A 72089-nucleotide genomic window follows, 5' to 3' on the forward strand; every position below is an offset into this window, starting at 1 on the left:
CTGCCCTCAGAGAATAATATCCTTACCTGGCATCCTGAATCCTTACCCCACTACCACCGCAGTACCTACCTGACATCCTGCATCCCTACCCTACTGCCCTCACAGAAGAATATCCTTACCTGGCATCCTGCATCCGTACCCCACTACCACCACAGTACCTACCTGACATCCTGAATCCTTACCCCACTGCCCCACAGTACCTACCTGGCATCCTGAATCCTTACCTCACTGCCCCCACATATGTATATCCCTACCTGGCATCCTGCATCCTTACCCCACTACCCCACAGAAGACTATCCTTATCTGACATCCCGCATCCGTACCCCAATACCCCCACAGAAGAATATTCCTACCTGGCATCCTGCATCCTTAATCCACTGCCCCACAGAAGAATATCCCTACCTGGCATCCTGCATCCTTACCCCACTACCACCACAGTACCTACCTGACATCCTGCATCCCTACCCCACTGCCCTCAGAGAAGAATATCCCTACCTGGCATCCTGCATCCTTACCCCAATACCCCCATAGAAGAGTATCCTTATCTGGCATACTGCATCCGTACCCCAATACCCCCACAGAAGAATATTCCTACCTGGCATCCTGCATCCTTAACCCACTGCCCCACAGAAGAATATCCCTACCTGGCATCCTGCATCCTTACCCCACTACCACCACAGTACCTACCTGACATCCTGCAACCTTACCCCACTGCCCTCACAGAAGAATATCCCTACCTGGCATCCTGCATCCTTACCCCACTACCCCCATAGAAGAGTATCCTTATCTGGCATACTGCATCCGTACCCCAATACCCCCACAGAAGAATATTCCTACCTGGCATCCTGCGTCCTTAACCCACTGCCACACAGAAGAGTATCCCTACCTGGCATCCTGCATCCCTGCCCCACTGCTCCCACAGACTAATATCCAAACCTGGAATCCTGCATCCTTACCCCACTGCCCCCACATAAGAATATCCCTACCTGGCATCCTGAATCCCTACCCCACTACCCCAACATAAGAGTATCCTTACCTGGCATCCTGCATCCTTACCCCACTGCCCCCACATAAGAATATCCCTACCTGGCATCCTGCATCCTTACCCCACTGCCCCACAGTACCTACCTGACATCATGCATCCCTACCCCACTGCCCCCACATACGAATATCCCTACGTGGCATCCTGCATCCTTACCCCACTGCCCCACAGTACCTACCTGGCATCCTGCATCCTTACCCCAATGCCCCCACAGAACAATATCCCTACCTGGCATCCTGCATCCTTACCCCACTACCACCACAGTACCTACCTGACATCCTGCATCCCTACCCCACTGTCCTCAGAGAAGAATATCCTTACCTGGCATCCTGCATCCTTACCCCACTACCCTCACAGAAGAGTATCCTTACCTGGCATCCTGCATCCTTACCCCACTACCACCACAGTACCTACCTGACATCCTGCATCCCTACCCCACTGCCCTCAGAGAAGAATATCCTTACCTGGCATCCTGCATCCTTACCCCACTGCCCTCAGAGAAGAATGTCCTTACCTGGCAATCTGCATCCTTACCCCACTACCACCACAGTACCTACCTGACATCCTGCATCCTTACCCCACTGCCCTCACAGAAGGGTATCCTTACCCGGCATCCTGCATCCTTACCCCACTGCCCTCACAGAAGAATATCCTTACCTGGCATCCTGCATCCTTACCCCACTGCCCTCAGAGAAGAATGTCCTTACCTGGCAATCTGCATCCTTACCCCACTACCACCACAGTAACTACCTGACATCCTGCATCCTTACCCCACTGCCCTCACAGAAAGGTATCCTTAGCTGGCATCCTGCATCCTTACCCCACTGCCCTCAGAGAATAATATCCTTACCTGGCATCCTGCATCCTTACCCCACTACCACCACAGTGCCTACCTGACATCCTGCATCCCTACACTACTGCCCTCACAGAAGAATATCCCTACCTGGCATCCTGCATCCTTACCCCACTGCCCCACAGTACCTACCTGGCATCCTGAATCCTTACCCCACTGCCCCCACATATGTATATCCCTACCTGGCATCCTGCATCCTTACCCCAGTACCCCACAGAAGACTATCCTTATCTGACATCCTGCATCCGTACCCCAATACCCACACAGAAGAATATTCCTTCCTGGCATCCTGCATCCTTAACCTACTGCCCCACAGAAGAGTATCCCTACCTGGCATCCTGCATCCTTACCCCACTACCACCACAGTACCTACCTGACATCCTGCATCCCTACCCTACTGCCCTCACAGAAGAATATCCCTACCTGGCATCCTGCATCCGTACCCCACTACCACCACAGTACCTACCTGACATCCTGAATCCTTACCCCACTACCCCACAGTACCTACCTGGCATCCTGAATCCTTACCCCACTACCCCACAGTACCTACCTGGCATCCTGCATCCTTACCCCACTACCACCACAGTACCTACCTGACATCCTGCATCCCTACCCCACTGCCCTCACAGAAGGGTATCCTTACCTGGCATCCTGCATCCTTACCCCACTGCCCTCAGAGAAGAATATCCTTACCTGGCATCCTGAATCCTTACCCCACTACCACCGCAGTACCTACCTGACATCCTGCATCCCTACCCTTCTGCCCTCACAGAAGAATATCCTTACCTAGCATCCTGCATCCGTACCCCACTACCACCACAGTACCTACCTGACATCCTGAATCCTTACCCCACTGCCCCACAGTACCTACCTGGCATCCTGAATCCTTACCCCACTGCCCCCACATATGTATATCCCTACCTGGCATCCGGCATCCTTACCCCACTACCCCACAGAAGACTATCCTTATCTGACATCCCGCATCCGTACCCCAATACCCCCACAGAAGAATATTCCTACCTGGCATCCTGCATCCTTAACCCACTGCCCCACAGAAGAATATCCCTACCTGGCATCCTGCATCCTTACCCCACTACCACCACAGTACCTACCTGACATCCTGCATCCCTACCCCACTGCCCTCACAGAAGAATATCCCTACCTGGCATCCTGTAACCTTACCCCACTGCCCTCACAGAATAATATCCCTACTTGGCATCCTGCATCCTTACCCCACTACCCCCACAGAAGACTATCCTTATCTGGCATCCTGCATCCGTACCCCAATACCCGCACAGAAGAATATTCCTACCTGGCATCCTGCATCCTTAACCCACTGCCCCACAGAAGAGTATCCCTACCTGGCATCCTGCATCCCTGCCCCACTGCCCCCACAGACGAATATCCAAACCTGGCATCCTGCATCCTTACCCCACTGCCCCCACATAAGAATATCCCTACTTGGCATCCTGCATCCTTACCCCACTGCCCCACAGTACCTACCTGACATCATGCATCCCTACCCCACTGCCCCCACATACGAATATCCCTACCTGGCATCCTGCATCCTTACCCCACTGCCCCACAGTACCTACCTGACATCATGCATCCCTAGCCCACTGCCCCCACATACGAATATCCCTACCTGGCATCCTGCATCCTTTCCCCACTGCCCCACAGTACCTACCTGACATCATGCATCCCTACCCCACAGCCCCCACATCCCTACCTGGCACCCTGCATCCTTACCCCACTGCCCCACAGTACCTACCTGACATCATGCATCCTTACCCCACTGCCCTCAGAGAAGAATATCCTTACCGGCATCCTTCATCCTTACCCCACTACCCTCACAGAAGAGTATCCTTACATGGCATCCTGCATCCTTACCCCACTACCACCACAGTACCTACCTGGCATCCTGTATCCTTACCCCACTACCCTCACAGAAGAATATCCTTACTTGGCATCCTGCATCCTTATCCCATTAGACTCACAGAAGAGTATCCTTACCTGGCATCCTGCATCCTTACCCCACTGCCCTCAGAGAAGAATATCCTTACCTGGCATCCTGCATACTTACCCCACTACCACCACAGTACCTACCTGAGATCCTGCATCCTTACCCCACTACCCGCACAGAAGAGTATCCTTACCTGGCATCCTGCATCCTTACCCCACTACCACCACAGTACCTACCTGACATCCTGCATCCCTACCCTACTGCCCTCAGAGAAGAATATCCTTACCTGTCATCCTGCATCCTTACCCCACTATCCTCACAGAAGAGTATCCCTACCTGGCATCCTGAATCCTTAACCCACTGCCCTCAGAGAAGAATATCCTTACCTGTCATCGTGCATCCTTACCCCACTACCCTCAGAGAAGAGTATCCCTACCTGGCATCCTGAATCCTTAACCCACTGCCCCCACTGAAGAATATCCCTACCTGGCATCCTGAATCCTTAACCCACTACCACCACAGTACCTACCTGACATCCTGCATCCCTACCCCTCTGCCCTCACAGAAGAGTATCCTTACCTGACATCCTGCATCCTTACCCCACTACCACCACAGTACCTACCTGGCATCCTGCATCCCTACCCCACTGCACTCACTGAAGAATATCCCTACCTGGCATCCTGCATCCTTACCCCACTACCACCACAGTACCTACCTGACATCCTGCATCCCTACCCCACTGCCCTCATTGAAGAATATCCTTACCTAGCATCCTGCATCCTTACCCCACTACCACCACAGTACCTACCTGACATCCTGCATCCCTACCCCACTGCCCTCACTGAAGAATATCCCTACCTGGCATCCTGCATCCCTACCCCACTGCCCTCAGAGAGGAATATCCTTACCTGTCATCCTGCATCCTTACCCCACTACCACCACAGTACCTTCCTGGCTTCTTGCATCCATACCCTACTCCCCCCACATACGAATATCCCTACCAGGCATTCTGAATCCTTTCCCCACTGCCCCCACATATGAATATCCCTACCTGGCATCCTGCATCCTTACCCCACTGCCCTCAAAGAGGAATATCCTTACCTGGCATCCTGCATCCTTACTCCACCACCACCACAGTACCTACCTGACATCCTGCATCCTTACCCCACTGCCCTCACAGAAGAATATTCTTACCTGGCATCCTGCATCCTTACCCCACTGCCCTCAGAAAAGAATATCCTTACCTGGCATCCTGCATCCTTACCCCACTACCACCACAGTACCTACCTGACATCCTGCATCCTTACCCCACTGCCTTCAGAGAAGAATATCCTTTCCTGGCATCCTGCATCCTTACCCCACTACCACCACAGTACCTTCCTGACATCTTGCATCCCTACCCTACTGCCCTCACAGAAAAGTATCCTTACCTGGCATCCTGCATCCTTACCCCACTGCCCTCACAGAAGAGTATCCTTACATGGCATCCTGCATCCTTACCCCACTGCCTTCAGAGAATAATATCTTTTCCTGGCATCCTGCATCCTTACCCCACTACCACCACAGTACCTTCCTGACATCTTGCATCCCTACCCTACTGCCCTCACAGAAAAGTATCCTTACCTGGCATCCTGCATCCTTAACCCACTGCCCTCACAGAAGAGGATCCTTACCTGGCATCCTGCATCCTTACCCCACTACCCTCACAGAAGAATATCCTTACTTGGCATCCTGCATCCTTACCCCATTACCCTCACAGAAGAGTATCCTTACCTGGAATCCTTCATCCTTACCCCACTGCCCTCAGAGAAGAATATCCTTACCTGGCATCCTGCATCCTTACCCCACTACCACCACAGTACCTACCTGAGATCCTGCATCCTTACCCCACTACCCTCACAGAAGAGTATCCTTACCTGGCATCCTGCATCCTTACCCCACTGCCCTCACTGAAGAATATCCCTACCTGGCATCCTGCATCCCTACCCCACTGCCCTCAGAGAAGACTATCCTTACCTGGCATCCTGCATCCTTACTCCATTACCACCACAGTACCTACCTGGCATCCTGCATCCCTACCCCACTGCACTCACTGAAGAATATCCCTACCTGGCATCCTGCATCCGTACCCCACTACCACCACAGTACCTACCTGACATCCTGCATCCCTACCCCACTGCCCTCATTGAAGAATATCCTTACCTGGCATCCTGCATCCTTACCCCACTACCACCACAGTACCTACCTGACATCCTGCATCCCTACCCCACTGGCCTCACTGAAGAATATCCCTACCTGGCATACTGCATCCTTACCCCACTACCACCACAGTACCTACCTGACATCCTGCATCCCTACCCCACTGCCCTCACTGAAGAATATCCCTACCTGGCATCCTGCATCCTTACCCCACTACCACCACAGTACCTATCTGACATCCCGCATCCCTACCCCACTGCCCTCAGAGAAGAATATCCTTACCTGTCATCCTGCATCCTTACCCCACTACCACCACAGTACCTACCTGGCTTCTTGCATCCATACCCTACTTCACCCACATACGAATATCCCTACCTGGCATCCTGAATCCTTACCCCACTGCCCCCACATATGAATATCCCTACCTGGCATCCTGCATCCTTACCCCACTGCCCTCAGAGAGGAATATCCTTACCTGGCATCCTGCATCCTTACCCCACTACCACCACAGTACCTACCTGACATCCTGCATCCTTACCCCACTGCCCTCACAGAAGAATATTCTTACCTGGCATCCTGCATCCTTACCCCACTGCCCTCAGAGAAGAATATCCTTACCTGGCATCCTGCATCCTTACCCCACTACCACCACAGTACCTACCTGACATCCTGCATCCTTACCCCACTGCCCTCACAGAAGAATATTCTTACCTGGCATCCTGCATCCTTACCCCACTGCCCTCAGAAAAGAATATCCTTACCTGGCATCCTGCATCCTTACCCCACTGCCTTCAGAGAAGAATATCCTTTCCTGGCATCCTGCATCCTTACCCCACTACCACCACAGTACCTTCCTGACATCTTGCATCCCTACCCTACTGCCCTCACAGAAAAGTATCCTTACCTGGCATCCTGCATCCTTACCCCACTGCCCTCACAGAAGAGTATCCTTACATGGCATCCTGCATCCTTACCCCACTGCCTTCAGAGAAGAATATCTTTTCCTGGCATCCTGCATCCTTACCCCACTACCACCACAGTACCTTCCTGACATCTTGCATCCCTACCCTACTGCCCTCACAGAAAAGTATCCTTACCTGGCATCCTGCATCCTTAACCCACTGCCCTCACAGAAGAGGATCCTTACCTGGCATCCTGCATCCTTACCCCACTACCCTCACAGAAGAATATCCTTACTTGGCATCCTGCATCCTTACCCCATTACCCTCACAGAAGAGTATCCTTACCTGGAATCCTTCATCCTTACCCCACTGCCCTCAGAGAAGAATATCCTTACCTGGCATCCTGCATCCTTACCCCACTACCACCACAGTACCTACCTGAGATCCTGCATCCTTACCCCACTACCCTCACAGAAGAGTATCCTTACCTGGCATCCTGCATCCTTACCCCACTGCCCTCACTGAAGAATATCCCTACCTGGCATCCTGCATCCCTACCCCACTGCCCTCAGAGAAGACTATCCTTACCTGGCATCCTGCATCCTTACTCCATTACCACCACAGTACCTACCTGGCATCCTGCATCCCTACCCCACTGCACTCACTGAAGAATATCCCTACCTGGCATCCTGCATCCGTACCCCACTACCACCACAGTACCTACCTGACATCCTGCATCCCTACCCCACTGCCCTCATTGAAGAATATCCTTACCTGGCATCCTGCATCCTTACCCCACTACCACCACAGTACCTACCTGACATCCTGCATCCCTACCCCACTGGCCTCACTGAAGAATATCCCTACCTGGCATACTGCATCCTTACCCCACTACCACCACAGTACCTACCTGACATCCTGCATCCCTACCCCACTGCCCTCACTGAAGAATATCCCTACCTGGCATCCTGCATCCTTACCCCACTACCACCACAGTACCTATCTGACATCCCGCATCCCTACCCCACTGCCCTCAGAGAAGAATATCCTTACCTGTCATCCTGCATCCTTACCCCACTACCACCACAGTTCCTACCTGGCTTCTTGCATCCATACCCTACTTCACCCACATACGAATATCCCTACCTGGCATCCTGAATCCTTACCCCACTGCCCCCACATATGAATATCCCTACCTGGCATCCTGCATCCTTACCCCACTGCCCTCAGAGAGGAATATCCTTACCTGGCATCCTGCATCCTTACCCCACTACCACCACAGTACCTACCTGACATCCTGCATCCTTACCCCACTGCCCTCACAGAAGAATATTCTTACCTGGCATTCTGCATCCTTACCCCACTGCCCTCAGAGAAGAATATCCTTACCTGGCATCCTGCATCCTTACCCCACTACCACCACAGTACCTACCTGACATCCTGCATCCCTACCCCACTGCCCTCACAGAAGAATATCCTTACCTGGCATCCTGCATCCTTACCCCACTGCCTTCAGAGAAGAGTATCCTTACCTGGCATCCTGCATCCTTACCCCACTACCCTCACAGAAGAGTATCCTTACATGGCATCCTGCATCCTTACCCCACTACCACCACAGTACCTACCTGGCATCCTGCATCCTTAACCCACTGCCCTCACAGAAGAGTATCCTTACCTGGCATCCTGCATCCTTACCCCACTACCCTCACAGAAGAATATCCTTACCTGGCATCCTGCATCCTTACCCCACTGCCCTCACTGAAGAATATCCCTACCTGGCATCCTGCATCCCTACCCCACTGCCCTCAGAGAAGACTATCCTTACCTGGCATCCTGCATCCTTACTCCATTACCACCACAGTACCTACCTGGCATCCTGCATCCCTACCCCACTGCACACACTGAAGAATATCCCTACCTGGCATCCTGCATCCGTACCCCACTACCACCACAGTACCTACCTGACATCCTGCATCCCTACCCCACTGCCCTCATTGAAGAATATCCTTACCTGGCATCCTGCATCCTTACCCCACTACCACCACAGTACCTACCTGACATCCTGCATCCCTACCCCACTGCCCTCACTGAAGAATATCCCTACCTGGCATACTGCATCCTTACCCCACTACCACCACAGTACCTACCTGACATCCTGCATCCCTACTCCACTGCCCTCACTGAAGAATATCCCTACCTGGCATCCTGCATCCTTACCCCACTACCACCACAGTACCTATCTGACATCCTGCATCCCTACCCCACTGCCCTCAGAGAAGAATATCCTTACCTGTCATCCTGCATCCTTACCCCACTACCACCACAGTACCTACCTGGCTTCTTGCATCCATACCCTACTTCCCCCACATACGAATATCCCTACCTGGCATCCTGAATCCTTACCCCACTGCCCCCACATATGAATATCCCTACCTGGCATCCTGCATCCTTACCCCACTGCCCTCAGAGAGGAATATCCTTACCTGGCATCCTGCATCCTTACCCCACTACCACCACAGTACCTACCTGACATCCTGCATCCTTACCCCACTGCCCTCACAGAAGAATATTCTTACCTGGCATCCTGCATCCTTACCCCACTGCCCTCAGAGAAGAATATCCTTACCTGGCATCCTGCATCCTTACCCCACTACCACCACAGTACCTACCTGACATCCTGCATCCCTACCCCACTGCCCTCACAGAAGAATATCCTTACCTGGCATCCTGCATCCTTACCCCACTGCCTTCAGAGAAGAGTATCCTTACCTGGCATCCTGCATCCTTACCCCACTACCCTCACAGAAGAGTATCCTTACATGGCATCCTGCATCCTTACCCCACTACCACCACAGTACCTACCTGGCATCCTGCATCCTTAACCCACTGCCCTCACAGAAGAGTATCCTTACCTGGCATCCTGCATCCTTACCCCACTACCCTCACAGAAGAATATCCTTACTTGGCATCCTGCATCCTTACCCCATTACCCTCACAGAAGAGTATCCTTACCTGGAATCCTTCATCCTTACCCCACTGCCCTCAGAGAAGAATATCCTTACCTGGCATCCTGCATCCTTACCCCACTACCACCACAGTACCTACCTGAGATCCTGCATCCTTACCCCACTACCCTCACAGAAGAGTATCCTTACCTGGCATCCTGCATCCTTACCCCACTACCACCACAGTACCTACCTGACATCCTGCATCCCTACCCTACTGCCCTCAGAGAAGAATATCCTTACCTGTCATCCTGCATCCTTACCCCACTACCCTCACAGAAGAGTATCCCTACCTGGCATCCTGAATCCTTAACCCACTGCCCTCAGAGAAGAATATCCTTACCTGTCATCCTGCATCCTTACCCCACTACCCTCACAGAAGAGTATCCCTACCTGGCATCCTGAATCCTTAAACCACTGCCCCCACTGAAGAATATCCCTACCTGGCATCCTGAATCCTTAACCCACTACCACCACAGTACCTACCTGACATCCTGCATCCCTACCCCTTCTGCCCTCATTGAAGAATATCCTTACCTGGCATCCTGCATCCTTACCCCACTACCCTTACAGAAGAGTATCCCTACCTGGCATCCGGCATCCTTACCCCACTACCCCACAGAAGACTATCCTTATCTGACATCCCGCATCCGTACCCCAATACCCCCACAGAAGAATATTCCTACCTGGCATCCTGCATCCTTAACCCACTGCCCCACAGAAGAATATCCCTACCTGGCATCCTGCATCCTTACCCCACTACCACCACAGTACCTACCTGACATCCTGCATCCCTACCCCACTGCCCTCACAGAAGAATATCCCTACCTGGCATCCTGCAACCTTACCCCACTGCCCTCACAGAAGAATATCCCTACTTGGCATCCTGCATCCTTACCCCACTACCCCCACAGAAGACTATCCTTATCTGGCATCCTGCATCCGTACCCCAATACCCGCACAGAAGAATATTCCTACCTGGCATCCTGCATCCTTAACCCACTGCCCCACAGAAGAGTATCCCTACCTGGCATCCTGCATCCCTGCCCCACTGCCCCCACAGACGAATATCCAAACCTGGCATCCTGAATCCTTACCCCACGACCCCAACATAAGAGTATCCTTACCTGGCATCCTGCATCCTTACCCCACTGCCCCCACATAAGAATATCCCTACTTGGCATCCTGCATCCTTACCCCACTGCCCCACAGTACCTACCTGACATCATGCATCCCTACCCCACTGCCCCCACATACGAATATCCCTACCTGGCATCCTGCATCCTTACCCCACTGCCCCACAGTACCTACCTGACATCATGCATCCCTACCCCATTGCCCCCACATACGAATATCCCTACCTGGCATCCTGCATCCTTTCCCCACTGCCCCACAGTACCTACCTTACATCATGCATCCCTACCCCACAGCCCCCACATCCCTACCTGGCACCCTGCATCCTTACCCCACTGCCCCACAGTACCTACCTGACATCATGCATCCTTACCCCACTGCCCTCAGAGAAGAATATCCTTACCGGCATCCTTCATCCTTACCCCACTACCCTCACAGAAGAGTATCCTTACATGGCATCCTGCATCCTTACCCCACTACCACCACAGTACCTACCTGGCATCCTGTATCCTTACCCCACTACCCTCACAGAAGAGTGTCCTTACCTGGCATCCTGCATCCTTACCCCACTACCCTCACAGAAGAATATCCTTACTTGGCATCCTGCATCCTTATCCCATTACACTCACAGAAGAGTATCCTTACCTGGCATCCTGCATCCTTACCCCACTGCCCTCAGAGAAGAATATCCTTACCTGGCATCCTGCATACTTACCCCACTACCACCACAGTACCTACCTGAGATCCTGCATCCTTACCCCACTACCCTCACAGAAGAGTATCCTTACCTGGCATCCTGCATCCTTACCCCACTACCACCACAGTACCTACCTGACATCCTGCATCCCTACCCTACTGCCCTCAGAAACGAATATCCTTACCTGTCATCCTGCATCCTTACCCCACTATCCTCACAGAAGAGTATCCCTACCTGGCATCCTGAATCCTTAACCCACTGCCCTCAGAGAAGAATATCCTTACCTGTCATCGTGCATCCTTACCCCACTACCCTCAGAGAAGAGTATCCCTACCTGGCATCCTGAATCCTTAACCCACTGCCCCCACTGAAGAATATCCCTACCTGTCATCCTGAATCCTTAACCCACTACCACCACAGTACCTACCTGACATCCTGCATCCCTACCCCTCTGCCCTCACAGAAGAGTATCCTTACCTGGCATCCTGCATCCTTACCCCACTGCCCTCACTGAAGGATATCCCTACCTGGCATCCTGCATCCCTACCCCACTGCCCTCAGAGAAGAATATCCTTACCTGGCATCCTGCATCCTTACTCCACTACCACCACAGTACCTACCTGGCATCCTGCATCCCTACCTCACTGCACTCACTGAAGAATATCCCTACCTGGCATCCTGCATCCTTACCCCACTACCACCACAGTACCTACCTGACATCCTGCATCCCTACCCCACTGCCCTCATTGAAGAATATCCTTACCTAGCATCCTGCATCCTTACCCCACTACCACCACAGTACCTACCTGACATCCTGCATCCCTACCCCACTGCCCTCACTGAAGAATATCCCTACCTGGCATACTGCATCCTTACCCCACTACCACCACAGTACCTACCTGACATCCTGCATCGATACCCCACTGCCGTCACTGAAGAATATCCCTACCTGGCATCCTGCATCCTTACCCCACTACCACCACAGTACCTACCTGACATCCTGCATCCCTACCCCACTGCCCTCAGAGAGGAATATCCTTACCTGTTATCCTGCATCCTTACCCCACTACCACCACAGTACCTACCTGGCTTCTTGCATCCATACCCTACTCCCCCCACATACGAATATCCCTACCAGGCATCCTGAATCCTTTCCCCACTGCCCCCACATATGAATATCCCTACCTGGCATCCTGCATCCTTACCCCACTGCCCTCAAAGAGGAATATACTTACCTGGCATCCTGCATCCTTACTCCACTACCACCACAGTACCTACCTGACATCCTGCATCCTTACCCCACTGCCCTCACAGAAGAATATTCTTACCTGGCATCCTGCATCCTTACCCCACTGCCCTCAGAAAAGAATATCCTTACCTGGCATCCTGCATCCTTACCCCACTACCACCACAGTACCTACCTGACATCCTGCATCCTTACCCCACTGCCTTCAGAGAAAAATATCCTTTCCTGGCATCCTGCATCCTTACCCCACTACCACCACAGTACCTTCCTGACATCTTGCATCCCTACCCTACTGCCCTCACAGAAAAGTATCCTTACCTGGCATCCTGCATCCTTACCCCACTGCCCTCACAGAAGAGTATCCTTACATGGCATCCTGTATCCTTACCCCACTGCCTTCAGAGAAGAATATCTTTTCCGGGCATCCTGCATCCTTACCCCACTACCACCACAGTACCTTCCTGACATCTTGCATTCCTACCCTACTGCCCTCACAGAAAAGTATCCTTACCTGGCATCCTGCATCCTTATCCCACTGCCCTCACAGAAGAGTATCCTTACCTGGCATCCTGCATCCTTACCCCACTACCCTCACAGAAGAATATCCTTACTTGGCATCCTGCATCCTTACCCCATTACCCTCACAGAAGAGTATCCTTACCTGGAATCCTTCATCCTTACCCCACTGCCCTCAGAGAAGAATATCCTTACCTGGCATCCTGCATCCTTACCCCACTACCACCACAGTACCTACCTGAGATCCTGCATCCTTACCCCACTACCCTCACAGAAGAGTATCCTTACCTGGCATCCTGCATCCTTACCCCACTGCCCTCACTGAAGAATATCCCTACCTGGCATCCTGCATCCCTACCCCACTGCCCTCAGAGAAGACTATCCTTACCTGGCATCCTGCATCCTTACTCCATTACCACCACAGTACCTACCTGGCATCCTGCATCCCTACCCCACTGCACTCACTGAAGAATATCCCTACCTGGCATCCTGCATCCGTACCCCACTACCACCACAGTACCTACCTGACATCCTGCATCCCTACCCCACTGCCCTCATTGAAGAATATCCTTACCTGGCATCCTGCATCCTTACCCCACTACCACCACAGTACCTACCTGACATCCTGCATCCCTACCCCACTGCCCTCACTGAAGAATATCCCTACCTGGCATACTGCATCCTTACCCCACTACCACCACAGTACCTACCTGACATCCTGCATCCCTACCCCACTGCCCTCACTGAAGAATATCCTTACCTGGCATCCTGCATCCTTACCCCACTACCACCACAGTACCTATCTGACATCCTGCATCCCTACCCCACTGCCCTCAGAGAAGAATATCCTTACCTGTCATCCTGCATCCTTACCCCACTACCACCACAGTACCTACCTGGCTTCTTGCATCCATACCCTACTTCCCCCACATACGAATATCCCTACCTGGCATCCTGAATCCTTACCCCACTGCCCCCACATATGAATATCCCTACCTGGCATCCTGCATCCTTACCCCACTGCCCTCAGAGAGGAATATCCTTACCTGGCATCCTGCATCCTTACCCCACTACCACCACAGTACCTACCTGACATCCTGCATCCTTACCCCACTGCCCTCGCAGAAGAATATTCTTACCCGGCATCCTGCATCCTTACCCCACTGCCCTCAGAGAAGAATATCCTTACCTGGCATCCTGCATCCTTACCCCACTACCACCACAGTACCTACCTGACATCCTGCATCCCTACCCCACTGCCCTCACAGAAGAATATCCTTACCTGGCATCCTGCATCCTTACCCCACTGCCTTCAGAGAAGAGTATCCTTACCTGGCATCCTGCATCCTTACCCCACTACCCTCACAGAAGAGTATCCTTACATGGCATCCTGCATCCTTACCCCACTACCACCACAGTACCTACCTGGCATCCTGCATCCTTAACCCACTGCCCTCACAGAAGAGTATCCTTACCTGGCATCCTGCATCCTTACCCCACTACCCTCACAGAAGAATATCCTTACCTGGCATCCTGCATCCTTACCCCACTGCCCTCACTGAAGAATATCCCTACCTGGCATCCTGCATCCCTACCCCACTGCCCTCAGAGAAGACTATCCTTACCTGGCATCCTGCATCCTTACTCCATTACCACCACAGTACCTACCTGGCATCCTGCATCCCTACCCCACTGCACTCACTGAAGAATATCCCTACCTGGCATCCTGCATCCGTACCCCACTACCACCACAGTACCTACCTGACATCCTGCATCCCTACCCCACTGCCCTCATTGAAGAATATCCTTACCTGGCATACTGCATCCTTACCCCACTACCACCACAGTACCTACCTGACATCCTGCATCCCTACCCCACTGCCCTCACTGAAGAATATCCCTACCTGGCATACTGCATCCTTACCCCACTACCACCACAGTACCTACCTGAATCCTGCATCCCTACCCCACTGCCCTCACTGAAGAATATCCCTACCTGGCATCCTGCATCCTTACCCCACTACCACCACAGTACCTATCTGACATCCTGCATCCCTACCCCACTGCCCTCAGAGAAGAATATCCTTACCTGTCATCCTGCATCCTTACCCCACTACCACCACAGTACCTACCTGGCTTCTTGCATCCATACCCTACTTCCCCCACATACGAATATCCCTACCTGGCATCCTGAATCCTTACCCCACTGCCCCCACATATGAATATCCCTACCTGGCATCCTGCATCCTTACCCCACTGCCCTCAGAGAGGAATATCCTTACCTGGCATCCTGCATCCTTACCCCACTACCACCACAATACCTACCTGACATCCTGCATCCTTACCCCACTGCCCTCACAGAAGAATATTCTTACCTGGCATCCTGCATCCTTACCCCACTGCCCTCAGAGAAGAATATCCTTACCTGGCATCCTGCATCCTTACCCCACTACCACCACAGTACCTACCTGACATCCTGCATCCCTACCCCACTGCCCTCACAGAAGAATATCCTTACCTGGCAGCCTGCATCCTTACCCCACTGCCTTCAGAGAAGAGTATCCTTACCTGGCATCCTGCATCCTTACCCCACTACCCTCACAGAAGAGTATCCTTACATGGCATCCTGCATCCTTACCCCACTACCACCACAGTACCTACCTGGCATCCTGCATCCTTAACCCACTGCCCTCACAGAAGAGTATCCTTACCTGGCATCCTGCATCCTTACCCCACTACCCTCACAGAAGAATATCCTTACTTGGCATCCTGCATCCTTACCCCATTACCCTCACAGAAGAGTATCCTTACCTGGAATCCTTCATCCTTACCCCACTGCCCTCAGAGAAGAATATCCTTACCTGGCATCCTGCATCCTTACCCCACTACCACCACAGTACCTACCTGAGATCCTGCATCCTTACCCCACTACCCTCACAGAAGAGTATCCTTACCTGGCATCCTGCATCCTTACCGCACTACCACCACAGTACCTACCTGACATCCTGCATCCCTACCCTACTGCCCTCAGAGAAGAATATCCTTACCTGTCATCCTGCATCCTTACCCCACTACCCTCACAGAAGAGTATCCCTACCTGGCATCCTGAATCCTTAACCCACTGCCCTCAGAGAAGAATATCCTTACCTGTCATCCTGCATCCTTACCCCACTACCCTCACAGAAGAGTATCCCCCACATCCTGAATCCTTAAACCACTGCCCCCACTGAAGAATATCCCTACCTGGCATCCTGAATCCTTAACCCACTACCACCACAGTACCTACCTGACATCCTGCATCCCTACCCCTTCTGCCCTCATTGAAGAATATCCTTACCTGGCATCCTGCATCCTTACCCCACTACCCTTACAGAAGAGTATCCTTACCTGGCATCCTGCATCCTTACCCCACTACCCTTACAGAAGAGTATCCTTATCTGGCATCCTGCATCCTTACCCCACTGCCCTTACTGAAGAATATCCCTACCTGGCATCATGCATCCTTACCCACTGCCCTCACAGAAGAATATCCCTACTTGGCATCCTGCATCCTTACCCCACTGCCCTCACTGAAGAATATCCTTACCTGGCATCTTGCATCCTTACCCCACTACCACCACAGTAACTACCTTACATCCTGCATCCCTACCCCACTGCCCTCACTGAAGAATATCCTTACCTGGCATCCTGCATCCTTACCCCACTACCACCACAGTACCTACCTGACATCCTGCATCCCTACCCCACTGCCCTCACTAAAGAATATCCCTACCTGGCATCCTGCATCCTTACCCCACTACCACCACAGTGCCTACCTGACATCCTGCATCCCTACCCCACTGACCTCAGAGAAGAATATCCTTACCTGGCATCCTGCATCCTTACCCCACTACCACCACAGTACCTACCTGACATCCTGCATCCCTACCCCACTGCCCTCACTGAAGAATATCCTTACCTGGCATCCTGCATCCTTACCCCACTACCACCACAGTACCTACCTGACATCCTGCATCCCTACCCCACTGCCCTCACTGAAGAATATCCCTACCTGGCATCCTGCATCCTTACCCCACTACCACCACAGTACCTACCTGACATTCTGCATCCCTACCCCACTGCCCTCACTGAAGAATATCCCTACCTGGCATCCTGCATCCTTACCCCACTACCACCACAGTACCTACCTGACATCCTGCATCCCTACCCCACTGCCCTCAGAGATGAATATCCTTACCTGGCATCCTGCATCCTTACCCCACTACCACCACAGTACCTACCTGGCATCTTGCATCCATACCCCACTTCCCCCACATAAGAATATCCCTACCTGGCATCCTGAATCCTTACCCCACTGCCCCCACATATGAATATCCCTACCTGGCACCCTGCATCCTTACCCCACTACCCTCACATAAGAATATCCCTACCTGGCATCCTGAATCCTTACCCCACTGCCCCCACATAAGAATATCCCTACCTGGCATCCTGAATGCTTACCCCACTGCCCCCACTGAAGAATATCCCTACCTGGCATCCTGAATCCTTACCCCACTGCCCTCACACAGGAATATCCCTACCTGGCATCCTGCATCCTTACCCCACTACCCTCACAGAAGAATATCCTTACCTGGCATCCTGAATCCTTACCCCACTACCACCACAGTACCTACCTGACATCCTGCATCCCTACCCCTCTGCCCTCACTGAAGAATATCCCTACCTGGCATCCTGAATCCTTACCCCACTGCCCTCACAGAAGAATACCCCTACCTGACACCCTGCATCCTTACCCCACTGCCCCCACATATGAACATCCCTACCTGGCATCCTGCATCCTTACCCCACTGCCCCACAGTACCTACCTGACATCATGCATCCCTACCCCACTGCCCCCACATACGAATATCCCTACCTGGCATCCTGAATCCTTACCCCACTGCCCTCACAGAAGAATATCCTTACCTGGCATCCTGCATCCTTACCCCACTACCCCCACAGAAGAATATCCCTACCTGGCATCCTGCATCCTTACCCCACTACCACCACAGTACCTACCTGACATCCTGCATCCCTACCCCACTGTCCTCAGAGAAGAATATCCTTACCTTTCATCCTGCATCCTTACCCCACTACCCTCACAGAAGAGTATCCTTACCTGGCATCCTGCATCCTTACCCCACTACCACCACAGTACCTACCTGACATCCTGCATCCCTACCCCACTGCCCTCAGAGAAGAATATCCTTACCTCACATCCTGCATATTTACCCCACTGCCCTCAGAGAAGAATGTCCTTACCTGGCAATCTGCATCCTTACCCCACTACCACCACAGAAGGGTATCCTTACCTGGCATCCTGCATCCTTACCCCACTGCCCTCACAGAAGAATATCCTTACCTGGCATCCTGCATCCTTACCCCACTACCACCACAGTACCTACCTGACATCCTGCATCCTTACCCCACTGCCCTCACAGAAGGGTATCCTTACCTGGCATCCTGCATCCTTACCCCACTGCCCTCAGAGAAGAATATCCTTACCTGGCATCCTGCATCCTTACCCCACTACCACCACAGTACCTACCTGACATCCTGCATCCCTACCCTACTGCCCTCACAGAAGAATATCCCTACCTGGCATCCTGCATCCTTACCCCACTGCCCTCACAAAATAATATCCCCACCTAGCACACTGCATCCTTACCCCACTGCCCACAGTACCTACCTGGCATCCTGAATCCTTACCCCACTGCCCCCACATATGTATATCCCTACCTGGCATCCTGCATCCTTACCCCACTACCCTACAGAAGACTATCCTTATCTGACATCCTGCATCCGTACCCCAATACCCCCACAGAAGAATATTCCTACCTGGCATCCTGCATCCTTAACCCACTGCCCCACAGAAGAGTATCCCTACCTGGCATCCTGCATCCTTACCCCACTACCACCACAGTACCTACTTGACATACTGCATCCCTACCCTACTGCCCTCACAGAAGAATATCCTTACCTGGCATCCTGCATCCTTACCCCACTACCACCACAGTACCTACCTGACATCCTGCATCCCTACCCCACTGCCCTCACAGAAGGGTATCCTTACCTGGCATCCTGCATCCTTACCCCACTGCCCTCAGAGAAGAATATCCTTACCTGGCATCCTGAATCCTTACCCCACTACCACCGCAGTACCTACCTGACATCCTGCATCCCTACCCTACTGCCCTCACAGAAGAATATCCTTACCTGGCATCCTGCATCCGTACCCCACTACCACCACAGTACCTACCTGACATCCTGAATCCTTACCCCACTACCCCACAGTACCTACCTGGCATCCTGAATCCTTAGCCCACTGCCCCCACATATGTATATCCCTACCTGTCATCCTGCATCCTTACCCCACTACCCCACAGAAGACTATCCTTATCTGACATCTCGCATCCGTACCCCAATACCCCCACAGAAGAATATTCCTACCTGGCATCCTGCATCCTTAACCCACTGCCCCACAGAAGAATATCCCTACCTGGCATCCTGCATCCTTACCCCACTACCACCACAGTACCTACCTGACATCCTGCATCCCTACCCCACTGCCCTCACAGAAGAATATCCCTACCTGGCATCCTGCATCCTTACCCCACTGCCCTCACAGAAGAATATCCCTACCTGGCATCCTGCATCCTTACCCCACTACCCCCACAGAAGACTATTGTTATCTGGCATCCTGCATCCGTACCCCAATACCCCCACAGAAGAATATTCCTACCTGGCATCCTGCATCCTTAACCCACTGCCCCACAGAAGAGTATCCCTACCTGGCATCCTGCATCCCTGCCCCACTGCCCCCACAGACGAATATCCAAACCTGGAATCCTGCATCCTTACCCCACTGCCCCCACATAAGAATATCCCTACCTGGCATCCTGAATCCTTACCCCACTACCCCAACATAAGAGTATCCTTACCTGGCATCCTGCATCTTTACCCCACTGCCCCCACATAAGAATATCCCTACCTGGCATCCTGCATCCTTACCCCACTGCCCCACAGTACCTACCTGACATCATGCATCCCTACCCCACTGCCCCCACATACGAATATCCCTACCTGGCATCCTGCATCCTTATCCCACTGCCTCACAGTACCTACCTGACATCATGCATCCCTACCTCACTGCCCCCACATACGAATATCCCTACCTGGCATCCTGCATCCTTACCCCACTGCCCCACAGTACCTACCTGACATCATGCATCCCTACCCCACAGCCCCCACATCCCTACCTGGCATCCTGCATCCTTACCCCACTGCCCCACAGTACCTACCTGACATCATGCATCCTTACCCCACTGCCCTCAGAGAAGAATATCCCTCCCTGGCATCCTGCATCCTTACCCCACTGCCTTCACAGAAGAGTATCCTTACCTGGCATCCTACATCCTTACCCCACTGCCCTCAGAGAAGAACATCCCTACCTTGCATCCTGCAGCCTTATCACACTGCCCCCACAGACGAGTGTCGCTACCTGGCATCTTGCATCCATACCCCACTGCCCCCACATAAGAATATCCCTACTTGGAATCTTGATATGGGCGAAAAAAAACAAGCATTGGCAATGCCAAAAGTGTGGGTGTTTGTGTAGGAATGGGAAAGGCATGCTGCAAACACTGCCATAGTGGTATTAGCTGGCCATTGAATGCAGCTGCTGCAAAATGGTACAAGTACTGGGTACCAAATAGCAGTGCCTGGCAAATGCCAAATACATATGCACAAGCCACAACTGTTGGCTTTGCCAATGCTTGCTTTTAACAGAACTTCAGTGAAGGCCATGCATAATGCTTATAAATTGAGTAGCTGTTGGGGAGTGTTGGGGAGAGGCAGGAACTGTGTGGGGATGGCCATAGGGATTAGCATGGCAAGAGGCAGTCAATTGTGGCCAAATGACTGAACAACACCTAACAGCTGGGTGTTATATGCCATTTCTCCCTACCTGTACTCTAATGCAATAGTTTATGTTTCTGGGGAGGATAGCTCTGGGGCAACGTGCTTGCCTTGGAAGCAAGACGATGCAGAACAACACACGTTCAATACTGGGTCCGCGCTTAGAAATCTCTGGGAATTAAGTGTGTTATAAATAACCAATTACAACTGCTTCCTTACCAAATCATTACTTTGAAGTAATTTACTTCATTGAAATTACTCCGCCCAAACACTTTCAATCTTTTTCTTTATTGGGTGGGAGTCCATCCATATCTCCCAATACATATCCCCCATGCCCCTCTACCCTTTACTACCACAACTCTCCACCCCGCTTTTGCCCCTTACCCCCAAATAGATATATATTTCGAAGTTTTGGCGAAGTCATTTCCACAAAGTGAATTACATCGAAGTCATTTACTTGGTGGAAACATCGGGATGCCCTTTCTATTGCTGTATATTTACTTGTGTTTTAGTTCTCTTCCCCAAGTAATATGTGTTTGCTTGCTCGAAGCAAGCCCAGAATCTGCTAGGCTCACGATCAGGGACTGGTACCATTTAAAAAACAATATATGAAAAATATGGACAAATTGGAAAATACTCTATACTTGTAGAAAACCCCCTATGAAAACATTTTACTTTGTGCCCCTACATTTATAATGGACCAAGTGCAATAGCTCCTCTTCAGGTGAAGGGATGGGTCAGCAGCAGCAGGATGTAGAACAGGAGAAGGCAGAGCTGGAGAGTCAGCAGGAGATAGGACAAGTCGAGGTGGAGCTGGAGAGTCAGCAGGAGATGGGACAAGTCGAGGCAGAGCTGGAGAGTCAGCAGGAGATGGAACAAGTCGAGACAGAGCTGGAGAGTCAGCAGGAGATGGGACAAGTCGAAGCAGAGCTGGAGAGTCAGAAGGAGATGGGACACGTCGAGGCAGAGCTGGAGAGTCAGAAGGATATAGCACAGGATAATGCAGAGCTGGAGAGTCAGCAGGAGATTGGACAGGTTGAGGCAGATCTGGAGAGTCAGCAGGAGATGGGACAAGTCGAGGCAGAGCTGGAGGGTCAGCAGGTGATGGGACAAGTCGAGGCAGAGCTGGAGAGTCTGCAGGAGATGGGACAAGTCGAAGCAGAGATGGAGAGTCAGCAGGAGATGGGACAAGTCGACGCAGAGCTGGAGAGTCAGAAGGATATAGCACAGGAGAATGCAGAGCTGGAGAGTCAGCAGGAGATGGGACCGGTTGAGGCAGAGCTGGAGAGTCAGCAGGAGATGGGACAGGTCGAGGCAGAGCTGGAGGGTCAGCAGGTGATGGGACAAGTCGAGGCAGAGCTGGAGAGTCAGCAGGAGATGGTAGAAGTCGAGGTGGAGCTGGAGAGTCAGCAGGAGATGGGACAAGTCGACGCAGAGCTGGAGAGTCAGAAGGATGTAGCACAGGAAAAGGCAGAGCTGGAGAATCAGCAGGAGATGGGACAGGTCGAGGCAGAGCTGGAGGGTCAGCAGGAGATGGGACAATTCGAGGCAGAGCAGGAGAGTCAGCAGGAGATGGGACAAGTCGAGGCAGAGCTGGAGAGTCAGCAGGAGATGGGACAAGTCGAGGCAGAGCTGGAGAGTCAGCAGGAGATGGGACAAGTCGAGGCAGAGCTGGAGAGTCAGAAGGAGATGGGACAAGTCGAGGCAGAGCTGGAGAGTCAGCAGGAGATGGGACAAGTCGAGGCAGAGCTGGAGAGTCAGAAGGATGTAGCACAGGAGAAGGCAGAGCTGGAGAGTCAGCAGGAGATGGGACAAGTCGACGCAGAGCTGGAGAGTCAGCAGGTGATGGCACAGGTCGAGGCAGAGCTGGAGAATCAGCAGGAGATGGAACAAGTCGAGGCGGAGCTGGAGAGTCAGCAGGAGATGGAACAAGTTGAGGCAGAGCTGGAGAGTCAGCAGGAGATGAGACAAATCAAGGCAGAGATGGAGAGTCAGCAGGAGATGGGACAAGTCGACGCAGAGCTGGAGAGTCAGAAGGATGTAGCACAGGAGAAGGCAGAGCTGGAGAGTCAGCAGGAGATGAGACAGGTCGAAGCAGAGCTGGAGAGTCAGCAGGAGATGGAACAAGTCGAGGCAGAGCTGGAGAGTCAGCAGGAGATGGGACAAGTCGAGGCAGAGCAGGAGAGTCAGCAAGAGATGGGACAAGTCGATGCAGAGCTGGAGAGTCAGCAGGACATAGAACAAGTCGAGGCAGAGCTGGAGAATCAGCAGAAGAAGGAACTAGTCGAGACAGAGCTGGAGAGTCAGCAGGACATAGAACAAAGCGAGGCAGAGCTGGAGAGTCAGCAGAAGATGGAACAAGTTGAGGCAGAGCTGGAGAGTCAGCAGAAGAAGGAACTAGTCGAGATATAGCTGGAGAGTCAGCAGGAGATGGGACAAGTCGAGGCAGAGCTGGAGAGTCAGAAGGAGATGGGACAAGTCGAGGCAGAGCTGGAGAGTCAGCAGGAGATGGGACAAGTCGAGGCAGAGCTGGAGAGTCAGAAGGATGTAGCACAGGAGAAGGCAGAGCTGGAGAGTGAGCAGGAGATGGGACAAGTCGACGCAGAGCTGGAGAGTCAGCAGGAGATTGCACAGGTCGAGGCAGAGCTGGAGAATCAGCAGGAGATGGAACAAGTCGAGGCGGAGCTGGAGAGTCAGCAGGAGATGGAACAAGTTGAGGCAGAGCTGGAGAGTCAGCAGGAGATGGGACAAATCAAGGCAGAGATGGAGAGTCAGCAGGAGATGGGACAAGTCGACGCAGAGCTGGAGAGTCAGAAGGATGTAGCACAGGAGAAGGCAGAGCTGGAGAGTCAGCAGGAGATGAGACAGGTCGAAGCAGAGCTGGAGAGTCAGCAGGAGATGGGACAAGTCGAGGCAGAGCTGGAGAGTCAGCAGGAGATGGGACAAGTCGAGGCAGAGCAGGAGAGTCAGCAAGAGATGGGACAAGTCGATGCAGAGCTGGAGAGTCAGCAGGACATAGAACAAGTCGAGGCAGAGCTGGAGAATCAGCAGAAGAAGGAACTAGTCGAGACAGAGCTGGAGAGTCAGCAGGACATAGAACAAAGCGAGGCAGAGCTGGAGAGTCAGCAGAAGATGGAACAAGTTGAGGCAGAGCTGGAGAGTCAGCAGAAGAAGGAACTAGTCGAGATAGAGCTGGAGAGTCAGCAGGAGATGGGACAAGTCGAGGCAGAGCTGGAGAGTCAGCAGGAGATGGAACAAGTCGAGACAGAGCTGGAGAGTCAGCAGGACATAGAACAAGTCGAGGCAGAGCGGGAGAGTCAGCAGAAGATGGAACAAGTCGAGGCAGAGCTGGAGAGTCAGCAGAAGAAGGAACTAGTCGAGACAGAGCTGGAGAGTCAGCAAGAGATGGGACAAGTTGAGGCAGAGCTGGAGAGTCTGCAGGAGATGGGACAAGTCGAGGCAGAGCTGGAGAGTCAGCAGGAGATGGGACAAGTCGAGGCAGAGCTGGAGAGTCAGCTGGAGATGGGACATGTCGAGGCAGAGTTGGAGGGAGAGTCAGCAGGAGATGGGACAAGTCGAGGCAGAGCTGGAAAGTCAGAAGGATGTAGCACAGGAGAAGGCAGAGCTGGAGAGTCAGCAGGAGATAGGACAAGTCGACGCAGAGCTGGAGAGTCAGCAGGAGATGGGACAAGTCGAGGCAGAGCTGGAGAGTCAGCAGGTGATGGGACACGTCGAGGCGGAGCTGGAGAGTCAGGAGGAGATGGGACAGGTCGAGGCAGAGCTGGAGAGTCAGCAGGAGATGGCACAGGTCGAGGCGGAGCTGGAGAATCAGCAGGAGATGGAACAAGCCGAGGCGGAGCTGGAGAGTCAGCAGGAGATGGAACAAGTTGAGGCAGAGCTGGAGAGTCAGCAGGAGATGGGACAAATCAAGGCAGAGATGGAGAGTCAGCAGAAGATGGAACAAGTCGAGGCAGAGCTGGAGAGTCAGCAGGACATAGAACAAGCCGAGGCAAAGCTGGAGAGTCAGCAGAAGATGGAACAAGCCGAGGCAGAGCTGGAGAGTCAGCAGAAGAAGGAACTAGTCGAGACAGAGCTGGAGAGTCAGCAAGAGATGGGACAAGTCGAGGCAGAGCTGGAGAGTCAGCAGGACATAGAACAAGCCGAGGCAGAGCTGGAGAGTCAGCAGGAGATGGAACAAGTCGAGGCAGAGCTGGAGAGTCAGCAGAAGAAGGAACTAGTCGAGACAGAGCTGGAGAGTCAGCAAGAGATGGGACAAGTAGAGGCAGAGATGGAGAGTCAGCAGGACATAGAACAAGTCGAAGCAGAGCTAGAGAGTCAGCAGAAGATGGAACAAGTCGAGGCAGAGCTGGAGCGTCAGCAGAAGAAGGAACTAGTTAAGACAGAGCTGGAGAGTCAGCAGGAGATGGGACAAGTCGAGGCAGAGCTGGAGAGTCAGCAGAATATGGAACAAGTCGAGGCAGAGCTGGAGAGTTCGCAGAAGAAGGAACTAGTCGAGACAGAGCTGGAGAGTCAGCAGGAGATGGGACAAGTCGAGGCAGAGCTGGAGAGTCAGCAGGAGATGGGACAAGTCGAGACAGAGCTGGAGAGTCAGCAAGACAAAGAACAAGTCGAGGAAGAGCTGGAGAGTCAGCAGAAGATGGAACAAGTCGAGGCAGAGCTGGAGAGTCAGCAGAAGGAACTAGTCGAGACAGAGCTGGAGAGTCAGCAAGAAATGGGACAAGTCGAGGCAGAGCTGGAGAGTCTACAGGAGATGGGACAAGTAGAGGCAGAGATGGAGAGTCAGCAGAAGATGGAACAAGTCGAGGCAGAGCTGGAGAGTCAGCAGGACATAGAACCAGCCGAGGCAGAGCTGGAGAGTCAGCAGAAGATGGAACAAGTCGAGGCAGAGCTGGAGAGTCAGCAGAAGAAGGAACTAGTCGAGACAGAGCTGGAGAGTCAACAGGAGATGGGACAAGTCGAGGCAGAGCTGGAGAGTCAGCAGAAGATGGAACAAGTCGAGGCAGAGCTGGTTAGTCAGCAGGACATAGAACAAGCCGAGGCAGAGCTGGAGAGTAAGCAGAAGATGGAACAAGTCGAGGCAGAGCTGGAGAGTCAGCAGAAGAAGGAACTAGTCGAGACAGAGCTGGAGAGTCAGCAGGAGATGGGACAAGTCAAGGCAGAGCTGGAGAGTCAGCAGAAGATGGAACAAGTCGAGGCAGAGCTAGAGAGTCAGAAGGATGTAGCAGAGGAGAAGGCAGAGCTGAAGAGTCAGCAGGAGATCGGACAAGTCAAGGCAGAGCTAGAGAGTCAGAAGGATGTAGCACAGGAGAAGGCAGAGCTGGAGAGTCAGCAGGAGATGGGACAAGTCGAGGCAGAGCTGGAGAGTCAGCAGGAGGTGGGACAAGTCGACGCAGAGCTGGAGAGTCAGAAGGATGTAGCACAGGAGAAGGCAGAGCTGGAGAGTCAGCAGGAGATGAGACAGGTCGAGGCATAGCTGGAGAGTCAGCAGGAGATGGGACAAGTCGTGGCAGAGCTGGAGAGTAAGCAGGTGATGGGACACGTCGAGGCGGAGCTGGAGAGTCAGCAGGAGATGGAACAAGTCAAGGCAGAGCTGGAGAGTCAGCAGGAGATGGGACAAGTCGACGCAGAGCTGGAGAGTCAGCCAGAAATAGAACAAGTCGAGGCAGAGCTGGAGAGTCAGCAGAAAAAGGAACAAGTTGAGGCAGAGATGGAGAGTCAGCAGAAGAAGGAACTAGTCGAGGCAGAGCTGGAGAGTCAGCAGGAGATGGGACAAGTTGAGGCAGAGCTGGAGAGTCAGCAGAAGATGGAACAAGTCGAGACAGAGCTGGAGAGTCAGCAGGATATAGAACAAGTCGAGGCAGAGCTGGAGAGTCAGCAGGAGATGGAACAAATTGAGGCAGAGATGGAGAGTCAGCAGAAGAAGGAACTAGTCGAGGCAGAGCTGGAGAGTCAGCAAGAGATGGGACAAGTCGAGGCAGAGCTGGAGAGTCTGCAGGAGATGGGACAAGTCGAGGCAGCGATGGAGAGTCAGCAGAAGATGGAACAAGTCGAGGCAGAGCTGGAGAGTCAGCAGGACATAGAACAAGCCGAGGCAGAGCTGGAGAATCAGCAGAAGATGGAACAAGTCGAGGCAGAGCTGGAGAGTCAGAAGAAGATGGAACAAGTCGAGACAGAGCTGGAGAGTCAGCAGAAGATGGAACAAGTCGAGGCAGAGCTGGAGAGTCAGCAGGACATAGAACAAGCTGAGGCAGAGCTGGAGAGTCAGCAGAAGATGGAACAAGTCGAGGCAGAGCTGGAGAGTCAGCAGAAGAAGGAACAAGTCGAGACAGAGCTGGAGAGTCAGCAGGAGATGGGACAAGTGGAGGCAGAGCTGGAGAGTCAGCAGAAGATGGAACAAGTCGAGGCAGAGCTAGAGAGTCAGACGGATGTAGCACCGGAGAAGGCAGAGCTGAAGAGTCAGCAGGAGATCGGACAAGTCGAGGCAGAGCTAGAGAGTCAGAAGGATGTAGCACAGGAGAAGGCAGAGCTGGAGAGTCAGCAGGAGATGGGACAAGTCGACGCAGAGCTGGAGAGTCAGCAGGAGATGGGACAAGTCGAGGCAGAGCTGGAGAGTCAGAAGGATGTAGCACAGGAGAAGGCAGAGCTGGAGAGTCAGCAGGAGATGAGACAGGTCGAGGCAGAGCTGGAGAGTCAGCAGGAGATGGGACAAGTCGAGGCAGAGCTGGAGAGTCAGCAGGTGATGGGACACGTCGAGGCGGAGCTGGAGAGTCAGCAGGAGATGGAACAAGTCGAGGCAGAGCTGGAGAGTCAGCAGGAGATGGGACAAGTCGACGCAGAGCCGGAGAGTCAGCAGGACATAAAACAAGGCGAGGCCGAGCTGGAGAGTCAGCAGAAGATGGAACAAGTCGAGGCAGAGCTGGAGAGTCAGCAGAAGAAGGAACTAGTCGAGACAGAGCTGGAGAGTCAGCAGGACATAAAACAAGGCAAGGCCAAGCTGGAGAGTCAGCAGAAGATGGAACAAGTCGAGGCAGAGCTGGAGAGTCAGCAGAAGAAGGAACTAGTCGAGACAGAGCTGGAGAGTCAGCAGGAGTTGGGACAAGTCGAGGCAGAGCTGGAGAGTCAGCAGGAGATGGGACAAGTCGAGGAAGAGCTGGAGAGTCAGCAGAAGATGGAACAAGTCGAGAGAGAGCTGGAGAGTCAGCAAGACATAGAACAAGTCGAGGCAGAGCTGGAGAGTCAGCAGAAGAAGGAACTAGTCGAGACAGAGCTGGAGAGTCAGCAAGAGATGGGACAAGTCGAGGCAGAGCTGGAGAGTCTGCAGGAGATGGGACAAGTCGAGGCAGAGATGGAGAGTCAGCAGAAGATGGAACAAGTCGAGGCAGAGCTGGAGAGTCAGCAGGACATAGAACAAGCCGAGGCAGAGCTGGAGAGTCAGCAGAAGAAGGAACTAGTCGAGGTAGAGCTGGAGAGTCATCAGAAGAAGGAACAAGTCGAGACAGAGCTGGAGAGTCAGCAGGAGATGGAACAAGTCGAGGCAGAGCTAGAGAGTCAGAAGAATGTAGCACAGGAGAAGGCAGAGCTGGAGAGTCAGCAGGAGATGGGACAAGTCGAGGCAGAGATGGAGAGTCAGCAGGAGATGGGACAAGTCGACGCAGAGCTGGAGAGTCAGAAGGATGTAGCACAGGAGACGGCAGAGCTGGAGAGTCAGCAGGAGATGAGACAGGTCGAGGCAGAGCTGGAGAGTCAGTAGGTTATGGGACACGTCGAGGCAGAGCTGGAGAGTCAGCAGGAGATGGAACAAGTCGAGGCAGAGCTGGAGAGTCAGCAGGAGATGGGACAAGTCGACGCAGAGCTGGAGAGTCAGCAGGACATAGAATAAGTCGAGGCAGAGCTGGAGAGTCAGAAGAAGAAGGAACTAGTCGAGACAGAGCTGGAGAGTCAGCAGGACATAGAACAAGGCGAGGCAGAGCTGGAGAGTCAGAAGGATGTAGCACAGGAGAAGGCAGAGCTGGAGAGTCAGCAGGAGATGAGACAGGTCGAGGCAGAGCTGGAGAGTCAGCAGGTTATGGGACACGTCGAGGCGGAGCTGGAGAGTCAGCAGGAGATGGAACAAGTCGAGGCAGAGCTGGAGAGTCAGCAGGAGATGGGACAAGTCGACGCAGAGCTGGAGAGTCAGCAGGACATAGAACAAGTCGAGGCAGAGCTGGAGAGTCAGCAGAAGAAGGAACTAGTCGAGACAGAGCTGGAGAGTCAGCAGGACATAGAACAAGGCGAGGCAGAGCTGGAGAGTCAGCAGAAGATGGAACAAGTCAAGGCAGAGCTGGAGAGTCAGCAGAAGAAGGAACTAGTCGAGACAGAGCTGGAGAGTCAGCAGGAGATGGGACAAGTCGAGGCAGAGCTGGAGAGTCAGCAGAAGATGAGATGGAACAAGTCGAGGCAGAGCTGGAGAGTCAGCAGAAGAAGGAACTAGTCGAGACAGAGCTGGAGAGTCAGCAAGAGTTGGGACAAGTCGAGGCAGAGGTGGAGATTCAGCAGGAGATGAGACAAGTCGAGGCAGAGATGGAGAGTCAGCAGAAGATGGAACAAGTCGAGGCAGAGCTGGAGAGTCAGCAGGACATAGAACAAGCCGAGGCAGAGCTGGAGAGTCAGCAGAAGAAGGAACAAGTCGAGGCAGAGCTGGAGAGTCAGCAGAAGATGGAACAAGTCGAGGCAGAGCTGGAGAGTCATCAGAAGAAGGAACAAGTCGAGACACAGCTGGAGAGTCATCAGAAGAAGGAACAAGTCAAGACAGAGCTGGAGAGTCAGCAGGAGATGGGATAAGTCGAGGCAGAGCTAGAGAGTCAGAAGGATGTAGCACAGGAGAAGTCAGAGCTGAAGAGTCAGCAGGAGATCGGACACGTCGAGGCAGAGCTAGAGAGTCAGAAGGATGTAGCACAGGAGAAGGCAGAGCTGGAGAGTCAGCAGGAGATGGGACAAGTCGAGGCAGAGCTGGAGAGTCAGCAGGATATGGGACAAGTCGACGCAGAGCTGGAGAGTCAGAAGGATGTAGCACAGGAGACGGCAGAGCTGGAGAGTCAGCAGGAGATGAGACAGGTCGAGGCAGAGCTGGAGAGTCATTAGGTTATGGGACACGTCGAGGCGGAGCTGGAGAGTCATCAGGACATAGAACAAGTCGACGCAGAGCTGGAGAGTCAGAAGGATGTAGCACAGGAGAAGGCAGAGCTGGAGAGTCAGCAGGAGATGAGACAGGTCGAGGCAGAGCTGGAGAGTCAGCAGGAGATGGGACAAGTCGTGGCAGAGCTGGAGAGTAAGCAGGTGATGGGACACGTCGAGGCGGAGCTGGAGAGTCAGCAGGAGATGGAACAAGTCAAGGCAGAGCTGGAGAGTCAGCAGGAGATGGGACAAGTCGACGCAGAGCTGGAGAGTCAGCCAGACATAGAACAAGTCGAGGCAGAGCTGGAGAGTCAGCAGAAAAAGGAACAAGTTGAGGCAGAGATGGAGAGTCAGCAGAAGAAGGAACTAGTCGAGGCAGAGCTGGAGAGTCAGCAGGAGATGGGACAAGTTGAGGTAGAGCTGGAGAGTCAGCAGAAGATGGACCAAGTCGAGACAGAGCTGGAGAGTCAGCAGGACATAGAACAAGTCGAGGCAGAGCTGGAGAGTCAGCAGGAGATGGAACAGGTTGAGGCAGAGATGGAGAGTCAGCAGAAGAAGGAACTAGTCGAGGCAGAGCTGGAGAGTCAGCAAGAGATGGGACAAGTCGAGGCAGAGCTGGAGAGTCTGCAGGAGATGGGACAAGTCGAGGCAGCGATGGAGAGTCAGCAGAAGATGGAACAAGTCGAGGCAGAGCTGGAGAGTCAGCAGGACATAGAACAAGCCGAGGCAGAGCTGGAGAATCAGCAGAAGATGGAACAAGTCGAGGCAAAGCTGGAGAGTCAGAAGAAGATGGAACAAGTCGAGGCAGAGCTGGAGAGTCAGCAGAAGATGGAACAAGTCGAGGCAGAGCTGGAGAGTCAGCAGGACATAGAACAAGCTGAGGCAGAGCTGGAGAGTCAGCAGAAGATGGAACAAGTCGAGGCAGAGCTGGAGAGTCAGCAGAAGAAGGAACAAGTCGAGACAGAGCTGGAGAGTCAGCAGAAGATGGAACAAGTCGAGGCAGAGCTGGAGAGTCAGCAGAAGAAGGAACAAGTCAAGGCAAAGCTGGAGAGTCAGAAGAAGATGGAACAAGTCGAGGCAGAGCTGGAGAGTCAGCAGAAGATGGAACAAGTCGAGGCAGATCTGGAGAGTCAGCAGGACATAGAACAAGCTGAGGCAGAGCTGGAGAGTCAGCAGAAGATGGAACAAGTCGAGGCAGAGCTGGAGAGTCAGCAGAAGGAACAAGTCGAGGCAGAGCTGGAGAGTCAGCAGAAGATGGAACAAGTCGAGGCAGAGCTAGAGAGTCAGACGGATGTAGCACAGGAGAAGGCAGAGCTGAAGAGTCAGCAGGAGATCGGACAAGTCGAGGCAGAGCTAGAGAGTCAGAAGGATGTAGCACAGGAGAAGGCAGAGCTGGAGAGTCAGCAGGAGATGGGACAAGTCGACGCAGAGCTGGAGAGTCAGCAGGAGATGGGACAAGTCGAGGCAGAGCTGGAGAGTCAGAAGGATGTAGCACAGGAGAAGGCAGAGCTGGAGAGTCAGCAGGAGATGAGACAGGTCGAGGCAGAGCTGGAGAGTCAGCAGGAGATGGGACAAGTCGAGGCAGAGCTGGAGAGTCAGCAGGTGATGGGACACGTCGAGGCGGAGCTGGAGAGTCAGCAGTAGATGGAACAAGTCGAGGCAGAGCTGGAGAGTCAGCAGGAGATGGGACAAGTCGACGCAGAGCTGGAGAGTCAGCAGGACATAGAACAAGTCTAGGCAGAGCTGGAGAGTCAGCAGAAGAAGGAACTAGTCGAGACAGAGCTGGAGAGTCAGCAGGACATAAAACAAGGCGAGGCCGAGCTGGAGAGTCAGCAGAAGATGAAACAAGTCGAGGCAGAGCTGGAGAGTCAGCAGAAGAAGGAACTAGTTGAGACAGAGCTGGAGAGTCAGCAGGAGTTGGGACAAGTCGAGGCAGAGCTGGAGAGTCAGCAGGAGATGGGACAAGTCGAGGAAGAGCTGGAGAGTCAGCAGAAGATGGAACAAGTCGAGAGAGAGCTGGAGAGTCAGCAAGACATAGAACAAGTCGAGGCAGAGCTGGAGAGTCAGCAGAAGATGGAACAAGTCGAGGCAGAGCTGGAGAGTCAGCAGAAAAAGGAACTAGTCGAGACAGAGCTGGAGAGTCAGCAAGAGATGGGACAAGTCGAGGCAGAGCTGGAGAGTCTGCAGGAGATGGGACAAGTCGAGGCAGAGATGGAGAGTCAGCAGAAGATGGAACAAGTCGAGGCAGAGCTGGAGAGTCAGCAGGACATAGAACAAGCCGAGGCAGAGCTGGAGAGTCAGCAGAAGAAGGAACAAGTCGAGGTAGAGCTGGAGAGTCATCAGAAGAAGGAACAAGTCGAGACAGAGCCGGAGAGTCAGCAGGAGATGGAACAAGTCGAGGCAGAGCTAGAGAGTCCGAAGAATGTAGCACAGGAGAAGGCAGAGCTGGAGAGTCAGCAGGAGATGGGACAAGTCGAGGCAGAGCTGGAGAGTCAGCAGGAGATGGGACAAGTCGACGCAGAGCTGGAGAGTCAGAAGGATGTAGCACAGGAGACGGCAGAGCTGGAGAGTCAGCAGGAGATGAGACAGGTCGAGGCAGAGCTGGAGAGTCAGTAGGTTATGGGACACGTCGAGGCAGAGCTGGAGAGTCAGCAGGAGATGGAACAAGTCGAGGCAGAGCTGGAGAGTCAGCAGGAGATGGGACAAGTCGACGCAGAGCTGGAGAGTCAGCAGGACATAGAACAAGTCGAGGCAGAGCTGGAGAGTCAGCAGAAGAAGGAACTAGTCGAGACAGAGCTGGAGAGTCAGCAGGACATAGAACAAGGCGAGGCAGAGCTGGAGAGTCAGCAGAAGATGGAACAAGTCAAGGCAGAGCTGGAGAGTCAGCAGAAGAAGGAACTAGTCGAGACAGAGCTGGAGAGTCAGCAGGAGATGGGACAAGTCGAGGCAGAGCTGGAGAGTCAGCAGGAGATGGGACAAGTCGAGGCAGAGCTGGAGAGTCAGCAGAAGATGGAACAAGTCGAGACAGAGCTGGAGAGTCAGCAAGACATAGAACAAGTCGAGGCAGAGCTGGAGAGTCAGCAGAAGATGAGATGGAACAAGTCGAGGCAGAGCTGGAGAGTCAGCAGAAGAAGGAACTAGTCGAGACAGAGCTGGAGAGTCAGCAAGAGATGGGACAAGTCGAGGCAGAGCTGGAGATTCAGCAGGAGATGGGACAAGTCGAGGCAGAGATGGAGAGTCAGCAGAAGATGGAACAAGTCGAGGCAGAGCTGGAGAGTCAGCAGGACATAGAACAAGCCGAGGCAGAGCTGGAGAGTCAGCAGAAGAAGGAACAAGTCGAGGCAGATCTGGAGAGTCAGCAGAAGATGGAACAAGTCGAGGCAGAGCTGGAGAGTCATCAGAAGAAGGAACAAGTCGAGACAGAGCTGGAGAGTCATCAGAAGAAGGAACAAGTCAAGATAGAGCTGGAGAGTCAGCAGGAGATGGGATAAGTCGAGGCAGAGCTAGAGAGTCAGAAGGATGTAGCACAGGAGAAGGCAGAGCTGAAGAGTCAGCAGGAGATCGGACACGTCGAGGCAGAGCTAGAGAGTCAGAAGGATGTAGCACAGGAGAAGGCAGAGCTGGAGAGTCAGCAGGAGATGGGACAAGTCGAGGCAGAGCTGGAGAGTCAGCAGGATATGGGACAAGTCGACGCAGAGCTGGAGAGTCAGAAGGATGTAGCACAGGAGACGGCAGAGCTGGAGAGTCAGCAGGAGATGAGACAGGTCGAGGCAGAGCTGGAGAGTCATTAGGTTATGGGACACGTCGAGGCGGAGCTGGAGAGTCAGCAGGAGATGGAACAAGTCGAGGCAGAGCTGGAGAGTCAGCAGGAGATGGGACAAGTCGACGCAGAGCTGGAGAGTCAGCAGGACATAGAACAAGTCGAGGCAGAGCTGGAGAGTCTGCAGAAGAAGGAACTAGTCGAGACAGAGCTGGAGAGTCAGCAGGACATAGAACAAGGCGAGGCAGAGCTGGAGAGTCAGAAGGATGTAGCACAGGAGAAGGCAGAGCTGGAGAGTCAGCAGGAGATGAGACAGGTCGAGGCAGAGCTGGAGAGTCAGCAGGTTATGGGACACGTCGAGGCAGAGCTGGAGAGTCAACAGGAGATGGAACAAGTCGAGGCAGAGCTGGAGAGTCAGCAGGAGATGGGACAAGTCGACGCAGAGTACTAGTCGAGACAGAGCTGAAGAGTCAGCAGGACATAGAACAAGGCGAGGCAGAGCTGGAGAGTCATCAGAAGAAGGAACAAGTCGAGACAGAGCTGGAGAGTCATCAGAAGAAGGAACAAGTCAAGACAGAGCTGGAGAGTCAGCAGGAGATGGGATAAGTCGAGGCAGAGCTAGAGAGTCAGAAGGATGTAGCACAGGAGAAGGCAGAGCTGAAGAGTCAGCAGGAGATCGGACACGTCGAGGCAGAGCTAGAGAGTCAGAAGGATGTAGCACAGGAGAAGGCAGAGCTGGAGAGTCAACAGGAGATGGGACAAGTCGAGGCAGAGCTGGAGAGTCAGCAGGATATGGGACAAGTCGACGCAGAGCTGGAGAGTCAGAAGGATGTAGCACAGGAGACGGCAGAGCTGGAGAGTCAGCAGGAGATGAGACAGGTCGAGGCAGAGCTGGAGAGTCATTAGGTTATGGGACACGTCGAGGAGGAGCTGGAGAGTCAGCAGGAGATGGAACAAGTCGAGGCAGAGCTGGAGAGTCAGCAGGAGATGGGACAAGTCGACGCAGAGCTGGAGAGTCAGCAGGACATAGAACAAGTCGAGGCAGAGCTGGAGAGTCTGCAGAAGAAGGAACTAGTCGAGACAGAGCTGGAGAGTCAGCAGGACATAGAACAAGGCGAGGCAGAGCTGGAGAGTCAGAAGGATGTAGCACAGGAGAAGGCAGACCTGGAGAGTCAGCAGGAGATGAGACAGGTCGAGGCAGAGCTGGAGAGTCAGCAGGTTATGGGACACGTCGAGGCAGAGCTGGAGAGTCAACAGGAGATGGAACAAGTCGAGGCAGAGCTGGAGAGTCAGCAGGAGATGGGACAAGTCGACGCAGAGTTGGAGAGTCAGCAGGACATAGAACAAGTCGAGGCAGAGCTAGAGAGTCAGCAGAAGAAGGAACTAGTCGAGACAGAGCTGAAGAGTCAGCAGGACATAGAACAAGGCGAGGCAGAGCTGGAGAGTCAGCAGAAGATGGAACAAGTCGAGGCAGAGCTGGAGAGTCAGCAGAAGAAGGAACTAGTCGAGACAGAGCTTGAGAGTCAGCAGGAGATGGGACAAGTCGAGGCAGAGCTTGAGAGTCAGCAGGAGATGGGACAAGTCGAGGCAGAGCTGGAGAGTCAGCAGAAGATGGAACAAGTCGAGACAGAGCTGGAGAGTCTGCAGGATATAGAACAAGTCGAGGCAGAGCGGCAGAGCTGGAGAGTCAGCAGAAGATGGAACAAGTTGAGGCAGAGCTGGAGAGTCAGCAGAAGAAGGAACTAGTCGAGACAGAGCTGGAGAGTCAGCAAGAGATGGGACAAGTCGAGGCAGAGCTGGAGGGTCAGCAGGAGATGGGACAAGTTGAGGAAGAGATGGAGAGTCAGCAGAAGATGGAACAAGTCGAGGCAGAGCTGGAGAGTCAGAAGGACATAGAACAAGCCGATGCAGAGCTGGAGAGTCAGCAGAAGATGGAACAAGTCGAGGCAGAGCTGGAGAGTCAGCAGAAGATGGAACAAGTCGAGGCAGAGCTGGAGAGTCATCAGAAGAAGGAACTAGTCGAGACAGAGCTGGAGAGTCAGCAGGAGATGGGACAAGTCGAGGCAGAGCTGGAGAGTCAGCAGAAGATGGAACAAGTCGAGGCAGAGCTGGAGAGTCTCCAGGACATAGAACAAGTCGAGGCAGAGCGGCAGAGCTGGAGAGTCAGCAGAAGATGGAACAAGTCGAGGCAGAGCTGGAGAGTCAGCAGAAGATGGAAACAGTCGAGGCAGAGCTGGAGAGTAAGCAGGACATAGAACAAGCCGATGCAGAGCTGGAGAATCAGCAGAAGATGGAACAAGTCGAGGCAGAGCTGGAGAGTCAGCAGAAGATGGAACAAGTCGAGGCAGAGCTGGAGAGTCAGCAGGACATAGAACAAGCCGAGGCAGAGCTGGAGAGTCAGCAGAAGAAGGAACTAGTCGAGACAGAGCTGGAGAGTCAGCAGGAGATGGGACAAGTCGAGGCAGAGCTGGAGAGTCAGCAGAAGATGGAACACGTCGAGGCAGAGCTGGAGAGTCAGCAGAAGAAGGAACTAGTCGAGACAGAGCTGGAGAGTCAGCAGGAGATGGGACAAGTCGAGGCAGAGCTGGAGAGTCAGCAGAAGATGGAACAAGTCGAGGCAGAGCTGGAGAGTCAGCAGGACACAGAACAAGCCGAGGCAGAACTGGAGAGTCAGCAGAAGATGGAACAAGCCGAGGCAGAGCTGGAGAGTCAGCAGAAGAAGGAACTAGTCGAGACAGAGCTGGAGAGTCAGCAAGAGATGGGACAAGTCGAGGCAGAGCTGGAGAGTCAGCAGGACATAGAACAAGCCGAGACAGAGCTGGAGAGTCAGCAGGAGATGGAACTAGTCGAGACAGAGCTGGAGAGTCAGCAAGAGATGGGACAAGTCGAGGCAGAGATGGAGAGTCAGCAGGACATAGAACAAGTCGAAGCAGAGCCAGAGAGTCAGCAGAAGATGGAACAAGTCGAGGCAGAGCTGGAGAGTCAGCAGAAGAAGGAACTAGTCGAGACAGAGCTGGAGAGTCAGCAGGAGATGGGACAAGTCTAGGCAGAGCTAGAGAGTCAGCAGGAGATGGGACAAGTCGAGGCAGAGCTGGAGAGTCAGCATGAGATGGGACAAGTCGAGGCAGAGCTGGAGAGTCAGCAGAAGATGGGACAAGTCGAGGCAGAGCTGGAGAGTCAGCAGGAGATGGGACAAGTCGGGGCAGAGCTGGAGAGTCAGCAGAAGATGTAACAAGTCGGGGCAGAGCTGGAGAGTCAGCAGGAGATGGGACAAGTCGAGGCAGAGCTGGAGAGTCAGCAGGAGATGGAACAAGTCGAGGCAGAGCTGGAGAGTCAGCAGGAAATGGAACATGAAGCTGCAGATAATGGTCAGCGGGTGGTAGATGAGGTGGGGAGCAGGAGGGAGCAAATGCAAGGTTGGAGGAGGCAGATAAGGGGGATCTGGGGCGGATGAGGAGGAGTAGGAAGAGGGTCAGGAGGAGCTGGCACAGAGGTCGGTACACGGACCTGATACCGGTGGCCCCTGTTCTGTGTATAGGTAGAGGATAGTGCAAACCAAGGGTCATGCCCCAACACTTTCTAGTGTGGTCCCCTTTTGGGCGTGCAGTACTTCCTCCAGCTAGAGTGGAACGTACAGTCAGGTGCTTTTGCAGTTGTGTTCCAAGCTCTGCTAAGGGTTAGTGTGGCAGAAGAAGAGAAATATGTTTACCCATTGGTACAACTTCAATGTGTGCTTGTAGGATAAAGTGATGTATTAAGTTAAAGAGTCATCCACAGCCCCCACCGCTGTAGGAACATCCTCCTGAGGTGCAGAGGCAGCATCTACTAGCATTTCTGAACATGCAGGTCTTTTCCCAGCACAATGTAGAGCGTGGAGGATTTTAAAAGAAGGCCAACTAAAGCCAACGACACCGGCTGCAGCTATGATGTCTGTTTTGGCTTGGTTGGCTCTCAACCTGCCTGTGGTGTATAGGTTGGCTAATGCTACCATATATTTGTGAAATGCAGGCAAGCATTCGTGGAATTGAAGGGTGGTGATCAGCAGAGAGATGGAAGACACTGCCAGGCAAGATGCTCTGGAGACTCATGTGTCCCCATTCCCCCAGCATGCACCATTAAATTGAGCAAAAGGGGGACTCTGCCAGGCTTTCCGTATGTTCCTCTGACCTACCTGTTCCTATCTCTTCTCCTAACAGCCAACCTTGTAGATCCCTCTTCAGTCTCCCCAACCTTCTCCCACCCTTTGCATTCTGTCACTACTGCTCCTTCCCTGTTGCCTCTGACCCACCATTGCACCCCCCTCCCTACTCCCTGACATCATAAACAGCACCAACCTATTTGTTTTCATGTTAGCCCTCCTATCCCATATCCTGCACTAGGATGGAGCTCTCAAGCAAATTCATTCGTCCCTTGATCCGCTTTCCTGGACTGCCAGTTGATATGCTTGTGGGCCTTCCCCCTTTTGCTCCTATGTTGTTCTGTTCTCTCTCCCAAGCTCATGTCCTACACTTCACCCACAATCACCTGCAAGACCCGTGTTTTCTTTTTATCTCATCTAGCATGCTGTGAAGCTTGAAAATGTTCACATAGGAGGCTTTCATGTAGCTTCTCGAATCCTCAAGATTCTCATGTTTGCGGATCTCGTCTATCATGGAGAACCCTACAAAGTCTCATGTTTGCGCCTCTCAAGTAAGAGGGAGAACCCACAAATGTCTCACATTGGCAGATCTCAGGTAACAGGAAGAACCCTAAAAATCCTCAGGTAGAAGGGAGAACCCTACGGATGCTTTCATTGGTGGCTCTCGGGTAGTGTGGCGAGCCCTACAAAATATTATGTTTGCAACTCTCATGTATTTCCTTTATTTTATTGTTCATTTATAATGCGCTTAGTACCAGCGAGTTGTTTCTAAGCGTGGGATCGGGATACAGACCTGTGTTGTGCTGCGTTGTCTTGCTTCCAAGACACACACATTTCCCCTAAACTATCCTTCCACCCCTGTAGCAGGGAGAACAATTTCAATTATCATATTGGAGGCCCTCGGGTAACAGGGAGTACTTTAAACATTCTGATTAGGAGGCTCTGAGGAAGTGGGAACAATCAAAACATTCATGTTGGTGGCTCTCAGGTAACAAGGCGATAAGTAAGAATTCTTGTGTTGACATATCTCCGTAGCAGTAAGAACCCCAACAATTCTCAAATTGGAAGCTCTCAGGTAGTAGCTAGAAGCCTAAAAAGCCTCATGTATGTCAGTTTCAGGTAATCGGTATAACAATGAGAGGAATTCCACCATCCGTACAGCGGGTGTGCACTCGCCTGGGGCTTTTTGATATTTCTTTTAGAAATGGAATGATAGAAGATCAACCTCGGAAAATGTGTGGGGCTAAACTGCACACATTTTCCTATGCTCACTGCGCAACAAAAACATAGATCTGTGTATTATTGGGGAACACAGCCTACAGGCGTAGTCCACCCTGTCACCTTTAGTTGGAATGTGACAGCCAGGAGTACATGAAAGCATCAAGAGGAGGAGGGGAAACACCTTCCTCCCGCCTTGGCCAGCCTAATTAAATATCAAAGGTTCCATGGATCCGCCCTGCGCATTGTTAGTCGGCTGGTGACGGCGTATACTGATGAGAGTTAATTGAAGCAGGCCTGTGGGAGGCCTGGTTGCAGAGCTGACAAAGGGGACAGGAAACTCAGCACCTTGTTTATATTTATCTGTATCAACCTGAAATCAGCTCCCACCCCTTATCATGAAGGCAGTGATTGTCATGTCTGGGACAACTGTTTATAGTAGGCAACCTTTCAGAGGGAAGAAGTATGTTATTTAATGGAGACAGACAGTTTGTTCTCGCCATCACTTCAAGGGAGACCTGCGCTTTGTAAAGGGACCACAGAGAACTAAATTAACCAGAAAGACCCTTTGATCCACAAGAAACAAGAGGATGGGTTGGACTTAGTACATGTTTTCACCTCTTTACCTTTCTGGTTGAAAAGCACTCTGGTTATAACCTCACGCATAACAATAGATTGTTGGTGGGGACCCAGGATTGGTTCATTACGGTAGGCTTATCCTGCACCAATCACTAGGGCCCATTTGCCTTTAACCGAGGTCTGTACCCCTCTCTTAGCAGATCATCTGAAGACTTTGCAAGGAGTAGCAAGAATAAATTACTGGGACCCTGGCCTAAGGTACAGTCTGCCTTGCAGCTTCTGCCAGTGAAGGAAGACCAGGAAATCCAAGAGGGAAGCAAGATCCCTCCCCTGAACATCTCCCAGGTAACAGAGGGAGATACTGGACTCAGAGGACCCGTCCAGCAGCTCCAGAACCGGTACCCAGCCTGCACACAGCGTGCCCTGCTAGGCTCTGCGGAAAGATTCCTAGGTGGAAAGGGCCAGAGAGTCTCTGATCCCATAACTGTGTGCAGTCATAATGTCGAAAATAAAAAGTCGAATGACAAAAATGTCGAAAGAAAAATGTCGCAAAAAAAAAGTCGAATCTATTATTTTTTTATTTATATGTAGTTTTTGGGTTTGGTAAGTATAAAAATGGGTAAAATAAAAAAAAATAAAAAGGAGTTGGGGGGAACCCCCCCATTTCGAAAAAAAAACATGTTGAAAAAAAAATGCGTCTTTTTTTTTCGACATTTATTTTCGACATTTTTTTTTCCACATTATGACGTTCGACATTTTTGTTTTCGACCAAATGACTATAAACCACCCATATGAATAGATAATCTGCCACTCAAGAATTGCGCCACACTTGTTGGTTCAATATTTTCAAAAGAACATTTCTTTTTATTCCTTATTTGCCCTTTGAATTCTTGTTAACACGTGTTTCGGCTACTCAAGAGCCTTTCTCAAAACAAAACAGGGCTTTATTTGGTACATATCTTATTCTATTAGCACAATTATTATATAATGTTCAAAACATTTTTGTATTCAAAAAGGTTTTGGTAAAGAAAAAAAGATAACGAAGAAAAGAAAGAAATAGGAAGAAAGGGGGTTATGCAATATTAAATCACATGTATTTTGGAAAATAAATAAAAATAATAGATAATTCACAAATGCAATACATCGCAATACAAATAATTACATCAAATTGTGCATCCAATTCATAATAAATACAAAACAATATAAGTGATAAAAGAACAATAAAAGATAAAAAATAATAATAGTGGATAATAAGTAAAATAACAAACAGAGAAACAGAAAAAATATATTGTTTAAAATAATTCCTCATACATAAATCCACATTTTATATTTAAGGTTTCAATATTGAACACAAATTCTCATTTGTATTATTTCTATAATGATTCTATCATGTATTACAGTCTACAGTATCGTTCCCTCTAATGGGTTGCAGTAAATCTACATTCGACACACAATAATAAATTCATGTTTGAGCGTAGTACATAGAACAGTAGAAGTCTCTTACCCGTTAATTCCATAAGTCCCGGGTAAATCCCTATAGTGAAAATAATGCAGAAAGAAATATTTCCAATCCAATTGTTGTTCACACACAGGAATTGAATCTATTAATTCTCCAAAGGTTTTGGTTAAACTCAACCTTTCGTATGGCCATAAATTCTAACCTTCCACTTAAAAGTCCATCACAATCTACCTCGCCACAGTGGCGCCACAGTGGCGAGGTAGATTGTGATGGACTTTTAAGTGGAAGGTTAGAATTTATGGCCATACGAAAGGTTGAGTTTAACCAAAACCTTTGGAGAATTAATAGATTCAATTCCTGTGTGTGAACAACAATTGGATTGGAAATATTTCTTTCTGCATTATTTTCACTATAGGGATTTACCCGGGACTTATGGAATTAACGGGTAAGAGACTTCTACTGTTCTATGTACTACGCTCAAACATGAATTTATTATTGTGTGTCGAATGTAGATTTACTGCAACCCATTAGAGGGAACGATACTGTAGACTGTAATACATGATAGAATCATTATAGAAATAATACAAATGAGAATTTGTGTTCAATATTGAAACCTTAAATATAAAATGTGGATTTATGTATGAGGAATTATTTTAAACAATATATTTTTTCTGTTTCTCTGTTTGTTATTTTACTTATTATCCACTATTATTATTTTTTATCTTTTATTGTTCTTTTATCACTTATATTGTTTTGTATTTATTATGAATTGGATGCACAATTTGATGTAATTATTTGTATTGCGATGTATTGCATTTGTGAATTATCTATTATTTTTATTTATTTTCCAAAATACATGTGATTTAATATTGCATAACCCCCTTTCTTCCTATTTCTTTCTTTTCTTCGTTATCTTTTTTTCTTTACCAAAACCTTTTTGAATACAAAAATGTTTTGAACATTATATAATAATTGTGCTAATAGAATAAGATATGTACCAAATAAAGCCCTGTTTTGTTTTGAGAAAGGCTCTTGAGTAGCCGAAACACGTGTTAACAAGAATTCAAAGGGCAAATAAGGAATAAAAAGAAATGTTCTTTTGAAAATATTGAACCAACAAGTGTGGCGCAATTCTTGAGTGGCAGATTATCTATTCATATTAGTAACCAAGGAGGTAGGGGATTGGTTCCTCCAACGAATGCCACATAGGATGCGACACGGCTGAGAGGCCAAATCAAACCCATCTTGGTCGCCAACAGAAGAAGTTGTACCGACACATATCCCAATAAACCACCCATAACCAAGGACAAGGCAGCTGCCTGCAACACTCACCTCAGTTTTGGGCCGTCCGCCTTAAAGGACAACACAAGCCCAGTGAAGAAGCTAGGATGGGTGCATAGACAAGCATCAACCAGCGTCCGTTTTAAGGACATTTTCGGGGCTGTCATGCCCCTCGAGCTGGAACCGACTGTACCACTGACCCAAACCTTTAATAAAACCTCCACAATCAACCTAATTCAATTGCTAAACCTTCCTCTAACTCTAATAACTACCCTGAACATTTTTTTGCATGTTACCCAACACAAAATCAATGGAAAATGAACAGAGACCCTAACTCCAACCTTATCACAAGCTCAACAAATGACAAAGCCCTTAACTTAACCCAAACCCTTCCTCTAATCCTAACCTTCACCTTACCCTAACTGCAACTTGAACATTTTGTTCTAACCACTATGTATATGCAAACCCCTATCCTACGCCAACCTCAACAGCCCTACCTAACTTCCCTATCCCTTTCTTTAACACTTACCCTAACCATTATTCTATAAGCCCTAGTCCTAGGCTTAGCATAGCCCCTACCCCTACACTTACCCTGACACTTAATCTACCAAAACAATGAACCAAACCCACCGCATCACAGCCCTGCAACAACCTCCCCGACCCTAGCTCATACCCAAATTCTAATCTTTACTCTAACCCTAACCCTAACCCCTATCCTAACCCTAAATGCAACAGTCACATGACCACATAACCTTAACGCTAACAATTATCCTAGCAGCACTACATTTTTGGCTACTTTTCTTTTTTTACTAATTTTTGCTTGGCAGCTTTTTCACTGCAGAGTTATTTTCACCACAATCTTTTCACTGACTACATTTTTGCTGGATACCTTATCTTTCATTGATGCTATTCATGCATCAGCGCACATCATGCGATCACATCCCTCACCAGCTGGACTTCATCTTCCTTGCCAGTGAAATCATTGGCCCTGTCCATGTTGGATAGATTGAGTTCTAGCAGATACACCGGTGACAGTGCTCATTTTTGATTCACTGCGGGAGGTAACATGCTTGACCGCCTTCTCAAAAGGTCAGAGCAGACAACAGACATCAGGCAGCAGCTGTAGCTGTTTTGTCCTGTCCTAAAGAACAGAGGGCAACAGGTCTCCCAGTCGCAGATCGGGAGGATAGCTCAGGGGCAACGTGCTCGGCTTGCAACACAGAATCCGTGCTTAGAAACCTCTGGGTATTAAGCACGTTATAAATATCATATCATAAGACACAAAAGAGTGATCACTCTATTGCAGCTGCACACAGACTTGATGATCCCACCGGCATCTCTGTAAGCGCACCCATATTTGTTTGCAAGGATGCCACGTATCTGGAATGAGGCCGCGCAATGTCTGACTGTGGCAAATTGATGAGCTCAAATTTAGCCAATTCTCAAGCAAGCAAATGAGTCAAGTTCAAAGAATTCTGGGTCATCCACCAGAGGTGCGACAAACTAAGTCCTAAAATATCTGAGTCTCTAGCGTTATAAATGCCATATCATATCATAATCCTGGAGTGCCCGCATGACCCCTTACATCATGGTTCCCTTGCCATCATGCACCTCTCTATTCATAAACATACCATGCCCACATGGTCATTATGAACACTACAGAGAGCGCCTTAACTTCATGGACAGATGCATGAGCCTATAAATGAACTATCATCTCATAGTGACGCGTCTGGCAACCACTATAGACAGACTCTTCCCTCTGCCACGCACATCCTGCCAGGAATAACACCACCCACCACCACACGCTTAAGAGCCTGTGTGCAACTGCAAGGCACACCGATGACCAGCTACATCCGCAGCACCCGCTCCATAAGAGGGCCCACGTCATTGAACATCTTCAAAGAGACAATTCATTTATATGGATTTGTCAAGCGCCCAATGCCCTTGAAAGCGGCCTCAGAGCGCGGATATGGATAAGGTGTGCAATGAGGGTGAGGGTCGTAACGGGCAGACTGTCCAAAGTCCCAGGGTTGATGGACTCTTTCAGGCCCACCACAGAAAAGAAGATGAAAGCCTGGATGTAGAGGAAGGCACCGAGGCCACCAGAAATTATGTGATTTTGGAGCTGGACTTGGGTTTTTGGCAGGTTCATTGCAGTGGTGAAAATGACTTAGATCAAAGGTTTCATGGTTTATGAGGTGGATGTCGTCAAGGTGTTTTAATTAAGCAATATAACCCGAGCAGGGGCGGGGCATAAGTTAGAAGCCCGCGTCCCCCCTGCTCGGGTTATATTGCTATTAGTACCAGGGTACTAATAGTGTCTTTCTCAAGTTGAGAAACTGCGTGTTTGCCATTTCGCAACGATAAAAAACTGCAAATCAAGATGGCTGCCATGGATCAGGTGTAAGAAACTACATGTAGTTCCTTCTCCCTTTCCATGGCAGCCATTGCCATGACAGTGACACCCCAGGAACACTAGTATTCCCGGCTTCCGGCGGGCGACAAGGCAGCTCCAGTTAAGTGTGGCAGGTTGGGAGGGATTGGAAGGGGATGCATGGGAGCACACTTACCTGATTCCCGATGTGCAGATAGTGGCCTACAGCTCTGATCAGGCTTGGAGCAGGGATTTTACTGTGTAGTAAAGCCCCCGTTCTGTACCTCCTGAATGGTTGAGAGGGCCGTCCCCCTTGCCGGGTACTAATACCAATACAGACCCCTTAAGGCTTTCGGAAGAAAATAATGTTCACACCCTCTCTGAAATATGTGCAACCCTGAGTTGGCACAAAGGTATGATAGGAGAGGGTTCCAGAGAATAGAGCCCAGGGCACGATTTGTTCTACTGACACCTCTTATCTAAATGGTCTGGTGTTTTAAATACCGCCTATTGGTGAAATGCATGCATGGAACCTTCGGACAGTACTGCATAGGGTAAAAATGGGGTATTTACCCCATGCAGCACTTTGTATGTGCAGCATGCAGTATATATCCCAAAAAAGGAACCCTCTGCTTTGCTCTGTTATAAGCTGTCTGCCTCCACCAATGAGCCTGTGGGAGACAGGGGCTGTCGGCCAATCAGTGACCCTGTACTTGGGTGTGTAACATTATGTCTGCCACCTGTGCCTTAAATGCCCGCGTGCTGCCACCACACGTCAGCAAACGCCTCCTAGTCCTGCTCTTGTCATGTGTAAGGTACAGCCGCACACGTCCAGGTGTTGAATGTATATAACGCACACATCTGGAAATGCTTTTACAGTGGCCAATTCCTCCAAATCCCAAAAGACGATTAATAGATTAGAAAAGGAATTCACCAGTGAGCCTGGGGTCAAAGCGGTCTTTGCACAGTGGCCTTTAGGCACTTTCAGGGTGTAGGGAATAGCTTCGGTACATATGTGTCGCATTAGACCAGCAGAACCACTAATCCTAACATCTAGCCTCTTTAAAAGCCCCCTACCCACTCCAATAAATTCAGTCAACTAAACCAAACATTCCATGACATTTTCATTGGCTGACAAGTCAGTCAAAACAGTCATGTATGATGAAAGGCACATGCCTACATTCCTTATCTCTCGGGCTTCAGTTAAAGGATATTAGTAAAGCTGTGGCGTTTTACAGCTTTGAAACCAATTTCAAGAGGCCAAAAGGTGCGAAACACAAAAGGCAAACGGTGCTTTCATCACGGGCTCTGCTTGCCTCCTGTTCTCAGCACTGCCACTGGGACCTTTGACCTAGAGGCAATGGGGCAGGGCAAGGCATGCCCAAGTGGAAGACAGGGGTACCAAGCGGGGCACCTTGCCAACCCAAACAACAAAGATCAATGATCTTTCTCTTACCCTGGTCGCCACCACCATGCTGGCCGGCTCTCAACCAGTTCCTCTAGAATGTTCTGCTACTGGTCTTCAAAGAAATTAATTGGCTAGCCCGCCACCCTTAACTGACTGCGCTACCCCAGGCCTGCAACCTTTGTTTTAGTACATATTCACCTTGTGCATACTCCTAAATCTTCTTCTTTTCCCTTCTCTCCTCCTTTCCATGGGAACACTCCTACCTTGAACGTAATTCGTACATCCAAGGCAGCACACAATCTCCATCTCCTCCATGTTAAACACGCATTGGAAATGCCAACAGTCTGGGCTTTTATGTAGGCATAGGAAAAGGAGTTTGCAGGCACTGCTGTAGTGGTATTAACTGGTCATTGATGGTAGCAGGTGCAAAATGGTGCAAGTACCTGGGCATCTAATAGTTGTGTCTGGCAAATGCCCAATACTTATACACAAGCCAAAACTGTTGGCTCTGCCAATGCTTGTTTTAATAGGACTACAGTGAAGGACACGCATAGTGCTTATAAATCAAGTGGCTGAAGGCAGACCTGGTAAAAACATTTTTATTACACCAGTTGCATGCTTACTGTTCTAATTAAGTTATTAACTCTCAGAAGAGTGCTTTGAAAAAACAATGTTAGGATTTTGAGTGCAAAGTTTGATAGTAAGGCTTCATTAAAGAGAGCCTGAAGAGTTCCCATGAGGAGGTGTTTTGCCAGGGCAGATGCAAGACCTGGGTGGGAATCGCCATAGGGATTAGTATAGCCCTAGGCAGTCAATGGGTGGGCAAATAACCAGACAACAGCTTTAAGCTTTGTGTCCCTCCTCATATGCCATTTCTCCCTATCTGTACGCTAATGCAATCCAATGTCACCTAAGAGCACAAAAGAAAAAAATGGCTCCACTTTATCCCAAAACATTTCCACTTCCATGAAATCTTGCCCGTCCCATCTCTATGTCTCCTCCTCAGTAGATGTCTAATGGTATCACACACCCCTAATATCTCCTGGTTCATTTTCCATTGATCTAGTTCAGTGATCGAAGTGAGCGGGAACAGTGGGGAGCAGCGTCCCACTACTTTTTTTTTACTTTTTACCATTCATTACTTTTTACGACCATGTTCAACATTCTATATGGAGGATTTGTCCGTTTATGTCCCTGTGGAAGTGTAAAGTTGAAATAGGAGCCTTAGTTACTAGTGACTTAGACTATTGCAAAGCCCCCCGCCTGCAACACCTTGTCACGTGTTGCACTAGGTTCCACCTAAACTCTCCCCTGTGGAGGCCACAGTTACACTACTTTTTTCGGTACATATCTACCACTGCTCTAGTTGTAATGTAAGGCCCCCTCTTGCGAGATGACACTGACCACTCCATGTATTTAGGCATGTGTGTGTTATCAAAAGCTGCGTCTCTCTTACTTTTTATCATTGCATTCGAATGCGAGAGAGTGTGGCTTGTAGCGTGCTGAAAAAAACCTGCAAGCATAGGCACAACGCTTGGGGGAGATAAGTAGAAACTGTCAACCTCATATTCTGAACGGGGCGATTCGGATCCCAGACCTCTGTGCCCGCCTCCTTCCTGGGTCACCAGTGCTGTGTGTGTGGGCACTGGCAACAGGACATCACAGCAATGACCTTGCGAACAGGAATTTATTTTCAAGCGGTGGACTAATAATTTGAATCCCCGTTCACTCTGGTGTCAGGGGAAGAAGGTAGCTTCCCTCTCCATTCATGTGTGTATGAGCACGCCTTTCTGTGTGATGTCAGAGAGAGTGATGGCATGAATAGAAGGTTCCTAACTCTAGTCTTCCACCAGTGATGGTTAGAAGAGCTACCTGGGAGGTGGGCACGTATGCGAGTCAGGCCAGGTGTGATCACCACCAGGGCTGTGCTCTGGTGCCCTTTTCAAAGCGTTCAGCTTTTCTGCCAGTGAAGGGTTGCCCAACCGGCAGCAATAGATAGAAAATGGGTTTGAGGACAAGGCCATCTTCAGTGACCTTTGTGTGGAGAGGTCTTTATGTTTGTTAGATATGCTAATTGTCTTGCTAAACCCGGGATGGGTCATTTGAAGCAAATCCCCACCAGAGCCTGGAGTTGATAAAAGAATCCTTGAAAAGACAGGTACACTTTATTTTTATTAATTGTTCATTTATAATGCGCTTAATACCAACGAGTGGTCTCTAAGAGCTGGATGGGGAATCAAACCTGAGTTGCACTGCGTTGTCTTGTTTCAAAATCAAGTGCCTTGCCCCTGAGCTATCCTTCATCCACTGTATTTAAAACATTTGCAACGCTGTTTGCTTGATTCGCAAACAGAGGTATCGTTTTGGAGAACACTGCTCATTTTAATCACATATTACATAACATATTACATAACAACAAGTGGCATAGCAGTTTAACAAAAAGACGAAAGTAGGAAAATGTTACTTTAGGAATCACACCCGATCTGGCAGGCTGGATCGGGTGTTATGCTATTAGCACCCCGGGTTGCCAATCCGGAAACATGGGATGCTGATAGCAATGGTTTTTTGTATGAATGAATGGGACGCCTCATGGCATCCCATTCATTCATATAAATTACTTACACAAGATGGCCACCACAGAGCTGGAAGACTTTCATTTCCATGGTGGCCAGCAGGGATACGGAGCAGCGGCCTGGGGGGCGCTGCTAGTGAAGGAATCAGGTAAGTGCAGCTGTTGGTCTGCCTTGCTCGTACTGTGCTCTCTTGCGCCACCTTTTATCCCAGTGGGGAAGGGAAAGAGCCGTCAGGTGTGTGTGATTCTGATCAATTGCCTGACTTTGCCTGACCCTTGTATTGGGACATGTCAGGTAAACGGCTCTGGTGTTAGTCTGTTCTCTTGTGGGCCATGCGAAAGTGTTCGTGTCAGAAAAAGGGGAGGGGGCAGTGGTTTTGAATGTCCAACATGGTAGGATGGGAAAAAGATGTTGAAAGAAGGGTGATACCGCATCTCACCCATCAGTGTCCGACTCCCCAAGGACCCCCCCCATCCAGGTGATCCTCCCTCACTGGGCTACCCCCAGGAACTGAATCCAATAGTGATGGCCGTGTCGTGGCCACCAGGATGACAGATCCACGGGGACTAGCTAGCGAGACAACTTCGGGTTTCTCACATGACCCAGGGAACGTGAAAGGGTTGTTTCCTATCATGCTCACCCCTCGATATGGCACTATGGTGCCATTTGGTACTCCATTGCATGTGTGCATGTTTCCATTCCAGTGTTAGGCATTGCTTGTGGGTACTGCTGTTGTGGGGGCTGCTGCTGTGGGTATTGTTGTTGTGGATGCAGTTTCTGGGAGTGCGCCACCGGGGACTGGGTGGGAGCTGCGCGTATGCTTGCTGTATTTTATAGGATATGGAGGTCATTCTCGGTGTGAGCATCTGTTGTGTATTCTGGGTTGGCGGATGATAAGTGCTGTACATTGTATTGTACCCGAGCATGGCCTGCTTATGCATTCTCTCAAAAAAAAGTCCCCACTTCCCGCAGTTGCAGCAGTTTGAGGACCGCATGCTCTGCCCTCTCGGTCCAATACCCCAAAAGACCCATCTTCTCCTCCTGAATCTGCCCCTCCCGCACTGCTGACCTCCTTGCTGCCATTCCTTGGTGGGGTACTGCTGTCCGCCTTCCCACTGCCCTTGTCCTCCTTCTGGACAAAATACAGCTATTCTGACATCTGTGGACCCCTGTGCACTCCCTGTTCCTTCTGTCTGTGCTCCTGTGGACACCGTCCCTTATACAGCTATCTTAGCTAGCTTCCTCTGTACCAATGCTGCCTCATTTGCATACAGCTGCTGTGTCATTTCTCTTTCTTGTTCCTTTATTCGTTTGCAGTTGTGTATTATTAAACTCTGAATTTCTGCCCACACTTTCGCTTCAATGCCCACAATTTGGTCTAGTGCCTTCTGAACCTATTTTGGCAAGTTCCTTTTGATAACGAAATAAAAAAGAGGAATGGATCGGTCCCACTGGTCCCCCGTCTCTACTCTCCACATCTCCTGAAACTTGATAATGTACTGTGTGGGGTCTTTGTCATTGCCCATAGTATTTTGCATTATCGAAGTCTGGGGTGTGAGGTTATGTGCGCCCAAGTGTGCCCCACCCCTGTTCCCTTATGTTGTTTAATGGAGCGCTTTCATATGGCGGCCATTGCCATGACAGTGACACCCCATATCACCTATGGCTACGGGGACAGTTGCAGTCGGTTTTTGAAGCGCATTTATCCAAGTCCCCAACACCACCGTTAACAGCGAGAGCGCTTTGATCAAATTGTTCTTGTCCATCTGCACGCAGGGGACATACTGTGCTCTACCCACGCCCTTGTGTATCAATGGCATCTGGAAGCCCACTTTTTTCCCTTCTTTCCTCCTGACACTTCCCTTTTTCATTGCTACTGCCATTTGACCAAACCTCCTTGGTACAACGTCCTTTCACCGCGGGAAATGTTTTCACAGGTTTTTTACTGCAATTTTTTAATGAAAAATCCCATCAAATTTTTTTTGGGGGGGTTAGAAAATTATATATGGGATGTGGGTGTTAAGGAATAGATAAAAACTAAAAGGGAATGGTGGGTTGGGGGGACCCCTCCAGAAATAAATGAAAAAAAAAATGTGATTCGTTTTTGCGGTAACAAAACCTGTGAAAAAACATCCTGTGATGAAATGACATGGATCCACCTCCTTACCCTCTCATCCCACAAACCTTCCACTTGAGGTGTTATTTGTGGTGCCTGTCGCGCTTCCTCCTCACTGTCATCCTCAAACTCATCCACTGTACTCCACCTATCCACTCCCAGATCTCCACCTAAGCCTCTGTTGGACCTTACAGTTCTGTGCCCTTTGCTGTGTCCTCGTTCATCTTCTTTCTTCTCTATATGTACATCTCTTATTGCCGTACTGTCTAATCTGAACAAAATGTCCCCCGCTCTCTACACGTCTAGGCTGCTCCCTTTTGCCTTGCTCTGTGCTGTTCGCAGTCGCACTAGCTCTGCTCGTGCCGACTCTAGCGCCCCTTCTGATTCCCTCTTGAACTGGATGGACTCCAGCCAGCCCTCTGACTGGGGATCTCCAAACAGCCCTTTAAGATGAGTAGCAGTACCCTCGAGATAGATGGGGATGCAGATTCATACTCATGCATCAAATAACTATGACAACTCAATAGTTTGGCAAAGGGAGTCCGTTTAATGACAAGTACGTAAAACGGGAGGTACAACAAACATCAGCAATCGCTCGATCTTCTCTCTCTCTTCCAACTCCAACTCAATTTCAGAAAAAACACAGTATTTATAACAAAAACTTGTCATTATTGACGTGCAATCTAAAAAACCTAAAATGCAACGTGATTGGTTATAGGAAGGTAACTATATCGGTATGTGGTAACGGGGAGAGGGGCATGGACAATCGATATCAGGTGTGGCAACTAAGCAATCCCTTCAATATGGCCACTATGAACGTCACTAAAAGTATGATGTCATATTGGCTCTACTCTCTATAGGACCCTAGATTACTCGGTCCACTATGATTGGGTTGGCATCATCCCCACTCATACTTTTTCTTTTTCGTTTTAGCAGCATGCAGAACAATCAGCCAGTTGCAGGGAGCTCGTCTTTGCACCAGCTTCCCGCCAATTATGTTACAATCAATGATCACTTCAGTGGTCATGTGTCAATTGCTGCCTTGTGGTTTGGCATTGAGTCTGCTTCTTGGACTGTTTTAGGGAGAATTCTCATTCTATGGCTAATTTCCCTCACCTAGTGAGTCCGCCAGCAGTTTTGCTGGATTTCTGGAGTTTATTTTTCCACCTGGTAAGAGTATGAGCCTTTTTTCTCACTCTTACGTGTGTTTTGCCATGTCTATTTCTACTGTTTGTGTGATCTTGGGCTCTGGAGTACACCACTCCATGAGCCCCACTTTTGTGTGTGTTACACAGCGCCTTCAGTGCAGTAACACAGAGTTGTCTTTGAGACTTCCCTCTGACTCCATTTTTCTGGGGCTGACTACTGTCCCCCAGAAAAAAGGTAAAGTTGCCATTTACTCTATGTAGTCATTTAAAACTGCAGACCCAGTATACCCCATCTTACATGGAGTACTGGAAAGGGTTAATTCCTATCCCTTTTTGTCTGTGCTTCTCTGAACTTTGTTTTGCTCTTTTAACATTTAGACTTGGTTAGTGGCAATGGTATCTACCCTAACATTTCTACCGTGATTATACTATATAAACGTGGTACTGTTCCAGGCTATTATATTAGCCTCGAACATAAACCCGCTTAACCAAATACACTTTCTTTTGGCTCCGGTCGGGTTTATTCGCCATTTCTTTTTGTTAAAGTCCTTCTTGTGTTTTACTTTGCGCGGCAAACCAGGTTTGCCTTCTTTGTTCACTAACTTTTGGCGGGCTTCTCTGAAGAAGCCCTCCTTTTGGCGCCTGGTTGTCTAGGTGGGCTGAATGTGAGGGAGGGGTGTAGTCACCCCTTGCACATGGTCTCCTTGGTCCCCCAAGTCACACTTTGCGTCCATTGGCTGGAGGGGTTGTCCGGGCCGGACAACCCCCCTGCTGTGTGATTGACAGCCAGGCTGTGTGAATGGGGGATTTTCGCATAAAAGGCAGGACCTTGGGCTGGAAGTCAGAGTCGCCACTGGAACTGCAAGGAACCGAAGAGAAGCGGAGAAGAAGACGGCTGCTGCAACTACTGAGTCCCGGTGAAGCCCTGCTGCAATCCTGAGCTATCTACCCTTCGACGACAAGAGAAGATCCAGTCCGGAGTCTTCTTCCCTTGAGCCTGGTGGGATCAACTAGCTCACCTTCCACAGTCAGAGGATCCTCTTCTTGGTCGAAATCGCTGCACACTGCTGTAGTGGTCCGGATAGCCATCTGAAGAGCCTCTCCTGTGTGAAAGGAGCGCACCTTTTATTCACCGCTGCTGTTGCTGCTGCTGGCTTCATCCCTGGGTAGAGCAGATCGCTCCAGACATCCTCCTTCTTGTCTCCATGACTGAAGCTCCAGAAACCGTGAGTCTGCAGGACCTACCAGGAACAACTGCCATAGCACCCGCTCTTCTTCACTTTGAATAAGGTACTGTGTCCAGCTTCGGCGAATTGGGGTGAACCCTTTTTCCTCACTCAAGGCTTGCCCTTGTCTTCCTTCCCTCTTATAACTTTTGCTTCCTCTGTTGACAATATCTAAGTACTCCTGGCCATCTCGAATCGTGAACTGTACGATCCGTGTGATCGGGAGGATATCTCAGTGGCAACGTGCTCGCCTTGTAAGCAAGCTGACACGGAGCAACACAGGTTCGATCCCCGAGTCCACGCTTAGAAACCTCTGGGTAGTAAGCGCGTTATAAATAACCTATCATATCAAATCATATCCTCAGCAACAGGAACCCTGTTCCACTTGGCAGTGCCGCAGGCCTATTGAATTTTATTCACTTGTAGGAAAGTGTCCTTTGATTCTATTGCCTTGACAAAAGTATTGCCTATGATTTTTATCCCCAACTCTCTTTAGTTGATTTGTGTGCTAAGTGTATTTTAACTCCGGTAACATTTCTTCCCGCGGGTACGCTTATCTTTAGTAAGACCGAACTGTCATTACTGTCAAAAAGTGATTGCATCTTTACCCCCGGTAACGTCTTTGTTTCACAACACCAGTCTGTCAAAACCAAAGGTACTTACCTTGAATTGTTCTGCACAAGGGGAATTGGTTGTGTTTAGTGTATTTGAAGTGTGGTTTTAATTTAATAGAAGTGAAATGTTTTGTGAACAGATGGTTTAAAATAAAATTACTTTTACTTTTTAACTAAAAACCTTGAGTCCGTGTTTGCTCGAGTCACAGTAATTGTGGTCCCTTTGTGTAATCTCTGCTACTGCTCATATACTCTTGAGATAAGCCTGGCTGCTCCGCTACTGCTACCACTTTAACAGTGTAGTACAGGCTTGTACCAAAAGTGAACTTGTATTACCACTTGTAGTCTTAATTGTGTGTAGTGGTCCCTAAGGGCACTGCACAGGATTCTGCCTAACAGACTGGTATGGTGTTAGACCGTAAAGGCACAGGCTATTACCTTGAAAAGGCATCTAGGCGCTAAACAAGATCTGGAAGATACCTTGCCAAATCACAAGACCGTTTTAGATACCAGATCAATGCATGAACAAGAACGTCTTTAAGCTGTGCCTGAATTCCAGGTGGTTTGCAATCAGGCAGAGGGTGACTCATAAAGAGTTCCAAAGCCTGCATGCCTGCACCGAGAATGAACGCCCATCCCATCTAACATATCAAAATTATTTAGGAATCTTGGAATCCGAGGTTTTCTGCTTCAGGTAAGGGAGGTGAACAATCTGCAAAGAAGTACCGATGTAGAGAGATTTGTCACAGTGCTGCCTTTTAATTGTGGGTGTGCAAACTGTACAGCCAGACCTTGGTAATGGCAGCCAAAGGGAGGTAAGGAAGCAATCAGCACTGGATAGTAAATGTATCATTGAAGAGCGGCCTTGAGATCTAGGGCTAACTGTATATTCTGGGCTTCTATGCTCCATTAAGATACATGGCACGACACTGTGCAGGAGCCTTTCTTCTCCTGTAGGTTTGCTCCTTGGTCTCACCAACCATCCCAATAACACATCCGGCAAATGGACTCCCTCTACTCATAGTAGCCAATGGGCTTTGAAAGAGTTATTTCCGGGTGGCAGTCTCAAGACTCAGGGGCTACCACACTGCATGAAGGAGAGTTTCTGTCACTTCATCTGCCAATGCCCTCCTCAGTTTCTCACCTAAAATGGCCCTCTGTGCCCCTTAGCCATACCTGCAACCTTTCAGCAAACTGGAAAAGCAGAATTTAAAGTTGCAGGTAGCTCCTTGACATGTTAATGTTAAAGGATATTTGTACCGTGCACTATCACCACCGGAGTGGTCCCCTGACGCTCTGGTGGCTCTGAAAAAGGGAAAAGGGGGGGAGGGGATGAGTTAGTGGGACAAGCTAGAAAAGTGCAAGAGAGCAGTGATGTGCTATTGGCAGCCTCAGCCCGGTGGGTCCGTTGGCTGGGCTTGGGGTGTTTAACGGTTGGTAGTCGTTGTATGCTGTTGTGCAAGTCTATGGGCCTCATTATGACCCTGGCGTTAAGGGTTTAACGGCGCCGTAAAAGGTGTCGGTGCCGTTAAACCCTTAACGCCTGATTACGATGTCCCTTTGCGGGACCCGACCTTAATGGCTGGTTTTTCCAGTCGTTAAAGTAGGGACCCGCAAAGGGACTTTGGTGCTAATAACGGTACCGCAATTTGCGATACCGTTATTAGCGCCTTCCCCATTCCCATTGAGCCCTATGGGGCAAAAATGGGAATGGGGAATGGCCATGGCGGCATGGGGTATTACCGCCCCACCAACCTCGGAATGGGGTGGTAATTCCCCATTCCGCCATGGCGGACTCCGGCATGGACCATGGTGCTAATAGCTAATAGCACCATGGTCCTCCGCCTGGGTCGTAATGAGGCCCTATGTGTGGTTTGTTTTGTTGTTGCAGTGTAGTGAAGTTTGTGCGATTGTTGTGTTATAGGCTTGTGGTTGTGTTTGGTTTAGAGTTTGAGACGTGTATGCGGAGGGGTGAAATTGTTAGTGGATTGGTTAACTGGCATTGCTGTCCTTGCAGTTATGTCTAGGTGTGATGCTTGCTATCATTCGCTATTCCATCTGAGTGTGGCACTTGCTAATCTTCAATATCCTATGTGGATGTGAGGCAGGCTAGTGATCACGATTCCATCCAAGTGTGGCATTTGGTAACATTCACAGTTTCATCTAAGTGTGGTGCATGCTAACAATCACAATTATATCTAGATGTGACACAGGCTAAAGCAAAGAATTCCATCTAAGTGTGGCACAAGCTAAAAATTGTTAATCTGTCTAAATGTGGCGCATGCTAACATTCACATTTCTATCTAGATGCGACGCAGGCTGAAGCTAAGAATTCCATCTAAATGTGGCACAAGCTAACATTCACATTTCTATTTAGATGCGACACAGGCTAAAGCTAAGAATTCCATCTAAGTGTGGCACAGGCTAGAAATGGTTACATCTGTCTAAATGTGGTGCATGCTAACATTCACAATGCTATCTAGATGTGACTCAGGCTATAGCTAAGAATTCCATCTAAGTGTGGCACAAGCTAACATTCACATTTCTATCTAGATGCGACGCAGGCTAAAGCTAAGAATTCCACCTAATGGTTAACTTGTAGGTGTGGGGGTAATTTCTATAGCCTTCTTGTGCCATTGTCCTCTGGCCTCAAGTACGCTTCAAGCAGGCTGGCAAGAAATCTCAGTGGGTTGAGCCCTCGGTGCTGCAATCACTGTCAGATCTGCAGGTTTTAGGTTTGAATCCCGGCAATGCAAGAATTCATCTTTTCGTCCTTCTAAGGACGATAAATGAGTACCAACTTCGGCTCGGGTGACTGTGATGTATGTACGTATGTTCTATGCACAGCACTTAGGAGTAAGCACTATATAAATAACAAATCAAAATCATTATCCTTCTGTAACCTACATTAGATCATATTTTCATGACATTATTCTGAAACTTTACAAACTTTCTCAGAAAATGTTACATTTTTACTCAAATATGATACAAATAATAAAGTTAAAATGATTGCAAGAAAGTCAAAATGACTCCTCAAAATGGATCTTTTTTTCTAGTTTTTAAGCAATACTGATCACAGATCACGCACCTGTCTTGTATTCCACCACTTCATGTCCAAGGTATACCACTGATCCTTGTGAAATCTGGCACTTACTGGCCTTTATGGTCAAGAAGGCATTCTGAAGAGCCTGCCACACTATTCTCAAGTGTTTCACATGTTCTTCCCAGGTGGCACTGAAAAACTGGTAAAGGCCTTCTAGGGTTGTGAATGCTGTCTTCTCCTTGGCATGTTCTGCCAGGGTTATTTGCCAATACCCTGCAATGAGGTCAAATGTGCTGAGGTACTTGGAAGCACCCAAGATATCCACCAGCTCATCTGTTCTAGGCAGGGGGGGAGCATCTGTCCTGATGACAGCATTCGGAGCACTGTAAACCTCAGTTCAGAAGTACCTGCCTTTGGCACCAGAACCACAGGACTGGACCATGGACTACTGTCGGGTCCAATCACCTCAAGATCCAACATCTTGTTGACCTCAGGTTTTGATGTGTGATCTCACCTTGTCTAACATCTATATCACCTACTTTATGTAGGTACACTATCCCCAGTGTCATCGTTGTGCTAGCACCAAGGTGTCAAAACTAGGGTTAGTGATAACAGGGAGAACTGCCTCAGCAAAGTTCTTACTTCCTCTTGTTGATTAGGAGTCAGGTGAGGGGCTACATTAGCACCCTCAAAGGAGCCATCTTAAGAATAAGTCAGGAAGAGGGTTTGATTTCTCTTCATCAATATCAGATGCCAGTAGTATTGCAGCTATTTCAACCCTAGGGATGAAAGCCTTCATCCGATTTATGTGGAATACTTTGGGGACTTGGCCCCGCCTCCTAAAGTCCACTAAATAGTTCACCTCACCTAGCTGCTCCATAACTGTGTAAGGGCCTGACCATTTATCCTGTAGGGCTCTAGGCCCGATAGGATTGATAATCAGGAATTCTTGGCCTGGGCTAAAGTTACTAAGTGAAGCCGTCTTGTCATACCAATGTTTTAGCAGAGCTTGACCAGCCTTCAATGTATCACTGGCCTGTGCCATCAGGAGGACCATTCTCATCCTTAACCCTAGCACATACTCCACTACATTGGTAGTGACAGAAGGAGTAGGGAGCTCCTACCCTTCCTGGACTATGGCCAGTGGTCCACTGAAAGGGTGACCAAAATGAAGCTTAAAGGGGCTGAAACCAAGACCCTCTTGAGGTACCGGTCTGTAGGCAAACAGTAAGCATGGTAACAGGAGATCCCACTTTCTCCTTTGGGGTTCTTCAAAAGCCCCAATCATGTTCCTGTGAGTCCTATTATACCTCCCAATTAAGCCATTTGTTTGTGGTTGATAAGCAGATGAAAACATATAAGTGGCCCCATACTCTTTCCACATGGCTTGCATATATGTAGACATGAAATTGCTGCCGCTGTCAGACACAACTTCCTTAGGGAAGCCAACCTTAGTAAAGATTCCAAGTAACTCTTTAGCAACTGACTTGACAGTCACTGTCTTTAATGGGATGGCCTCAGAATATCCGGTGGAGTTGTCAACCAGCACCAAGTTAAACCTATTGCTAGAGGATGTCCGAGGGTCAAGGATACCAACTATGTTAATCCCTATCCTCTCAAAGGGCACTTCCACAACATGGAGTGGCACCAATGGAGCCTGGATTGTTAAACCACTTTTTCCAGAAGTCTGGCAAGTGGCACAACTCCTACAATGGCCTTCTACCTTGACTCCCATCTTGGGCCAGTAGAAATGTATGGATAGCCTTTGCTTGGTTCTTGTTATCTCAAGGTGACTGGCTAGAAGAACATCATGAGTCAGTCTTAAGCAGCAGGGTCTTGCTTGAATGGGATCACCAGCCTGCTATGGTCACCTTCATGTAGACTCTTTGGTTCGCTGTACAAGAGCCCACCTTTCCAATGAATCCTATGTTTCTCAGGAGGTTCACCATCAAGCTGAAAACAGGCCTGTCTCCTTAGGCCTTCCAAAGAGGGGCACTCACATTGGCCCTTACTAAACTCTTCCCTATCAGAACCACCTTTAACCAATAAACAAGACCTAAGTCTCTGAGGCCATGTCCCAGCATACCCTTTCCAGGGACTTGCCTCTGTACGCTCACAGGTATCCTTACTGCTGTACCATTAATGGTTAGACTCACAGGCATTACTGGAAACTTGAGAGGGAGGCCATTGGCTAACTTGGTGGGCATCAAGGGAACGCTGGCAAGCTCTTCTTGGTTTACCAAAGTGGAATCCACCACTGTACTGCTGGACCCACTATCGCTAAGTGCAGGATTGTCAACTCCATTGATGAGCACACTATCTTTAAAGTAGTGCTTGCCATTATCAGGAATACTAGCATAGGCCTTTGAAACTCTAGGCTCTGAGGAACTCAGGGATACTAAGACTACTTCAGACTCTATCCCACTGGGGAAGGAGTCTGAAGAGAAGGGTGCCCCTATGGCAATGTCTTCTTCCGTTTAAGAGGGGAAGGCCAGCCTCATAGAGTGGACCCCCAGGGTGTTGCCCTTACATCTGGGGACCCCCCATGCTCCACAAGACAATCATGATCCACTGGGTCTTGGGACATAGGGAGCCTTACTGTAACCAGAGCTCTGCTTGAGAGGTTGGCTCCCACTACCCTGAACATTCTCATGGGACTTACCCTTATTGGACTTTTTGTGGCTCTTATGGCAGGAAGACTTATCAGTACTCTCACTTATCAGTACTCTCACTTATCAGTACTCTCACTTAGCAGTGCTCTCACGCTCCTTATCTTTGTGCTTTTTCCCCTCTTCCTGATTACCGGAAGCAGGTGTGTCCTTATGAGACACCCTATGTGACGCCCATAAATCTGCTGCAATGGCCAGCCTCTTAGGATCTATCTCCTTAGAATCAGCCAAGTGCTGCTTAAGCTCAGAAGAGCAAGATGCAAAAGTATGTTCAAGCATGACTGAATACATCCTACCTTCAAAGGTGGTGACCTTATTACCATCCACCCAACCAGGCACGTTTTTTAAAAAATAGGTTACATATGAAATTCAAGTATTACCTTCTTTCTTTTTGTAATCTATGAATCTTTTCAGGTATTGAGCAGGAGTCTTCCCAAACTTCAAGACCAGAGTATTTTCAGCCTTCGACATTTCCATAGTAGCACTTCAGCCAGAATGGGGCAGTCGACTGAGCAACCATGCAATCTTAGCATCCACAACTTCTTGCACTTAACATGCATACTGAAATGCAGTTACCCAGTCCATGATGTCATGCTTGTCATCATACATACTAAGCAGATCATTTGGAAATCTTGAATGAGAGGAGGAGCCAGACCCATTACCAGATCCTCTACAGGAGCAGTTGGCAGCTTGTAACTTGGCAAGCTCCAACTGGTGATCGCTGTCCTTCTATTTCTCTGCTTTCTCCAGTTCTAGCTTAGCCTTGCAGAGTTCAAGCTCCTTCCTCTTAAGCAGCAGCTCTTGCCTCTCGGATTCCAGCATGGTCTCGGCCCCAAAGCCAGCAAAAGAAACATGGGGCTCTACTTCATGCCTATCATCAGTCTCCTCTATGAAGGCAGCAACCGTTCTTGCAGCACTGTTACTGGAGGCAGCCCCCGCACCTTCTGCACTGTCATAAGAGGGTAAAGCTGTGATTTGGCTTTCATGACTATCCATGATCTGTTGGATCATTTCAGCTATTGTAGCAAAGGCTGACAATCCTCTTCTGCACAGATTGTCCTTAGTGTCTCAGACGTGGAAGCACTTAAAGTTGTCATTTGCAATTGCTTCCATGCTATAAGTGAGGCATGTGGCTCACAGTAAAATTTAAACTAAGTTCACTTTTTCTTGTGTAAGTGCAACCTGGGTATTTCAGCAGTGCGCAAGCTTGGGTACCTCCAATCTTATCCCACCGCTGTACACCAATTTGTTAAGACGGATTTCTGAACTCTGACCTGGTGGACAGATGTTTAGGAGGCCACCCTAATTTAGTGGAACAGGGGAACCTTCTGGACAAACCAGACCAATCTACAGTAGCTTGGCAGGAAGTCAAAGTCTCAGGTGGGGTGATAGTGATCGGAAGCCCACAATGAGCACACACAGTACAACTCCACAGAATACACTTAGACAAGTGTATAACAAAAATAAATATACATTTATTATAGGCTTCAATAATCAAAACACAAGTAAACCACAGTAATATAAAACAGTTACCACACACGTATAGACAGTTACTTTTCACCTAATGCGGTAAAGGGGAAAACACAGCCACAACCTGTAACAAAAGGGAAGGTGAACACAAATATAGCATTAGGAAGTTCTTCAGAATCGACCCCTAACTTGAGCAGACCAGACCTACGAAGTGGGAAGCATTGTGCTGAAATGTACAGTAGTGCTTTGAAAACGTGCGGTTGTGCATAATGAGAGAATGCAGGTCATATTTAGGGAGCTGTAGCAGTTCAGGGAGGGGCTTGAAGTGATGAAGAATAGTGTCCCACTATTCAAGGAGGGTCTACCCTTGCAGGCAGAGCGACTTTCAAGTTTTTGAATAGCTAGAAAGCGCAGGTTATCCCAGCTAATGTGAGCATACTTTTAGGGATTCTCGTGCGTAAAGAACGATGGTTGTGCCAGGGTGCCACCGGTAAGTAATGCAAGTACTCACCGACCCTCGACACAGTCCGGGCCAAACTTTGCCAGTGTAGGCCAGTTCGCTTGTAGGTTCAACCCCTGCAGTTGCACGTCGCTCCGGCTCTCATCGGCTGCAAGACGGGACGATCATCCGTCACGTGACAGTAGCCATTTCTCAGTTCTCGATGAAGAAAAGAGATCCGTTCCAGTGCAGCACATCTCAGGGCACAATGGGGCAGGCAGGCAACGCTCCTACAATGACCGTCACCACAAAAGGGCGACACAGGGATCGCAAATGCTTGCTGCATGGTACTCTCTTAAATCGCAACCCAGAGGAGCTAGGACTACAACATATGGTGGGAGAGGGCCCAGGACCACAAGCTAGTGATTCCCCAAGTCTCGAGTGTCATCTCAGGGCGGTGGCACTCCTATGTGATATCCCAGGTTCAAGCTGGTCAGTTCGCTGGATGGCCCAGGAACACATTCGATGAGACTCTTTTGAAGGGTAATCAGGAGGTGCCAAGGGTAGTTGTTCCCATTACTCCAAAGGGTCAAAGCGCCCTTGCAGGCCCTCAGTTATCAATGAAAAAACAGGAGTGTGATGGGACAACAGTGGGCTCTGAGTGCCAAACCGTCCAGAACGTCTCCGGCGATTCCACGGGTCTGCTTAAGCATTTCAGGATACTTGGCTCCTTCTGTAATTTGGAGAGAACTTCAGTTAATCAACCTGGAATGGATGCAGAGTCCTTTTTCCTATTCAAGATTTGTTTTGTTCTCAAATCTGGGATTATCAATGGAAGATCTGTTTTCTTTCATGCATGCCAGACTTGGGCCAATCACTCCCCACAAAGGTTACAGTCATCCAGGCCTACCAGACATACTGGCACCAGTAATGTGGATTGGGACCAGACAGCCCCAATCATCTTCCTGGGCACTAGCACACATGACATGCAGTAGCCCGCAAAAGTTGTGGTTTTCGCGGGAGGCTACATCCCCAAATAAGGAACACCCGGGTCGGTTCAACCTGGGGGCTTCCAAAGTGACAAAATGGCCAAAGAACAGAACAGAAGACTTTGTGGCACAGCCATTTTCGGCACTGGCCACAGTCTTGAGCTAAACGTGATAAACGCTATATGGTTTAGTAAAAAGAAGTAAAATTACTATCAAAGTAGACTGCTGCCACTAGTTCGTCCTAGGCACACTTGTACAGTCACCAACAAATCCTTAGATGTTGTCTAGGGCCTAAAAACAAAAGCACCCCTATGCGCGGTTCTGTATGGTACTTGGAACATACATAAAAAGTTACTGAGAAATGGCAACATAGTGAAAGACTAAGGGAACCATAGTTTCCCAGTATTGACAGCCTGAAGCATGTGTCAGTTTCCTCATGATAGATGAGCAAAAGCCCAGAGGAGCGCAGCTGACGGCTGTGCTCCACTGGAAAAAGTCAGGTTAGGGTAGCCAAAAAAAGGCAAAAAGTTTGGGGAGTCCATAAATTGAGGGAAAATTGCACCTTAGGGAAATCTTTCCTGAAGGGCATGCAAATCCCTGATTTTCCACGCAAATATTCCATGAATCGGCCCCAATAGGGCTGGCTTTCAAATTGCGGGGGAAGGGGTGTGGGGGAATGCCTTCTCCTTAGCCAGCTCTGATGGTTGTGCCAATGCTTTTTTGCCTGTCTGTTGCATTACAAAGAGAAGCAAGCACTTGCAAAACCGTTTAGACTCTGCTCCTAGAGAGGGAAACAGCCACATCTGCTTCAGGCATCTGTTTACCTGCAGGGCACTGCTTTGAATCGTGGCAGGGGGCCACTCAGCCTTTAATTTACCGAGGTCAAGGGACGGAGTAGCATTTAATTGCCCAACAATAAAATCTATTTTTACAGATTTTAGAACCAGTAAGAATGTGTTAGGAAGTGCCATACGATGACAGTACGCCAATATTTTTGAGAAATAAGATACTCAGAAATATGACCAAGAGAACGAGATTTCAGGCTCTGCGAGATGCGTAAAGCAGCAGTGGAAATAAGACGAGAGTCTGCCAGCGCTGAGGAAAACAGACTCAGTGCAGAGAGACGAGAACAGACTCAGTGCAGAGAGGCGAGAACAGACTCAGTGCAGAGAGACGAGGAGAACAGACTCAGTGCAGAGAGGCAAGAACAGGCTCAGTGCAGAGAGACGAGAACAGACTCAGTGCAGAGAGGCGAGAGGAACAGACTCAGTGCAGAGAGACGAGAACAGACTCAGTGCAGAGAGGCGAGAACAGACTCAGTGCAGAGAGACGAGGAGAACAGACTCAGTGCAGAGAGGCAAGAACAGGCTCAGTGCAGAGAGACGAGAACAGACTCAGTGCAGAGAGACGAGAGGAACAGACTCAGTGCAGAGAGACGAGAACAGACTCAGTGCAGAGAGGCGAGAACAGACTCAGTGCAGAGAGACGAGGAGAACAGACTCAGTGCAGAGAGGCAAGAACAGGCTCAGTGCAGAGAGACGAGAACAGACTCAGTGCAGAGAGACGAGAGGAACAGACTCAGTGCAGAGAGACGAGAACAGACTCAGTGCAGAGAGGCGAGAACAGACTCAGTGCAGAGAGACGAGGAGAACAGACTCAGTGCAGAGAGGCAAGAACAGGCTCAGTGCAGAGAGACGAGAACAGACTCAGTGCAGAGAGACGAGAGGAACAGACTCAGTGCAGAGAGACGAGAACAGACTCAGTGCAGAGAGGCGAGAACAGACTCAGTGCAGAGAGACGAGGAGAACAGACTCAGTGCAGAGAGGCAAGAACAGGCTCAGTGCAGAGAGACGAGAACAGACTCAGTGCAGAGAGACGAGAGGAACAGACTCAATGCAGAGAGACGAGAACAACAGACTCAGTGCAGAGAGGCAAGAACAGGCTCAGTGCAGAGAGACGAGAACAGACTCAGTGCAGAGAGACGAGAGGAACAGACTCAGTGCAGAGAGACGAGAACAGACTCAGTGCAGAGAGACGAGGAGAACAGACTCAGAGTAGAGAGACGAGAACAGACTCAGTGCAGAGAGACGAAAACAGACTCATTGCAGAGAGACGAGGAGAACAGACTCAGTGCAGAGAGGCAAGAACAGGCTCAGTGCAGAGAGACGAGAACAGACTCAGTGCAGAGAGATGAGAGGAACAGACTCAGTGCAGAGAGATGAGAACAACAGACTCAGTGCAGAGAGGCAAGAACAGGCTCAGTGCAGAGAGACGAGAACAGACTCAGTGCAGAGAGACGAGAGGAACAGACTGAGTGCAGAGAGAAACGAGAACAGACTCAGTGCAGAGAGACGAGGAGAACAGACTCAGTGCAGAGAGACGAAAACAGACTCAGTGCAGAGAGGCGAGGAGAAGAGACTCAGTGCAGAGAGGCGAGGAGAACAGACTCAGTGCAGAGAGACGAGAACAGACTCAGTGCAGAGAGGCGAGAACGGACTCAGTGCAGAGAGACGAGGAGAACAGACTCAGTGCAGAGAGGCAAGAACAGGCTTAGTGCAGAGAGACGAGAACAGACTCAGTGCAGAGAGACGAGAGGAACAGACTCAGTGCAGAGAGACGAGAACAAAAGACTCAGTGCAGAGAGGCAAGAACAGGCTGAGTGCAGAGAGACGGGAACAGACTCAGTGCAGGGAGACGAGGAGAACAGACTCAGTGCAGAGAGGCAAGAACAGGCTCAGTGCAGAGAGGCGAGAACAGACTCAGTGCAGAGAGACGAGGAGAACAGACTCAGTGCAGAGAGGCAAGAACAGGCTCAGTGCAGAGAGGCGAGAACAGACTCAGTGCAGAGAGACGAGGAGAACAGACTCAGTGCAGAGAGGCAAGAACAGGCTCAGTGCAGAGAGACGAGAACAGACTCAGTGCAGAGAGACGAGAGGAACAGACTCAGTGCAGAGAGACGAGAACAGACTCAGTGCAGAGAGGCGAGAACAGACTCAGTGCAGAGAGACGAGGAGAACAGACTCAGTGCAGAGAGGCAAGAACAGGCTCAGTGCAGAGAGACGAGATCAGACTCATTGCAGAGAGTCGAAAACAGACTGAGTGCAGAGAATCGAGGAGAAGAGACTCAGTGCAGAGAGGCGAGGAGAACAGTCTCAGTGCAGATAGACGAGAACAGACTCAGTGCAGAGAGACGCCGCCTGAGTCTTGGTGAAAAGAAACCTAAACCTGCGATTTCCTTCGAGGATGAAGTGGACACAACCCGCAAATGTACGAGGGGAGGGACGGTCTGGACCAGTGGTATTCAAACGTTTTCATACCGAGCACCCCCTCGAGTCCAAATATTGTTTCCGGGACCCCCGCATACGGGTTAGCCCCCTATAGGACCCAAAGGACGTGGGGGCGTGGGAGGGGATTTTCTTCTGCTTCTATTTTCCCTTATAAACAGTCATCGTTATCCCTTTTTAAGAGAATAGCCCCCCACCTCCACACCAGAACATTCTTCGTGCCCCCCTAGGTGGCCAAGCCCCCCAGTTTGAAAACCACTGATCTAGACAATAGCATACTGGCCAAAAGGGGCATTTTGGGATTCCATGACAGGCTAGCAATGCTGAGATGTTAATTGGGCTGGGCCAGAGTCAGTCGTATGTAAAGTGATCGGGACAAATTCGCGATTCCTTCTACTCACTACTGTGTAGAGGGCAGGGCGAGACTCTCCAACGGTCTGGGTTCGACCCCCCAAACCCCACGCCCCTTCCGCGGGATCCTTATGTGCCACATTTTAAGGCTCTCAATATCTGATATCGAGAGACACAAGAGGCACCGTCTGCCCTCCCCAACAGAGCCCCTCCCCACACCTAGGAGATAAGTATATAAACAGGCCTCTTCTGGCATGAAAGGGAACACCCGACCTCATGCTTCGCTTTAACACCCATGCGAGCTCCTGTAACTATCTCAGCTCTCAGATGTCACCCCGTCATTTCACGCCTCATTGTGGGAAGGTAACCACACGACCAGATGCTCCCAGGCAGAGCCACGGGGCTTTAGCGCGGGATCCGGCCGAGAAGGAAAGGGGCACGCGCGAGATGTCTCCGTTGTTTCATTGCCGCCTTGATCCTAGAAGGGGAGTGAACATCTGTGGAATCAGGGCGGGGGTTGGGGGAGACGGGGTTGCCAATATGATGTGTAGTCAACCTCTGTTGAAAGTTGGTAATGCCAAAATAAGCCATAAGCACTTCCACAAATAGGAGCCAGGCGGTCAAAGATTCAGAGGCTGCACTGTGTCTAAAATGCAACCACCAGGTGCGCAGCTTCAAAAAGCAGAAACTGCCCATCTGCCTACTTTACTTCAAATAGCTGGCACACAGGCATCTGGGCGCTTATGCCACCTGCGGTGCTCAGGTGACGTGCCGAGAGCCGTGGCGGGAGCAGCAACCCCCGCTGCCATAGCGCGGTGTGATGTCATAGCAAGCTATGACATGAAAAGGCACCTATTTTTTAGTTACTTACTGGAATTGCTCGCCATGAAGACTATTTGAATTACAAGATTTTTTTTAAACCAATCAGGTATGAAACCTACGTTTTTTACATCCTAAGAGAACTCTCAACTTTCCATGATATAGAACACATCACTCTTACCTCACATTCGTATCTTCAGCCATGCTCCAGTGTATTGTTAAACACAGGCTGGTGGTATGTTCACGTCACTCCCTTCCCTGTATCATTATCTGGGCATTATCAACGTGTAATTGTTAGGCTTTCTTTCATTCTCAGACTAAAGGCAGGGGAATCGCACCTGTCTTATTCCCAACCTATTGGCCTGCACCCCCCCCCCCTCCGCCCCCCAGAAGAATCATGGTCTGTAATGTTTTTACTTCATTTTGCAAACATTTCATTGAAGCTCGGGCAGTATTCATCATATTGGACAGTTTCTGTCCCAGCCCGACTGGCCTTTCAGGGGCAATGTCCTGTTCGGGACCTTTCTTTGTTTCCCCAAAGGCCAGTCTACCCCAGGACCAGCAGTCCACCGGGAAATCCAATATCTAAGGCAGCCTGTGGCTCACTTACCGAACGATAATGGCCACCTAACAGAGTTAATAGGCCCAGGCGACGTGGGGGCCTTTGACGAATGCATCAGGGTCGTTACTGACCAGTACTGCCTGCCTGTCGAGATAGGAGCACCCCGGGCTTACACCTGGGGAGGTGAGGGCCAATATTGCATGATAAGCAACAGGTCACGCCATAAACAACACAGACAAGTGAGCTTTATGGAAATGAAGGCTAGGACAGGATTGTGCAGTCCAGGATTGCAGATCCGGTACAAAGTGGTATTGGTGTGGGGGGTGGCCCAAGTTAATTGAATGAGTTTTACTCCAGCCCCCTCTTCGGGGAGTCCCTGACTGCCCTACTCTTCAAAGAACATCTCACCAATCTCTGATCACAATCCCATTCTGGAGTCTCCACCCTCTCTTCCTGTACCCATCCCAGCTGCTTTGCTACCCTAGCACCCTACGTGTAACCTCTGGGTGTGTCCCCATTGTTCAGCGACCCCACACTAGCTAAAGCTAGGGTGGCACTCTTTAAAGCCCATCCATACATATACTGTGGTAGGTAACACACACCTTACATTGTAACACAGTTTTACCACCCCCCCTACACAAGAGTGCTCTTTCCTGAAAATTGTTTTTGTTTCTCTCAGAAGAGATGTGTCCTCAAAAGTTGTTGTAACCAGTTCCCAGAAAAAGTGCACTCTGGGAACAACCTCCTCCTTGTGAGGTGGGGGTGGGAAGGGGTAGGCGGAAAGCCCAGGGGCGAGACCCAGGCCAGGCACAAAAAAACATCTCTTCACGGAACCCATCATGACTAGCAATTTGCATAAAAGCAAAGAGCATTTTGGGAACAAAAGAAGGCCCACATTTTTTTATTTGAAAAACGTCTGTGCTAGTGATTCAGCAAGAAGCCCTTTGACGGAGTAATAGAAGATGGGCTCTGCGCTTTACACTGGTCAGAATACTCACCCTAGCAATAACATGTCTGCCAATTGCAGGACATATATAGCAAAACGGAGGAGCAGTGTGCTGTTGGATTTTGGGAGGCAGACGGGGCGGTGGTGGGAGCAGTTGTGAGTTTATGTGAGCTAAGTATTGATTGGTGGGTTTGGTGCACATCATCCTTTAGGATGGGAAAGCGCCTGCGTGGGTCCGCTCACGCATCCGATAATTAAGAAGAAGGAGGACAGCCGCTGAATGGCATGTGGGGCTTTGGCTGTTTCTATACTGAGTACATGTTCACATTAATCTTCCGCAGTGCTGGGTGCCTGTCTGAGAGCTCCGCTGGGAGAGTTTTCTGGGAGAGGCAGGGCTCTGGTAAAACACACTTTGCGGGAGCTCCGCTCTGTCTTGTTCCATGAAAGCCATACTGAGGAAAGGACAGCAATATCAAGCAAGGACTTTTGGTGGGGAAAGGGGGAGCCGCATTAAGTGGGTGGTCAGAAAAGATTGCAGACAAAGGATGGGCACTGAACTCAGCGAGCCCCAGGAGACGGAGCAGAGCGCATGGAAGCCACCGTCCTAGGTGGGACAGGAACTACTATGCAAAGTTATCTGGTGGGTAAGGCTGGACATTGTGGACTCAGGCCTTAGCCACTGAGTACCTGAGAAGCCCACCAGAAAAGAAGGATGCCCAAAGCCCAGAGGCAACACATCCGCCATGTATAGAGGAGAGACAACCCACACACCAAGTGTTTGGTATCAGCTGGTAAAAGCTGGTGAGAAGCTCAGCTCACAGTAATATGCATACTGCTGGCGGCTGGGATATTGAGTTCAAGCCAAAGCCAAGTCAGGAATTTCTGAGCATTGAGAGTCATGTTGAGTAGGTGGATGAGAGCCAATCCCAAGCCTGAACCTAATGAAGAGAAATGATGTAGACATGCCCATCGCATGAGAGCCAAGGAGCGTGAAGTCCTTTATAAAGACCAAGAGAGACCATACTGTCATTGTACAGAGTTCACTGAGCCTGATAATTAGGTGTATCTTATTTCTCTAATGCAATGGCATACTGTCATTGCATAGCACTTCATAACAAACTCCTACTGACTCTAGGAGCAATATGTTATTATTGTCCGGTATCAAGGTGTGATAAACACAAACACAGTGCTGAACTAAGAAGCAATATAGCAATGTATTGGTGCTGGCACATCCTTTAGTTTTTTATAACTCTCATCCCAAACACACATCAAGTGTGGGTAAGGTGCTTGTTCCCAGGTGTCCTGTTGAGTATCTGCACTTACAAGACTTGCCTTCTCATTGGAAGACTAGCGCCAGTCATATGCCCGCTTCCTGAGCCTTTGCAGCACTTGCTGGTCCACTGTCACAATGGCAGAGTGAGTCTCAGGAGGTGTGTGTATTTGGCAGGTGCAGCAGTTTGGGAGGCAGGGGGTTATGAAGCCAGGCACTCATCTGCTGATGGTTCTACAGAAGGACACATATCAACCTCAATTTACTGACCTATCACACCACACTCTTCTGAGTATTCTACATGACACCCGTAAGAGAGGGCAGTGCATTAGTGTGCTACCGTTGTGTAAGAAGCAGACCTAATGTCTAAGCCTTGACATGCATTTGGTGCACACATGTGAATTGTAACTCACATGCTCCTCATGTCTGCAAGCCTCTTGCTCCACCTCTGCCCCCATGTCTATGATGTTGTCCAAATATATGCATGATACCATGTATGTACACGCACACACACACTTAGTCACACACATACTTATTCAGTCATGTGTGTGCGCACATACACAAAAACACCCACCCACAGAACACAGACATATACATCTAAGACTCTTTGTATTGCTCTTTGGAATGCACACTCTGTCTGTAACAAGACTTCCTGTACCTCTGGCATCCTTCTATCCTATTCTCCCTCTCTTGACTTTGTAACCCTTACAGAAACCTGGATTTCTCCCCCAGACTCTGCAACCTTTACTGTACTTTACGACATTGCCTACACTTTCATCCATTCTCCCCGCCCAACTTGCAGGGGTGGTGGTGTAGGACTGTACACATCTTCCAAATGTCCTATCTCTCGAACTCCCATGTCTCCTACTATTTCTCCCTGTTTCGAATACACTGTCTCCAAAATCTCTTCCCCCTATGATCTTCATATTATATCTCTCTCTATCCCCTGGCCCCACTGGCCATTTTATTGACCACCTCTTCCAACTAATTGACTGCATTCCTTCCCATCATCATCTAATTGTCACAAGTGACTTTAACCTCCCCTATGCCTCAACTCCTCAATCCATTGACTTTTGCTCTCTTCTCCTTAACGACCCGCTCTGTTCTGTCCACTCTCTGCCCACCCATTGAAATGGTAACTCCCATGACCTTATTCTCTTTTACCCTCAACTCTCTGTCGCTAATATCGACTCCACTCTCTCTGATCATTACGTCATATTTGCCTCACTCTCCACTCCTAATTCCACCCCACTCTCACTATCCACCACTTCCATTACCCAGTGGAGGATGCCCTCCATTAAATTCCCTATCTTCCTCTCTGACCTCCACCACTCTCTCTCCACCAATGCTAAATTGACTGTTCCGTCCACTGATAATGCCTTCACTAACTTTAACGCTGCTCTTAACACCTTCTTCTCTCATTTCCCTCTTACTACATTCACTGCTAAACCCTCCCCTTCAGGACCTTGGATTACACTACCATCCGCACCCTGAAACCAAAAATGAAGAAAAGCGTTCACACTTGGCAAAAATCCAGACACTCCTCAGATCTCCAAGTCTACCTGACTGCTCTTCAAGACTATCCCTCTGTGTCATCTCCGCCAAACGTGACTGCCATCTCTCTCTCATTTCATCTCAATCCTCTCAAACTAGGCACCTCCAAAAA

At 49.9% G+C, this 72089-nt stretch overlaps 3 protein-coding genes across 3 annotated transcripts; all 3 read left to right on the forward strand.

Annotated features, from left to right (window-relative positions):
• Positions 1-22245: 22245 nt before the first annotated feature.
• On the forward strand, positions 22246-33828 carry LOC138567710 (trichohyalin-like). Its single transcript, XM_069646180.1, has 11 exons — positions 22246-23874; positions 23926-25005; positions 25055-25444; positions 25529-26995; positions 27080-27755; positions 27825-29276; positions 29424-29983; positions 30673-31543; positions 31652-32320; positions 32429-33256; positions 33326-33828. Exons 1-11 carry the CDS (start codon positions 22246-22248, stop codon positions 33826-33828), a joined length of 10125 nt encoding a protein of 3374 aa, XP_069502281.1.
• Positions 33829-35356: 1528 nt separating this feature from the next.
• On the forward strand, positions 35357-36193 carry LOC138567711 (zinc finger protein 853-like). The gene has a single exon (XM_069646181.1). It carries the CDS (start codon positions 35357-35359, stop codon positions 36191-36193), a length of 837 nt encoding a protein of 278 aa, XP_069502282.1.
• Positions 36194-36222: 29 nt separating this feature from the next.
• LOC138567712 (zinc finger protein 853-like) lies at positions 36223-37493 on the forward strand. The gene is made up of 2 exons (XM_069646182.1): positions 36223-36523; positions 36601-37493. Exons 1-2 carry the CDS (start codon positions 36223-36225, stop codon positions 37491-37493), a joined length of 1194 nt encoding a protein of 397 aa, XP_069502283.1.
• Positions 37494-72089: the final 34596 nt, after the last annotated feature.

This window comes from Ambystoma mexicanum, chromosome 2p, assembly GCF_040938575.1.
Source record: "Ambystoma mexicanum isolate Mex_15411 chromosome 2p, UKY_AmexF1_1, whole genome shotgun sequence".
Classification (NCBI taxonomy): domain Eukaryota; kingdom Metazoa; phylum Chordata; class Amphibia; order Caudata; family Ambystomatidae; genus Ambystoma; species Ambystoma mexicanum.

Excerpts from the sequence above, each read along its gene's own strand:
- LOC138567710 (XM_069646180.1), top strand. The coding sequence starts at position 22,246 with ATGGGTCAGCAGCAGCAGGATGTAGAACAGGAGAAGGCAGAGCTGGAG. Across the intron at positions 27,756-27,824 it reads AGTCGAGGCAGAGCTGGAGA|AGCTGGAGAGTCAGCAGAAG; the intron begins GTCAGCAGGACA and ends AAGTCGAGGCAG. Across the intron at positions 33,257-33,325 it reads GGAGACGGCAGAGCTGGAGA|AGCTGGAGAGTCAGCAGGAG; the intron begins GTCAGCAGGAGA and ends ACGTCGAGGCAG.
- LOC138567711 (XM_069646181.1), top strand. The coding sequence starts at position 35,357 with ATGGGACACGTCGAGGAGGAGCTGGAGAGTCAGCAGGAGATGGAACAA.
- LOC138567712 (XM_069646182.1), top strand. The coding sequence starts at position 36,223 with ATGGGACAAGTCGAGGCAGAGCTGGAGGGTCAGCAGGAGATGGGACAA. Across the intron at positions 36,524-36,600 it reads AGTCGAGGCAGAGCTGGAGA|AGCTGGAGAGTCAGCAGAAG; the intron begins GTCAGCAGAAGA and ends GCAGAGCGGCAG.